This window comes from Piliocolobus tephrosceles, chromosome 5, assembly GCF_002776525.5.
Source record: "Piliocolobus tephrosceles isolate RC106 chromosome 5, ASM277652v3, whole genome shotgun sequence".
In the NCBI taxonomy this organism is placed as follows: Eukaryota; Metazoa; Chordata; class Mammalia; order Primates; family Cercopithecidae; genus Piliocolobus; species Piliocolobus tephrosceles.
The window spans coordinates 39,498,427-39,555,182 of record NC_045438.1 but is presented as its reverse complement, the minus strand read 5'-3'; the positions used below and the strand labels follow the sequence as shown (position 1 = coordinate 39,555,182).

Below are 56,756 nucleotides of genomic sequence, written 5' to 3'. Positions count from 1 at the left end.
TTATTCTTTTAATTCCTACTATCCTCTATATTTTCTTCCTTCTACTTAGTTTGGGTATATTTTGATCATATTTTTTGAGATTTATTGTTTCTAATGTAAACATTTACTACTATAATTTTCTTAAACTTGAGTAATATACCACTTTTAAAACTTAGAAGAAGTCTCATAAAGCTCAGGTAGTGACTAATTATTTTACTAACACACTGTTGAATGGTATAAACATGAATAATTGTATGATATTCTTATTCTTACTGCTTTTATACAACTTTATCTAAAACAAACAGGCAAAATTAAAGAAATTGAAATAAGTTATGTTAATATGAAAATGAGGAAGTGTTTCTTAAATGAAATAGCTGCTCACAATGAGCACACAGAGCTAAATAAGCTGATTAGCTGCAGTGTGCTTTTGCTGAGCACATGATATCACTATTACATACACCATGTGCCATGTGATGACTCAACGTTGTGAACACATTTCTCTATGTAAAAGTTCCTTTGTTCAACTAGCCATGATATAATTTAATCTTCATTTGGCAGGAACATCATTTATGTTTTAAGTCCCATTGAATTTTTGTTAATTAAATGTGTACCACAAAGCCAAAAAGATAAACACAAGAGGCATTGGAATTAAATATATGAGTTTATAATTGCAGAGCTCAATCATCAACAAACCTTGAAAAGATTCAAACTGTACTTTTATGTATGTTTTAGTCCATTATGAAGGTGAAGACATTTGAAAAATCATATCTGTGAGATACTAATATCATCTATGGTGTGCTTCATTTCCTACTGAGGGAAATGAATCTTTCAATTCGTGGTTACAGATTTTCACTTTAAGAAGAACGTAGGCAGTAACCACCTACCTCCTCAGATTCATCAAATTGCATCCCAAACTCACCTTTCCTAGAAATCTAGAATTCCCTGTATGTCTTTTTTACCTGCCAAAGTTTGTGTGGTAGACTGAATAACGGTCTTAAAATATATGCCTGCCCTAATCCCTGGAACCTGCAAATGTTACCTTCTATGGCAAAAGGAACTTTGCAGATATGATTTACTTAAGGATCTTGAGATGGTGAGACTATACCAGGTTAACCTACGGTCCTGATGTAATCACAACCATCTAGGAAGAGTCAAATTTCAAAAAAATCAGTGTAATGACATGATAGAAACAGAAATTAGAGGAATGCATTTTAAAGACAGAGAAAGTGGCCACAGGCCAAGAAATTCAAATGGCCACTAAAAACTGAAAAAAGCAAGAAATAGGATTTTTTCCCCTAGAGCCTCCAGAAGGATCTAGCCTTACTGAGACCTTGATTTTAACCCTGAGAAATTAATTTTAATTTTCTGATCTCCAGAAACTTTAAGAGAAAGAGACTGTATTGTTTTAAGCCACTAAGATTTTGGTAATTGACTACAATACCAATAGGAAACAAAGAGTATATTCTGTTTGGAAATGATCCCCAGTTTTTGCCTGATTAATTACTGAGTCTCCTAGTTGTCTCAGCCTCCCCACATTCTTTCTTCAGGAAAATTACAGTAGAAGGCACAGGGAGGAATAAGTCTTCCCATTTAAGAGCTTTTTTTAGTTCCAGAGTCTTACGTTGACCATGTCACCTACACTATTACCTTTAAAGTTGTCCTTTAAGTTTCTGCCCACCTAGAATATGAGCTCTCTGGTGCTAAAGCCATGCTTTTATTCCTACTTTTATTTTTCAACAATTAGAATAGAATCTGAAATAGAGTGATTAACAAATCTTTAATTGATTTTTGTATACAGGAAAAGACTTGCAAAATATTTTTAGAGCATATGCTATCTCAGAAAAGATGAATCTGGATCGTAAAACAATTTATACGTACATATCCCTAAATATATTCTGAGTTTTCAATGGGCATTGACCTTTCGAATGCATTGATGATAGATGACCTGTATGGCAGATAAGTGGAAAAAGTTCAGGGTGGGTATTCTTGATTTTGCTGACCTATAATGATCCCAAGAGTTAGAAAGAATATTAGAATTGCCAAAGCTAGGTTAAAACAATCACTAGAATACATATAAATAGGTTATTACTATGTGAAAAATAGCATTCTGAGCCTCATGCAATGTCCATTATTTTGTTTATGCTCTGATTTGTTCACACTGATTAAATTAGATCACAAAACTTGGTTACTGAATGAGTTCTTTGGAAATGAGTGATGTTCTTTTTCCTTGAAAATACTTGCTTAGGAGTCAGAAAAGCACTATATGTAGAAAATGTAGTTTTTAGAAGATATTTTACAGCTTCAAATTGACTTTATGGTGATTGGCACTTACAGCTATATCAACCATTCTCTTTGCTTTTTTTTTGTTGTTGTTCTTGTAGTTAGAATTCTTTCTGTACCTGGAAATGGTATTACAGAGCCAAGTGCAATCCTTAAGAATAGTGAATGATTGGAATAATCAAACGTGAACCATATAATATCTCAGCCATATGTCAGTGCACATAGCATGCTTTTATTTCTGGGACTGATTTTCATGTTGGTTTTCACAGCCATAGTGATTTGCTTTAATGCGACCCCCAGGGCAAATGCCAGAGAAAAGGCAAGTAGGCAAGGCAAAAAAAAAAACTTTATTTACAAGCCAATGTGAGGGAGGTGGCGAGGTTCACCGGTCTCTGGCGGTGGAGGCCGACGAAGTCGCTCCGGCGTTCTGCGGGGAGGTTCCCAGGTCCGCATACCAGCAGGGGCCAAGGAAGTTCGTTCGGCATGCCCGCCGGGAGCGGCTTTAATGTCCTGGGCCCAGGAGTGGGAGGGCAGTGGGCGGGACATAGGCGGGTTGGGGGCGGGGTGGTAGGCGTGGCTAGGTGGGTTCCGGTTTTTCTCCCTCGGAGGTCGGGTTGTGCCTGTGCAGTGGAGCCGTGTGGTTCCTGGGGCGTGGGAAAGTTGACGGTGAAGAACCCGGAACTGCGTCATCTTGCCTCCGTTTGTCCAAACACATAGCATCACACTAAAGGGGAATATACAAAGAAGAGGAACCAATGCATGTCCTGTGATCATGGTTTTGTGGAATCACTTTAGCCTAAGGATTGCTATATTCCATGTCAACAAAAGTTGTCATGATCTATGGTTAATGTACATATATTAATCAAGTAATAGCATTATAATACAAGTTATGTTCAGTCAGGATTTATAGCCAGAAGTTTTATCTGCCATCTAGCTGCATGAATATTTTTCAAATGTTGGTATTGCTAATGGTTAAAGAAACGAACATTGATTCAATGTGAGGTTTTTAGTGTTAATCATTATTTCCAGATTTGTAAGCACTGAAACACTTAAAACGTGTCTCCATAATGGCACATTTATAAAAGCTTTCTGGTTAGTTAGATTTGGATTTTTGAGGACCTGGGAAGAGGTACGAAGAGTACTATTTCCCATTTGTTTATCTGTGCATTATGAAATATGTTTAGAGCTACTATTTTCATTGAAATTTCTAATTTTCACATATGCAAATGTACTGTATCTCTGTATCCTACCCTAAAATCTATAACAAGAGACATCTATTGAGTTGAATATGTTTCATGGGTCTTGGTCTCAAAACTGTTTTAACTGCAGAACATATAAATCCCCATCCTTGTTTGATCCAGAAGAAGCCATTCTGTACACAAATTAAGCGTGATTAGATAAAAAAAAAATTAGAAAAAATGAGAAGGAAAAACTCCATCCAGAGCTGCAAAAGATTCTCTTCTAACCTCTCAAGCCTACAGCCTAATATATATAGCTTATATGTATAGAACAACTTTGTGGTTCTTTGCATGTTCTAAGATGTTCAAGAGGAAGAGAAATACACAGGTTTTGTGTGTGTGTTTGGTTTTTTTTTTTTTTTTTTTTTTTTTTTTTTGAGATGGAGTCTTGCTCTGTTGCCCAGGCTGGAGTGCAGTGGTGCCATCTCGGCTCACTGCAAGCTCTACCTCCCAGGATCACACCATTCTCCTGCCTCAGCCTCCCTAGTAGCTGGGACTACAGGCACCCGTCACCACGCCCGGCTAATTTTTTGTATTTTTAGTAGAGACGGGGTTTCACCGTGTTAGACAGGACAGTCTTGATCTCCTGACCTCGTGATCTGCCTTCCTCAGCCTCCCAAATTGCTGGGATTACAAGCGTGAGCCACCGTGCCCGGCCAGAAATAAACATTTTTAACATAAGTCCCCACCCTTTAGATTTTCTTGGAAGCCAGAAGAACAGAATGATGCATTTGACCAGAATGTGATGGCTTGAGGAGCATAAGGTATGGAGAGTGTTTGGTGAAAGAACGGACTCTCTAAAAGTCACCAGGGCCACTTCCCTTGAACCTCCTTTTTCCTATTACAAAGGAGATTACTGGCAAACTGGTATAAAAATTGTGTGAAGATTCTACGTATCTGTCTGCTTATGATTCAAAGGAAAAAGTGGAGAATGCATGTATATGCATATCTAATTGAATAAACTTAAGGAAAAGTGATAGGGCCTTTTGCTCCTCAATGCAGAAGGGTTTTAAAGTTATAAAATAAAAATTTAAGTGAAGTAGGCTTATTTTTCCCTCTCTGTAATCCTTTATCCACACTTCTCATATCCAGCCCATTAAGATTTCAGAATATTGCTTTAAGTTTGTTTGTTTTCTTTGTTTGTCTTTTATTGGAGGGAAGACAAAAAATGGAGAAAAACAGCCTCTAGGCTTTGTGTTCAAAACAGACTACCGAAAACTGTAACAGATTATAGTTTTAAAATTCAGTATTTTCATATGCAAGAACCAAGTTATTTTGATAATCATGTTTGAATTTATGTGTAAAGATTATTTACGGCATTCCCCTATTTTACCCCAACTTCTGATAGCATCTGTAGTGATACCTCCTCCATTAGTTCCTGATGTCGGTCATCTGCTTGTCCTCTTTTTCCTTGTCAGAGTTGCCAGAAGTTTGAAAATTTTATTGACAATTTCAAAGAACCAGCTTTGGGTTTCATTCTCTCTCTCTTCTCTCATTCTCTCTCTCGCATTGATTTCTGCTTCTTTGTTTTCTTCTTTTGCTTACATTGGGTAAATTTTCATCTCATTTTCCTAATTTCTTAAAATGAAAACTTAGGTTTTTGTTTTGAAATCTTTCTTCTTTTCTGACATAATTATTGAGTAGCATAAATTTCCCTTTATACCCTGATTTAATTAAATTCCACAAATCTTGAAATGCTGGATTTTCATTTCTAGTCACTTTAATGGGTTTTCTAATTCTCCTTAAAAACATTAGAAAGTGCTCTTTAATGCATATATTAGTTTGCTAGAGCTGTCATAACAAATACCACAGACTGGGTGGCTTACATAAAAGAATTTTATTTTCTCACAGTTCTGGAGGCTGAAAGTTCAAGAACAAGATGCCTGCAGGCTTGGTTTCCTCTGAGGCCTCTCTCCTTGACTTGCAGATGGCAGCCTTCTTGATTTGCCTCTTTACATGGCCATGCTTCTGTGCATAAGTACCCTTGGTGTCTCTCTAAGCATATCAATCACCTCTCTTATAAGGACAGCAGTCAGATTGGATTAAGGAATGTGCTAAAAGCTTATGACATCTGTCATTAACTTATGACATCTCTAAAAGCCTTATTGTCATATACAGTCACATATTGAAGTACTGGGGATTCAGACTCAAATTATGATTTTTGGGGGGATACAATTCAGTCCATAACACAAAGTTAGAGTTGTGTTGTTTAATTCCCAGATAAATATAAATGTTCTTATTCCTTTATATTATTTTATTATTATTTTTAAATATGTTGTTTTATAAGCCAGTATATTATCTATATTGGTGAATGTGTCATGTGAACTTGAGAAGAATATGCATTCTGCTGTTTGGGGAGAAGTATTCTATACACGCCTGTTAGATTTCATTGTTTGATGGTGGTGTTCCATATCTTTGCTGATTTTCTGTCTAGTGGTTGCATTAATGATGAAGAGATAAGTTTTGATGTCTTCAATTTTAATTTAAAATTTTTATTTTCCTCCATTCTGTTTTCATCAGTTTGTTCCTATGTGTTTAAAAGTCTTTTTCTTGTAAATATATATTTAGGACTGCTATATCACACTGGTGACTTTTTATCATAAATTACCATTAATTTTATAATTAAGTAACTTTCTATTTTGTTCACGGTATTTACTTTGTGCCCAAAAATCCACTTTGCCTGATATTAATATGGTCATTTTCATTTACTTTTTATTATTATTTTTATAGTATATATTTTTTCAGCCTTTTGTTTTTAAGGTCTCATATCACTACATTTAAAGTGAGTATTTTTGTAGACAGCATAAAGTTAGGTCATTTTTTAAAAATCCATTTTACTAATCTGTTACTTTTAATTAATAAGTATATACAATTTACATTTAATGCAATTAGCATATACATGTATAGTATGTTTTAATTTAGGCCTACTATTTTATTATCTGCTCCCTGTTTGTTTCCTTCATTTTGTTTGTCGTTTTCTGTGTTTCACATTTATTGCCTTCTTATGAGCTGTTTGAACTTTTTTTTTTTTGACATGGAGTCTTGCTCTGTCACACAGGCTGGAGTGCAGTGGTGCGATCTCAGCTCACTGCAACCTCCATATCCCTGGTTCAAGCAATTCTCTGCCTCACCCTTGTGTAACTGAGATTACATGGTGCCTGCGACCATGCCCGGCTAATTTTCTTTTTTTTTTATTTTTAGTGAGACAGGGTTTCACCATCTTGGCCAGGTTGGTCTTGAACTCCTGATCTCGTGATCCACCCACCTCGGCCTTCCAGTTGGACACTTTTAAGTATTCCTTTTTTAACTTGTTATGGTAATTTGACTGTACAATTATGCAGTATTTTTTGATAATTCTTTTCCGGCTGAAGGAAGACTACGAGAATTTATCACCAATAAGCACACTCTAAAAGAATGGCTAAAAAAAGTTTTTTAAACAGGAAAGAAATAAACAGTAAAGAAGATATATTTGAACACTGACAATAAAAGAGGAACAGAAATAGTAAATACCTGAGTATGCTATTCTTTTCTCCTTAGCTTATTAAAAATAGGTTGGATGGTTGAACACACACATGCAAAAATGTTACATGTGATATTGTAGTTCTGTTCTTTCTTTAACTCCATAATAATAGACTTCAGTTTGATCATGATTTTATGTTGTTTGTTTTGATTTGCTTAAACATTTGCCAATTATTTTCTGAATATTTTCCTTATATTCCAGTTTTCTCATTTGGATAATTTACACTTCCACCTGGGGAATAGGTGTATTAGTCCATTCTTGCATTGCTACAAAGAACTACCTGAGACTGGGTAATTCATAAAGGAAAGACGTTTAATTGACTCAGAGTTCTCCAGGCTGAACAGAAAGCATGACAGAGGAAGCCTCAGTAAACTTACAATTATGGCAGAAGGTGAAGGGAAAGCAGACACCTCTTAACATGCTGGAGAAGAAGGAAGAGAGAGAGAAGGGGGAAGTGCTACACTCTTTTATAAACAACCAGTGAGAATTCACTCACTATTACAAGAACACAAAGGGGGAAATACACCCCCATAGTTCAACCACCTCCTACCAGACTCCTCTTCCAATGCTGGGGATTACAATTCAACGTGAAATTTCAGCAGAGACACTGACCCACATCATATCAGTAAGTTTTTGGTGTTTTTTCATGGAATATATGTTCTCAATAAAGTCTATTTGTGTTTACCTTCAAATGTTTCTATTTTGCTTTTGTTATTGAAGGATTATTTTCTTGTTATTAAGTAAATAATTCTAGATTAACTATTACTTTGTCTCAAAATTTTGAAGAACTTATGATGATATCTCATGGCTTCTGTTGTTGATGTTGTAAAAACTGTAATCAGTATGCCATTCTTTCAAAGTTGTCTTTTTTTCTCTCATTGTTTTAAATATCTTTTTGCCTTTGGTGTACTTCCTTTTCATTAAAGTGTGACTAAGTATGAATGTTTTACTTTCAGGTGTACATTTAGTTTTTTGTGTCTATAAATGTGTCCGGAAAGTGCTCAGCAATTAACTCTTCAAATATTGCCTCTTTTCACTATTGCTTCTTTTGAGGATCCTTATTAAACAAACTGTGGCCTCAGGATATTTGTACCTTTTGTTCTTTCTCTTTGCAATGACCCTCTACTTGAACATTCTCCTCCTCCTGCAGACATACATATACACATATACACCCACCCTCCCTGGACTTTGAATAGTCCATACACATATTGTCAACTATCTCTCACTACCTATACCAGATTAGCTCTCATTATTCTATGTTCTTTTTGTATCTTTTCCTTCATAGCATGAAAAATTACTATAATTAGATGAATGATATATAATAGAAATAAGATCTTTTTTGTCTCGTTGACATCATCCTATCCTCAGTACACAGCACAGCTCCTAGCTCCATAAATATTATTAACAGAATAATTTAAAATAAGTGGACAAGGAAATGCAATTTATCACAGCAAGTAGGGGTAGGGTACCAAAATTGACCTCATCAAAATTAGAAGAAATAGATGAATAAATTAAATTTGAAAATCCTTCTAACTACTCAGTATATAAAGCACATAACTTCCAAAATGCTTTATAATCCAATGTTATTTAAAATTTAATTTTGAGTAGCTTAACAGCAATTGAAACTAGGAATTCAGATGTAAAAGGCCATATCCGGGCCATTGTGTAAAATATTCAAAAAGCCTATATCTTATCATAAATATTCTTTGACTATATCTCTTGAAGAAATAGATACCTGATTTGTAGAGATTTAATAAATAGCAGATATAAATAGTTACTATAAATAATAACACTGATTATCCTGTGTAATCAAACCCTTCACCTGCTGTGATATGCACTGCATTTATGCAGATCAGCTGTAGGCCTTTCATCCATGAAATTATAGAATGTATAATGTGATGGCCCATGATATATTCAGTGTAATTGCTTATTTATAAAAAGAGCTATCAACAGCCCACTTTAAATAAATTCAGAAATCACCATAGGGCATTTAGAAATGAATATTTTATATGACATTTTAAAAAGATTATGAGAATTTCTTTGAACAGTAAAATTAATGGCTGTTTGGCGGTTTAAACTCATCCAGTGTAGATTCAGGATAATAGCATATAAACTGTAATTACTATATTTGTGTCTTAATTAAGAATAACCCCATATACCTTACTAGTAATGTATTTTTAGCTTAAAATATGAATAAAGGGGAAACAAAATAGTAAGTTAAATCCCCTCATGGGTCATTTGAATGTAAAGCATAATTTCATCATAACTCTGTATGCTTTTCTATCTATCTATCTATCATCTATCTATCTATCTATCTATCTATCTATCTATCCATCCATCTATCCACAAATTTATATTTTACTACAATAGCCTTTAAGTATATATTTCCCACTGAAAATATAAAACTTTTGAACTTTGAATGTAATACTTAAACATTTAAAGCTTTTAACACACTCAGAAACAATGAATCTTTTGTATCTTTGATCTTTAGTATAAATAGATTTTACAGTAGTTTAAGATGTATTATAAAGTTAGAATTACTTATCAGAACCCCAAATTTCCCAAATTTCCCAAATTCCCAAGAACAATAATCTTAGTTCAAAATTAGCTAAAGAATATTAAAGTAGTGAATCATTCGCAGTAGTGTTTATCACAGTAGAAACGAAAGGACACAATTAGAATTTGTGAACTACAGGATAATAGAAGTAGATGTTTGTATAATAATAATTCATTAGATACTCACCGATCACTTCAGAGGGCCACAGAATTTCCTGCGTATTCTCCTATATTCTAAGAGTAAAGAACATTTTCCATATATTATTTTGTACTTTTTTTTCCATGTTAATTTTGAAATCATTAAAATAGTACTGGATTGTCTTTTTAAATATTTTTAAGTTTTCTTCTGATTGTACCACATATCCTCATGCAAAAAAAAATTATCACTCTTAGCAGTAAACCAAATGCTGTGAAGGATATAAAATACACAGAAAACAGGGTCTGGGGATCACTTTTAGTCAATAGAACAAATTCTATGTTTAGAGAAACTTGGAAGCTCGCTATAAATGTAGTGGAAATCATTTCACTAAAAGTAAGGATAATTATGGCAATATATCAAGCTCATATCATCTGCATAGGCTAGGAAGGCAAGATGGAAACAACAAATTCATACTTTTAACTTTGTCATTGTAACACTGATACTGGGGATGAAGAATGAAAATAAAGTGAATACAAACTACAAAGAACATGCAGCTAAAACACTAATTTTGTGACAATCAAGGCAGAACATTAGCCATGAGATCTACTTACATGAGACATGGGATCTATTCACATAAGAAATGTGACTTGTTTTATATGTGTGTGTGTATATATACGTGTGTGTGTGTGTGTGTGTGTATTTTTCCTATGAAATACAATAGTAGATAGAATTTCAGGCAGTAGTAGTAAAGCTGTAATGTTTAAGCTGATTTATCTAAGAATTCCACAAAAATATAGTGAAGATAAAACCAACTTAAAACATATATAGAGATGATACATTTTTAAAAATGGACAGGTTTTTAGAGCAGTTTTAGGCTTACAGCAAAATTGAGCAGAAGATAAAATAGATTCCCATATGCCTTCTCCCACACAAGCATAGCCTCTCCCATGTCAACATTCCCCACCAGAGTAGTACATTTTTCCCCAATGGAGGAGCCTAATTAACACATTATTATCACCCAGAGTCCATAATTTACATTGCGTTCACTTTCGGTGTTGTAAATTCTATCGCTTTGGGCAAATGTATAATGACATATGTCTATTAGGTTGGTGCAAAAGTAATTGTGGTTTTTGTCATAAAAGTAAAGGAAAAAACCACAACTACTTCTGCACCAACCTAATACCATTATAGTGTCATACAGAGAAGGTTCACTGCTCTAAAATTCATGTGTGTTCTGCCTATTCATCCCTCCCTCCCCTACGAACTCCTGGCAACCACTGATCATTTTAACGCCTCCATGGTTTTGCCTTTTCCAGAATGTCATATAGTTGAAATCATACAATACATAGCCTTTACAGATAGGCTTCAGATTGAGACAAGGACTTTTGAAACATGTGTAGGCATTAGTTTTTAGACAACAGTCTAAACCAAGCTTATCCTGATGTCAGTTAATAATAAGACCTCCAGTCCTTTGATTGAATGAAGGCTTAAAGAACATGCAGAACTCTGAAGAAACTGGTAAGTGAGTGCTTAGGCACACCTGTTCTTTAAGTCCCCTCTGTCCCTATTCACATGCCTTACGGGGGCACTTCATTAATTTATGCCTGAGAATATATATACATGGGGAAAAGGAAAGGAAAAGAAATATATTCTTCCCCCAGTTGAATCCCCAGTTTTTACTTCCATTTGACATCTCTTTCCTCTACTTATTTTCATGAGTGCAGGAGCAAAGGGATTAATTTTCCTTTACTACACTCAAGTAGTAAAAAATGTGGAAAGGGAGAATTAATTTCAAATCTTTAAAAATGAATTTAAATCACAGAGATTCCATTAATTTTATTTTCTCTCTATGTATTTGTAATAAAAGTAAATGCTTTCTCATTTTAATCTATTAATTCGTATAAATGTTGTAGAGTTAATTTTACGATGCTACATTTTTATAATCTGTTCCCAAATATTACAAGACTCTTGGAGTTGGGCAAAAAGTAAAAAGATACATTGTTATATGAAAATAAATATCTAGAACATGTTCCTTAGTGTATTTGTATATTTATAAACTATATTTTAACTCACTTTCTAGAAAAGTACTGATGAAAATAATGATATTAGATGTTTGCTTGAGTAATGGCACATAGAATTTTAAATTTTTTGCTTCTTATTTTCTAGGGTTTTTTTTTTTTTTTTTTTTTTTTTTGAGGCGGAGTCTCACTCTGTAGCCCAGGTTGGAGTGCAATGGCATGATCTCAGCTCACTGCCACCTCCGCCTCCAGGGTTCAAGCAATTCTCCTGCCTCAGCCTCCTGAGTAGCTGGGATTACAGACGCCCCCCACCACGCCCAGCTAATTTTTGTGTTTTTAGTAGAGACGGGGTTTCACAATGTTGGTCAGGCTGATCTTGAACCCCTGACCTCGGGATCCACCCTCCTCGGCCTCCCAAAGTGCTGGGATTACAGGCGTGAGTCACTGCAACTGACCTTTCTAGGGTCTCTTAATGATAAAAATCACACTGGAGATGAATGATGAAGTTTATGTGTTTAAGGCTATTACACTACTTGAAAAAACTGTATAGTACACATTACATTTTTAAAAGTTATTATTTATCTTTTCTGTCAATTAAAGGGAAGTTTTTTGTGACAGATGAGAGGACAATACATATGAACTTCAAAAAGAAAGTTGAAATATACTATATGACCAACCAACATGTGAAAGGATTTTTCAGGTTGCAATTGTATCTTCATATGGTCACATGGTTTGTTTCCTATTTTAACATGCACTTTATCTTGCTGTTTCAATGTGCTAAAGGGAAGAAAACAAATGGCTTGTGAAATAGGTATAAAATAAACTTAACTCCATTTTCAAACACACATACACAAAGTGAACTATATTTGATATCCACTACATGTTTTTTCATGTAGGAAAAGTATTGTTGTTTATACCCATTTCTTTTGCCGTATAAAAACTATAATCTGTAGAGAATTAAAAAGTGGCTTTTTTAAAAAGCACAGTACTTTCCCCCGAGGCAAATGTGAGAGTATTCTAAATGAATTATTAACCCAGAAGAATTTAAGAAAATTTCACTGCACCCAGGAGAGGGAAAAAAAGAATCCGTCTTCCTCCTTGGTGAAGGTGAATGACGGCCAGCATTCCAGCGTCCAATATGTGGTCAGAAAATGTCTCTACTGAATTGGACATTAAATGTGTGGTCTTGCAGTCAACTATGATGAATAGCCTTTAAAAAGCCTTTTTCAAGCTTAGCATTCCATAAATTAATGAATACCTACCAGAAATTTGCAGGTGCACAATAGTAGTAGAAACAGAGAAAACTAACATAATAAAAGAAGAAACATAAGCCCAACAGAGAGAAGTATTAAAAAATAAAACTTGTATTATGGAGTGAAAGGAAACAGAAATAACTTAATAATGGTTTGTATTTGTATAAAAACTTGTATATGAAGTGCATTATATGAAGTACAATTCCATGGATCAGAAGTTTTTGTTTTTTTTGTTTTTTTTTTTAAGTAACGAATACGTTATGGAGTTTAGATGAAAAGAAAAATTTTGAGTGTAATCAAACACTGGAATAAACCTTTCCAAATATTGGCAGAATGTCCATCACTAGAGGTATTTTTAAAATGTTTATGTCAGACTAGAATATGACTTCAGTAGGTTTCTACATTCAAACAAAAATTCAACAAAATAATTATTAATAAGCCAATGATTCCACGGCTATTGAAAATGGTTAAAAATAAAATTATTTTAAAAATAATATTGGAATAGTAAAATGTATTCACAAGAGAAAGAAAGCAAAGAAAATCCTATATGTTTTATTGTGTAAGAAGATATATTTGAAATTATTCACAATATATGAAGCCAATCAATACTTATGCAGTTACCAAATGCAACTTAACCCTTCTAATGAAATTCTATATCTGTCTTTGGTTTAAGAAATCTTTAGCTGCACAAACTTGAATGTTGGAATTCATGAAGACTATTTTTTTCTGCCTTTAATGACAAGATGTGAGCTAAAAATGAACTTGCTAGTTTCATAGAAGGACACCAGCAAGAAGATGAATAAAAGCATCAATGTAATAACGAATTTTCCAAAAATGTATATGTGTATAATAACGGATTCAGAAACGTTGTCGTTGAAAATTTTGAAAATTGTGAGTTAAAGATAAGAAATTAGGCAAAAGAGGGAAGTAAATTTAAATTTGCTTTTTCATTATAAAAACACGAAATATAAAAATAGATTTTTCAAATGAGTCATTAGGTCATCTAATTATAATCAATGCTTTCTATTCTCTGCTCTTTGATATATTATTATTTTTAAAACTGTGATTTTAATAGATTGTCTCGATTGAATGATTATGCCATGACTAATACGCTACTTCCAAGACATTTGACTATTTCCAAAGTTTTGTTATTAAAAATGTATTTGTTCTTTTAGAGTTCCTGTATGAGAGAATAATTCTTCAGTAAGAATTCCCAGAAGTTAAACATGTCAAAGGCGAAAACATTTTTCTCCTGATGTATAAGCTAAAAATGTTTTCAAAAGGTTTATGCCAATGTAAAATGCCATGAACAACATCTGAGAGTTTAGCTGCACTCTATCCTAGGCAACATAAAATATCATGTTTCTCATTAAGTGCTAATTTAATAGATTAAAATTAGAAATTTATTTTGATTTTCAAAGTGTTTTTAAATTATAAAACCTAATGTGATTAAAATATATTATCAATTGATGGTTACAGGGGAATACTATCTCTTTTTACTGAAAACTTTTATTATTCTTGGACTAAGTATGTACTGGTAAGGTGGTAAAATTTGCATTTCTACAATTCAGTTCAATGGAGTAGTAGGAGAACCAAGTTGCACACATTTATTTCTATTCTTTTGTGTATATAAAGTTTTGAGCTATTGGTATTGTTTTTCACCGGTTTTAATAGGCTGAATACTGGCCACTCAAACAATTTATAAGGTAATACTTACCAACACCTGGAATTTGTAAGTATTACCTTACAAAGAAAAAGGTTTTTTTGTATGTATGTTTAAATTAAGAATCTTGCCATGGAAGATAATTCTGCATTATCAGCTCTAAATCCAACCCCACCATTTTTATAATATAGAAACAGAAGCAAATTTAGACACACACAGAGCAAGGGAAGGCAATATAACCAAAGTGATGGGAGGCAAAAACCAGAGTGATGTAGCCACAAGTCAAACAATGCCCATAGCCTGAAGAGACAAGGAAAGGATTTTCCCCTAAAGCTCCAGAGGGAGCACAGACCTGGCAACAGCTTGATTTTGGCTCAGTGAGAATGATTTTGAATTTGTGGCTTCCATAACTGTAAGAATTTGATTCTGTGTCCTTGCTATTGTGAATAATGCTGTAATGATCATATGAGTGCCTGTGTCTTTTTGGTAGAAATTTATTTTCCTTTGGGTAGCTACACAGTAATGAGATTATTGGTTCAAATGATAGTTTTGTTTTCAGTTCTTTGAGAAATCTCCAAACTGCTTTCCACAGTGGCTGAATTAATTTACCTTTCCACCAAAAGTGTATAAATATTCTCTTTTCTACACAACCTTGCCTGAACCTAAAATAAAAGCTGAAATTAAAGCTAAACTTTGAGAGAATAATTTTTTGTTGTTTTAAACTACCAAGTTTGTGTATCTATTATAGAAGCCAAAGGGAACTAAGACACTGTGTATTTTCACTCGTAAACCTTTGGAAAAATTTAGGTTGGTTTATCAATTATTGTACTATAATTTGAATCCAGTAGATGTTACATTTATTCCTTTGTATTAGTCATGGTTCTCTAGACAGACAGGACTAATAGGATAGACATTTATATGGCAGGGAGTTTATTAAGGAGTACTGACTCACAGGATCACAAGGTGAAGTCTCACAATTGGCCGTCTGCAAGTTAAGGCGCAAAGAAGCCCGTCTGAGCTTCAAAACCTCAAAAGTAGAGAAGCCGACGGTGCAGCCTTCAGTCTGTGGCCAAAGGCCCAAGATCCCCTGGCAAACCACTGTATAGGTCCGAAAGTTCAAAAGCTGAAGAACTTGGAGTTTGATGTTCAAGGGCAGGAAGCAGCCAACACAGGAGAAAGATGGAATCCGGAAGACTTGTCCAGTCCAGTCTTTCCACCTTCCTCCACCTGCTTTTATCCTAGCTGCACTGGCAGCTGATTAGATTGTGCCCACTAGGATTGAGTGTGGGTCTGCTTCCCCAGTCCACTGACTCAAATCTTAATCTCCTTTGGCAACACCCTAACGGCCACATCCAGGAACAATACCTTGCATCCTTCAATCCAGTCAAGTTGATACTCAATATTAACTATCACATTCTCTAATATAGTTTCCCCCATTCACCTTTTGATGAAGTATCAAAGTTAGTAGGTTGTTATGGTTTGAATGTTTGTCCACTTCAAAACTTATGCTGAAATTTAATTCCCACTGTCGCAGTATTAAGTGAGCACCCTAAGAAGTGATTAGGCTGTGAGGGCTGTATCCTCATGGGTGAGACTGGTTGCCACTGTAAAATAGTAAGTTCAGCCTTTTCTTGTTTTTCTGTTTCTGCCATGGGTTGACATTGCAAGAAGATCCTCACCAGATGCTGACCCTCAAACTTGAACTTCCTATCCTCCAGAATTCTGAAATAATAAATTTCTGTTCATTATAAATTACTCAGTCTCAGGTAAACTCTTATGGAAACAAAAATTAACTTAGATACATGTCCTGTCCTAACTCTCTGGGAAAATCACTAAAGGCTTAAGATCTGAAAGTATACATCAATGAGGCAAGATGAACACAAAATTGTTTACCTTTCATTAATGGGAAAAAAACCCCACAAATATTCAATTTCCCAAAGCAACTTCAAAATTAAAAAATGTAACACTTAAATATAGATGTGTGAATGCCCTCCTTTTGCATTTAAACCTGATGGGGTTTAACAAGTTCTATATCATGCATCTAAAAATGTTTGTCTTATAAAACTCTAAATTTAAGTAGTAAATATTCTAACAGCTTGTGCACATTTTTATGTCACATTTTTTCACATTTTATGTAATCTATTAAATCATCCCATTTGTCATAAAAAGAAAAATGTATATTTTTTCTATTTTTAGTAACTAGAATAACTTCTGAGGACAGAAATTAAAAACCTTATAATCTTCACAAATAAAAATAATGCATTTTTTCATATTCAGATATGTTGTATTTGAGAAATTTCTTTTAAAATATGTACATAACAAGGACTATTGGGAAGAACACTACATATAATGTGTGAGAGCCTGAGTAGCTCTGATTTGATACTTTCTCTTTACATGCAAACTTGGCAATCTAAATCTTTTGAAATTTCCACTGGAGGTCTATTAAAAACAGATGCCACTTTACTTGCAGGACTATTGTAAAACTCAAATATGTAAAATCATTTGGAAATTATAATGACTTCTGCAAAAATAACTATTATGTTGGAATACCAATATATTTGTATACATGGATGTTAATTTATCAATTAATTATCAGATGATGACCATATGGCCTTAGTGTGAAGTAGCAGATTACAGTATATTTTAAAAATTGATTTTTTTATTTGTGTAGCAGTAGTGACACTGTTGTGAGGAAATGTAACCTGCCATTTTCAAACAACTTCCTCAGAATTATGCTGACTGGAATAGTATTCCAAAATGTTTCCTTTTACTATATTAGTACAATATAACTGATAAAATAGAACACAAATATAAGTTTAAATCTAATAACAGAATGTTACTCAAATGCATTTAAAATCATTCTACATAATGAAATCATGATATGTCAAATGTTTAACTTAATTCAATGGATGAGTCATTTCTAGTTTTCTGGGATCTGATGTGATAATAGACTCTTACACAGCAAACATCACTGGGTAAAAACACCTTTTCCTCTTTCAGGAACAATCTTTCTTTAGATAATATCATGGTGCACTCTCTCACCTTCTTCAGGTCTTGACATATTTGTCTAATGTCCACTGAAGACTTGCCTTCTCCCTTATCTAAATTACTCTATCCCTGACACTGACGCCTGCCTTCATTGCTTTATATTTTTCTTGTCACCAGCTAACACAGTCTATACTTTATTTGTTCATCCGCAATGCATTTTGTCTGAGTCTCTTAATAGAATGCAACAGCCACAAAGTCAGACTTTTAAATTTCTTGTTTTATTTTTAGCGTATCTTAACACCTAATACCTACAATGGTGTTGGCACTTAAATAGCTTTAGATAAATGAATTAATTAGCAAATGGATAAATGCCTGACCAAATAATTAAATTAAAGAAGACAGCAGAGACTTTCTAACTTAACATTAACTTCTTTAGCTAATAAATATCTAATTGGTAACTCAACTATGCTTAACTCCATGTAGGGTGACATAAGAATAAGAGTAATAGAAAGATAGGAGTGATAAAAAGAAATACTAAATTATTCTTTTGGAGGAGGTACTTTAACCTCTTCCTTTCCTTACATATGCAAGGTGATACAGATATTAGTTTGATAATAAAATAAAAAATAACTAGAGAAGTAAATTGCAATGAAAGTATAATCAAATATAATCAAATATAGTAAACGTAAAAATCTTTTTCATTGTTTTAAATAAAATGCATTGACTTTCTTTAAAAAGTAAAAATATATATTGAAATACTCACTGGAGGTCTAGTAATAGAAATATAAATAACCAAATAAATGGAAAAGGATCAATTGGAAGGAACTTTCCAACTGTGTGTGTGTGTGTGTGTGTGTGTGTGTGTGTGCTTTATTGTCCCAATTTTAACTTATATTTGTTTGGATGGTATACACTCTGTTTCTATCCCTTTAGGAGTTGTCCTAGAAATTGCAGCAAACATCATTAGCTTATAAAAATATGATGTCAACCTGTATTTTAGCCTCATCTTCAACAGTCCAAGGAACTTACTTATTTTACTGCCCTTCCAACTTGTATCATGTTGGTGCCATATGCTTTAATTTCAGCTATTTTAATACTTTAGAAGATATTATTTATTAATATTGTTGTATACACTCTGAGTTGATTTGTATTTACTCTCATTTTGAGTACTCATTTTTGTTTTTGTTTAAAATGTTAGTAAAATAAGTAGTAAGCCTAAAAAATGAATAAACATGGTATTTTTCCTTCTGCATAACAATGTTTTTAGGTTTGTTTTTTTTTTCTCTCTCTCTCTCTCTTTTAACTAAAAAATAATGTTCATTTAGCCATCTTCCTTAGTATGTCTTGATGGGTATAGAATTCTACATGAAAGATAATTTTTTTCATCATATTGATACTATGCTTTGGCTTCTAGTTTCCATTGTTTATATAGAAAATTCAACCAGCCTTTGTAAAACAAATAAAGATTTTTTGTTTTTCTCAAGATGCTTTCAAGATATTTCTACTTTTTTTTCCTTTGTAGTTTGACAATGATACTTCTAGTTGTATTTTTTCTAATACTACTTCAAGTTGTCTCTCCTTCTTAGAAATCTTAGGCATTTTTAGTGTATCAAATTGATATCTTTTAAAAATCTGTAACATCCACAGACTTAATTCTTGAAATGGTGTTAATATTTTACTGCTCCATTTTCTCTCTTTCTTCATTTAAATCAACTATATATGTTTAATTGATTTGATTGACTTATTTAATTTAGATGATTTGGTTAATTTAACTTACATGGCAGGTTGATTGTATACGACTCTTCCTTCCATCAAGCAGAGGTCAGCAACTTGTCGTCATCAAAATTAGAATTTCTCACTGAATATTCTGTTTCTCTTAATTGTACTTCTCTACTTTTCATCCTCTGCTAGCTTCAGGCTACATTGTGGATAATCTCACTGACCTATTATTCAGCTCCTTATTTCTCTCCTTAGCTATTTCTAATCTTGGGTGACATTGATCCATTGAGTTTGTAACTGTTGCTATTTTTCTTTTCAATGCTAAAATTTCTGTTTGATTCCTTTTGAAATCTGCTCTCTGTGTTGCTTAAAAATTTTTCAAGATTTTCTTTTATTTTGTCAACTATGGGAATGAGAATTGTTTTGTATTCCCTGATACATTCAAGATGCAATTTTTTGAAATAATTTGTTTATGTTGTATTTTCTATGTCTTACTCATGATTTCTTGTTTCGATAAAAGCCTGGTTACTTTTGCTTGTTAGATGCTCATTTATTTTGTTTTAAAATATATAGTGGAGGTAAAATAAGGTTAAGAAAATTCACTCCTCCTTCAAGTAAGATGATTTTTTTTGTTTGTTTCAGGGGATAGGAAATGCTACCTGTCTCATTTTAATCCATATTGAAGGCTTCAGATTTCCTTCATTCTCCAAGTGATGCAAAACTAAGGTGAGCAGTAAATTCATAGGTGATTTAATTAAGATTTTTTTTTTTTTTTTTTTACTTTAAAGGTTTATCCCTTTGGGACTGCAGTTTAATGCCTCAGCTTAATTTCTTGTATAATTAAAATTATTATATTTCATAAATTTATGTTGTAAATGTTATATTATAAACTTATTTCCTTTATAAATAAATTTCATAACCTTCATAAAGCTTGAGCTTTCTACTCACTGAGGCCAATAAAATTGTATTTCAACTTCACAGTTTTTTCTTACTGATTGGCAAATGTCGTTAAAGTACAAAAAATTTGGGGTAATCTTCTCTTTCCTAAGATTTTGACCTGGAGATTCTTCAGTTTCTTCAAGGCTCTTAAGCTGATTTTTTAAATAATTTCACCCAGCTCTTTGAGTTGTCCTCAGCAGGAAGATTGGCCTCAATCGCCTGGCCCATCACTACCAGAAACAGAATCTGTTTTTCAGAAAGACCACTTGGTCTCAGTATATTCACATCAATGCACTCTGAAATATATTATAGATAAATTAATTGGCAGATAGATGTGAATGCACATATACATGTGCACACAGACTGAAGGTATACATAAACAGAATATTCATATAAATAAAACCTTGTATATCTACTCATATACTTAATATTTACATGATTTAAGAAATGTAGAAGTGATTCAGCTTTAACCATACCTAATAAGCAAGAAACCAAATGTATCATCTAGGAGGTATTGATTTCATGTACTTACTGTAAATATTTATTGAGTATCTTTGTAATACCTTCCTTGGCCTCAGGCTACTTAAGTGCTTTCTGTTTGTGTTCCACAGACCTTTATTTATACTTTTATTTTGACATCTTTCATATTATTTTAATTAATTATTTGGATATATGTCTCCTCTTAAAAGAAACATTTTAGACAAATTAAATTTGACAGAGTTTATTTGAACAAAGAATAATTTGTGAATGATGCAGTACCCTGAACCAGGAGAGGTTCAAGGAGCACAACCAGCAAGCATGGGTACTCAGCAGTGACCACACGAGGTCAGCCTTTGTGAGTGGAAGTCCGTGTTGCTGAGCCCATGCATAACCTCCATCCCCACCACCATGGCCACTTGGCTCATGGCCCCATTGGGTGATGACAGGGTGGCTGGGGAAAGAGGCTGAGTGGTGCCCACAGAATAGGTCATCTTATACACTTAATTAGTAAAATTTTCTCACCATTGGTGAGAAATCACATGGAATACAAATATCTGAGTGGTTTTGGGCCACTCAGAGAGGTGCATTTATATACTTATTCCCCAAATTTCTTTGTCACCAATTTTCTAATTATGCTTCTTCCAAGTGTCTGGTCATCCAGCCAAACCATTGACTACTGTCCGTGAAACAGCATATAATCACACATCTGGCCATTTCCCCTTACATGCAAAGTGCACAACCAGGTGCACTGCTCAAAGTTCTGCCAACTGGGAAGCTTTTCCTTCACCGCTGTCCTTCAAGGATGTCCTAGAAAGGGGCTGTAATGCTGTAGCTCTCCACTTTCGGATGGTACCTGCATATCTTGCAGAACCATCTGTGAATCAGGCCGTATTTTTCTCTTCCTCTGTCAGCTAATCATGGAGAACTTCCCATATGGCCATCAGTGCAGGCTGAGAGAGAGAAGGCAGAGTGGCAAATGAGCCACTTCCTCATGTAACTTATTTGTGCCTTCAGGACCTGCTCAAGCCCGGTCACATATATACCACTTCCACTCGATGATGGAATGCTGCTGTGCATGACCCACTTTATAGCTAGATGGGTCAGAAAGCACCCAGTTCATAATATGCAGTTCATGTCACAGGGTTACTTGATGACCCATAGTCAAACTTTCAGTTTTCACCAAAGTCCAACAGGTCAAGAGCTGTCTCTCAAAAGGAGAGTAATTATCTGCAGAAGATGGCAGGTCCTTGCTCCAAAATCCTAAAGGCCTCCGCTGTGATTAACCTATGGGGTCCTGCCAAAGGCACCAAACAGCAACCCTATCTGCCACTGACACCTCAAGCACCATTGGATCTGCTGGATCATATGGCCCAAGTGACAGAGAAGCTTGCATGGCAGCCTGGACCTGTTGTAGAGCCTTCTCCTGTTCTGGATCCCACTGAAAACTGGCAGCTTTTCAGGTCACTTGATAAGTGGGCTGGGTTAACACACCCAAATGAGGAATGTGTTGTCTCCAAAATCCAAATAGGCCCACTAGACATTGTGCCTCTTTCTTGGCTGTAGGACGTCCAGATGCAGCAACTTATACTTCATCTTAGAAGGAATATCTCAACAGGTCCTATACCACAGGACCTCTAGAGATTTTACTGAGGTAGAAGATCCCTGAATTTGAGTCAGATTTATTTCCCATCCTCTGGCACGCAAATGTCTCATAAAGAATTTCAGTGTGTTTGCTACTTCTTGCTCACTGGATCCAATCAGCATAATGTCATCAATGTAATTGACCGGTGTGATATCTTGTGGAAGCAAAAAGCAATCAAGGTGTTTCGGAATAATATGATGACACAAAGTTGGAGAGTTGATATACCCCTGAGGTAGGACAGTAAAGGTATATTGCTGGTCTTAGGAGCAGAAGGTAAATTGCTTCTGGTGGGCCTTATGGAAAGGAATGGAGAAAAAGGCATTTGCCAAGTCAATGCCTGCATTCCAGGTACCAGGAAATGTGTTAATTTGCTCAAGCGTTAAAACCACATCTGGTACATCAGGTGCAATTGGAGTTACCACTTGATTGAGCCTTCAATAATCCACTGTCATTCTCCAAGATCCGTTTGTCTTCTGCACAGCTCAAATAGGAGACTTGAACGGGGTTGTGGTGGGAAGACCACCCCTGCATCTTTCAAGTCCTTGATGGTGACATTAATCTCTGCATCTCCCCAAGGATTCAATATTGTTTATGATTTACTATTTTTCTAGGTAGAGGCAGCTCTTATGGCTTCCATTTGGCCTTTCCTACCCTAATAGCCTCACCCTACCGGTCAGGGTGCTAATGTGGGTTTTCTGCCAGCTGCTAAGTATGTCTATGCCAATTATGCATTCTGGCACTGGGGAAATGACCACAGGATGAGTTCAAGGACCCACTGGACCCACTGTAACTTGGACCTGAGCTAAAATTCCATTCATTACCTGACTTCCATAAGCCCTTACTTTAACTGTAGGACCACAATAACGTTTTGGGTACCCCGGAATCAACATCAGCTCAGAGCCAGTGTCCAGTGGTCCCCAAAATGTCTGATCATTTTCCTTTTTCCAATGCACAGATTCCCTGGTAAAAGGCCAGAGGTCTCATTGGCAAAGGATGGGAGAAAGTTTTATTGCATAAATTATTGGTTATGTAGTGGGATCCTTCCTCAAGAGGGCCCAACCTCCCTTCATTTAAGAGGTTCTGGGTCTGTAAATTGGCTCAAATATAGAAGTTGATGGAGGGGATGCAATTCTGTTTTCATAGTACAAATTAGTCTTTTTTCCATTTGACCTAGAAGTTTTCTTCTTACATAAATTAAGTAGGAATGCAGTAGGTTTCCTATCAATTTTACTTCTAGGATCACTGTGATTAATTAGCTGATGCTAGAACTCTACATGAGTCACACTATTCTGATTGCTGCTTTGTCTCTGCTGTCCATTACAATAGCTATGCCCACCTTGCCTTTGACGGTTGAGTTCCACCACTTGGCCCCTGCTGCCTCAGGATCCAATTATTCCCATCATATTTAAATTTTGTAGTTGAGTAACTGTGATTCCCACTGTTAATCTGACATACAGAGTAGAGCAATTACAGGGCTCTTCAAATATGCCATAACAAATCTATTTTACAAGGCATTGGTCAAAGGTATATCTTCTGGACCCTCCCAGCTGGGATGAGTAGTTCTAAAGTGACTAATCCACTTCACCATCCCAGTCTCCCTAAGCCTTCTCATCCCTTCCTCTACATTAAACCAAGGGAGATCAGGCATTTCCAGCTCACTCACAGTGGGCCATCTTTTAATCCATATTTCAGCTATCCAAGCAAATGAACTATTAGAACCTTTTTCAACTCCCAAGCTGCAATATTAAATGCAGTCCCTACTTAGTGGGCCCAAATCAATAAATTCAACCTAATCCAACTCTGTGTTCCTTCCACCATTATCCTAACCTTTAATATCCATTCCCATGCCTCTACTCCAGATTTCTGTTTATACATGTTACAGAATTAAAGCGCTCTTTTCAAGTGTAGTGCACCTTCTCATGGGTCATCACTCTCTACCTGACCTCTAGGGGCCCCGGGGAACTTTAGTCTAGTTATAGGTCTAGAAGCAAACAAGGGTGTCGGGGTGCCATTACTGCTGATGGGGAAGCTGTTCCATCTGGCAAAAAAGCTTCATCAGAGTTTACAAACTCCATGTCCCCAGATTCATCAGAGTTCTCTCACACATCCTCATTCCAAGTTGCAGGATCCCATTCTTTTCCAATCAATGCCTTCACTTTAACAGTAGATACCTGACGAGGCTGTACATCCACTTTCATTGCAGATCAGTCACTCACCTGATAAGAACTTGTGTCTGTTTTTCCACAATTTCAGCTCTTTCACTACAGGAGATAAGCCTCTCACTCAGGGTAATCTTAGCAGATTTGATGCTCAGTATCTGCTTCTGAAGCCAAGAGACAAGATCCCTGAGTCGATCATTTTCTTTCATCACTTTGTCCACTGAACTTAGGAGCAACTGAGCAGCTTCATTATGTTCCTTGGTTCTCCACATATGGTCAAAGGTATTATGTATAGAGTACTATATTCCTTGCTTCTCATGAGCAGTTAATCAAGAGTGTCAATTGCATTTATTTAGCATAACTCTCTAAACAATTCAAGCCAAGGAATATCAGTGTTCTCCATACTATTAGAAGTAGAGTCCTTAGCATTTTTGGGTCTAATCATATTAAGCACCCAACTCCAGAAGCCCCAAAACCAATGAAACAACTCCATCCTTAATATTCTATTCCTCTAGAGCCACTCCTGGTACCAAAATCTGTATTAGCCAGGGTTCCCTAGAGAGCCAGAGCTTATATGATATATAAGTGGCCACTGTAGACTGATAAACTCATATATATATGAGTTTATCAAGTATTAACTTACATGATCACAAAGTCCCACAATGGGCTGTCTGCAAGTTTGAGGAGCAAGGAAAGCTAATCCAAATCTCAAAACTGAATGACTTCGAGTCTGATGGAGTCTGATGTTTGAGGGTAGGAAGCATCCAGTATAGGAGAAAGATGTAACCTTGCAGGCTAGGCCAGTCTTGCCTTTTCACATTTTTCTGCTTGGCAACACCCTCACAGATACACCCAGCATCAATACTTTGCATCCTTCAATCCAATCAAGTTGACACTCAGTATTAACCATCACAACATAATTGTGTTTTAAAATGTGAGGACATGAAATTTGGAGAAGAATGGGCAGAATGAAATAGTTTGGCTTTCTGTCCCCACCCAAATCTCATCTCAAGTTGTTATCCCCATGCATCAAGGGAGGGACTAGGTGGGAGGGGACAGGATCATGGGGACTGTTTTTCCTATGCTGTTCTTGTGATAGTGAGTGAGTTCTCATGAGTTCTGATGGTTTTATAAGGGGCACTTTTCTCTTCACCTCCTCTCTTTCCTGGCCCCTTGTGAAGAAGATACTTGCTTCTTGTTCACCTTACACCATGATTGTAAGTTTTCCGAGGTTTCCCAGGCCATGCTAGAACTCTAAGTCAGTTAAACCTTTGTTTATAAATTACTCAGTCTCAGGTAGTATCTTTATAGCAGTATGAAAACAGATTAATACAATTTACTAAGTTCAATTGCAGTTTGCTACCTATGGAGACAGCTTTGGACCAAATTTAATATAATTTAACACTTTGCATCTAGAATATGAGACTCCATGTGTTGGAATTTCTTTTCATTCATGAGATTCTTTTCATAGCTACCTCAGTGACTTACAGATAGGAGGTACTTAGTAAATGATTATCAAATGAAAGCTAGGTGTGATAATAAACACGGAGGAAACAGATACGAATAAAGCATAGTTTCTTGGTAAAAGGACTTCTTAATGTAGCAGAATGATATGGTTGGCTTTGTCCCCACCAAAATCTCACCTGGAATTGTAGCTCCCATAATTTCCATGTGTTGTGGGAGGGACCGAGTGGAAGATAATTGAATCATGGGGGTGGGTCTTTCTTGTGCTGTTCTCATGATAGTGAATAAGTCTCATGAGATCTGATAATTTTATGAAGAGAAGTTCCCCTTCACATGCTCTCTTGCCTGCCATATGTAAGACATGCCTTTGCTCCTCCATCACCTTCTGCCATGATTGTGAGGCCTCCCCAGCCATGCTGGACTGTGTGGCCTCCCCAGCCATGCTGGACTGTGAGTCAATTAAGCTTCTTTCCTTTAAAAATTGCCCAGTCTCTGGTATGTCTCTATTAGCAGCATGAGAACAGACTAATACAGTAAATTGGTACTGGTAGAGTGGGATGCTGCTGTAAAGATACCTGAAAACATGGAAGTGACTTTGGAACTGGGTAACAGGAAGAGATTGGAACAGTTTGGAGGGCTCAGAAGAAGACAGGAAAATGTGGGAACGTTTGAACTTCCAATAGATTTGGAGGGCTCAGAAGACAGGAAGATGTGGGAAAGTTTTGTAACTTTGTAGAGACTTGTTGGATGGTTTCAAGCATAATGCTGATGGTGATATGGATAGTAAAATCCAGTCTAAGTGTGTCTCAGATGGAGATGAAGAACTTGTTGGGTACTGCAGCAAAGGTCACTTTTGCTATACAGAGACTGGCCACATTTTGCTCCTGCCCTAGAGGTCTGTGGAACTTTGAACTTGAGAGAGATGATTTAGGGTATATGATGAAATTTTTTAGCAGCAAGGCTTTCAAGAGGAAGCAGAGCATAAAAGTTGGGAAAATTTGCAGCATCATAATGCAATCGAACAGAAAAATCCATTTTCTAGGGAGAAATTCAAGCCAGCTACAGAAATTTGCATAAGTAACAAGAAGCCCATTGTTAGTTACCAAGACAATGGAGAAAATGTCTTCATGGCATGTCAGAAACTTGAAGCAGCCTCTCCCATCACAGGCCTGGAAGCCTAGGGGGAAAAATAATTGGTTCCTGGGCTGGGGCCAGGGCCCCCTTGTTGCATGCAGGCTAGGGACTTTGTGCCCTGCATCCCAGCCACTCTAGCCATGCCCAGAAGGGGCCAAGGTACAGCTGGGGCAGTATCTTTGGAAGGTGCAAGCCCCAAGCCTTGGCAGCTTCCATGTGACATTGAGCCTGCTGGTGCACAGAAGTCAAGAATTGAGGTTTGGGAGCCTCTACCTAGATTTCAGAGGATGCATGGAAATGCCTGAATGTCCAGGCAGAAGTGTGCTGCCGGGGTGGTGCCCTCATGGAAAACCTCTGCTAGGGCAGTGTGGAAGGGAAATGTGGGGTGGGAGCCCCCATGTAGAGTCCCCACAGGGACACTGCCTAATGGAGCTGGGAAAAGAGGGCCACTGACCTCCAGACTCCAGAATGGTAGATCCACTGACAGCTTGCACCATGCATCTGGAAAAGCTATTGACAATGACAGCCGTGGAAGCAGCTGGAAGGGGGCTGTATCCTGCACAGTCCCAGGGATGGAGTTTCTCAAGGCCATGGGAACCCACGTCTTGCATCAGTGGAACCTGGATGTGAGACATGGAGTCAAAGGAGATCATTTTGGAACTTTAAGGTTTAATGGCTGCCCTATTGGATTTTGGACTTGCATGGGGCCTGTAGCCCCTTTGTTTTGGACAATTTCTTTCATTTGGATCACATGTATTTACCCAATGCCTGAAGCTCCATTGTACCTAGGAAGTACAATGTGACTTTGCTTCTCCTTCACCTTCTGCCATGATTGTGAGACTTCTCCATTGTGCTGAATTGTGAGTCAATTAAACCTCTTTCCTTTATAAATTACCTTGTCTTGGGTATGTCATTATTAGCAGCGTGAGAACAGACTAATACACAGAGTAAATAAACACGAACAAAACAAAAGATTGCTCAATATGCATTTCAAAGCCTCTTTTGCAGCTGAAGGCATGTGACCTAGGTTTTGCAAATCAGGTAACTCACATGTGATTGATTTTCAAGTGAAGTTCTGTGCAGGGCCCCAGTCTACTGATGGGAGGCAATAGAAGCTATGCTGGACATTTCTCCAAAAAGTTATTTTTGCAGGATGATTGTGAGATTTTCCAGGAATTGGAAAATTAGTTTCCTTTAAGCCAGCCTATGTGAGTATCTTGAAATATTGTTAATACATGCTTGTCTTGGGGAGCATTGGGGAACTTGTTCTTTTCTAGTCCTTCCATGAGAGCTATCTAGTTTTTTAAAGCAATTTTTAAAACTCAAAATATAACATACTTAAAGGAAAGCACAAATCATAAGTAAACTACTTGATGTATTTATCAGAAAGTGAACACACCCATGTGCCAATTACACAAACAAAAAAATAGAAAATTATATTAATCTGAAAGCTCCTTTATGGACCTCCCCATTTACAAATTCTCATCCTCCTCAAAGCCAATCACATTCTAATTTCAACCACCATTTGTTTTGCCAGTTTTTGAAGTTTATACATGGAGAATGACACAGTAGGGACTATTTTGTGTCTGACCTCTCTAGAATTCCATGTCTGAGTCATTATAGGATACTCCTCATTACAAGGACAGGACACTGCACCTAATAAATCTTACCACTAAGTAAGGGACTCAAACTAGTACATATTCTTCCAAGTTTCGTGAAATTCAGAGAATATGATAGGTGTCCAGCTTGTTCCAGCAGTAATGTGAGTGACTCTATCACGTACCTTTTAAAATCCAGCAGATCCAATGTGGTAGAAATGCCTGAGGTTGTGCTGAATGTTGTATGGAGCTTGTTCATGTTCCAGTAAGAGAATTGCAGCAATGTCTGTTGGGTTTTGGCAGAAAGCAGCATTATACTTATAAGTAGGCTTATATGAACAAAGTGGCCATGGTAGACTGATAAGAGGTTTTATTTAGTTTCACATTATAAACTTTTCACTTTGATAGGCCAGAATATAGTCACTGCTGGGTCAGTGCAAAACCAACTCTGACCTTCTAACATGAAACCTACTCCATGAGACACCCTCCTCCCTCACAAGATGGGTTGATTACATTGGAACCCTCTATGAGCAGCAATTTGTCTTCATTGAAGTAAGTACTTATTCTGGATCATAATCTTTCTTCCTGTCCGTGGAATTATTGACAGAAACACAAAGAGTGGTTCCCTTGAATATCTCCTTCACTATAATGATATTCCGTCATGGGATTTCTTACTAATAAACTAATTTAATCATAAAAGAAGTAGGCAATGTAGTTAGTAATGCTCATGGGATTCTCTAGTCTCACTATTTACTCCAGATCCCCAAAGTAGCCAGCCTTATAAAATGTAAAATGGATTGTTGGTCAGTCATATATATCTTCAGATATAAGAGATTATATTAGTAATTTAGTGGGGTGGTGGTGTTAATGATGTGGTATGTGCTTTGAACCAGGAACCAATGTGTGCTGCCATTTTTTCCCACAGATTGAATATGTGGTTCTGAAAATAAAGAAGTAGAAGAGGAAGTAGCATTTCTCACTATGACACCTAAAAGATTGATGTTAAAAATCTTGAATACCGTATAAGGTAGTTTGAAGTGTGTCCTGCAGGCAAAGGCAAATAATGATGAAAAGTTAAGATTGAGAGTGACTTGGATTTTTGGGGAAGAGGAGAAAGCTTTGCATGGAGAAGAGTTAGAAAGTGAATGCAATGGTCAGACAAAAGCTGCTAACGCCTTGGACTCACTGGAAGGGGTGAAGAAAGGACAACATTATACAGATTAAGTCATCCAGATTTATGACTGCTTGAAAATATATTGAAAGATAAAAAATTAAGGATAATATTATATTTTTTGAAATTGTGTAGGTTCTAGATTTAAGAGCAGCAGGCTTGATGGTAATATTTTTGGGTTTTGTTTCTTCTAGATATGTAGTTCAGGTGTTTGGAAAAAAAAATTACAATGAAGTAAAAAGAGCAAACTGCAGTTATGTGCAACATTGTTGCATCTTAGAAACAACTCTGTGGAATGAACAAATAAGACACACAAGACCACATGTAATATGACACCATAATTACAAACAAGAAAACAAATTGATATTTTATTTAGAAATATCTAAATAGGTTAAAAAATTTTTTTCAAGTGGCATGGTAATGATGCATGCAAATACAAAATCTAAGTAGTGGTTATTTCCCAACAAGAAAATGGGAAGGTGGGATTGGAGAAAACCGTGGTAATATTTCGTCTTAGGAAGGGGCATGAATTCATGGATATTTGTTTTATTATTATGACTAATAATAATCTATGTCTATCACATAAATATCATATGTTTAAATATTACATAATAATAAAGTATTTTATCAGAGTCAAGGACTGTAAGAGAAAAAAGTTGGAGTTTTTCAGCATTTAGATGGCAGTTGTAAATATGTATGTATGTAAAATTTCCTCTGGTGAGATCATGGAGACAAAGAGGATGAGTACAATATCCCAGAAATACCCACCTGTAATGAGTGAAGAGAGGAATCCATTAGTTAGGAGTCAGGGAGAAAGCTGGAAAACAGGCAGCAAATTGTGCCTTGAAGCAAGGGGAATAGAAATATAAGGATCATCAACAACGCAAAATGAAGCAGAGACATCTAAGTTTGGAAATAAGACATTAGATTTACCAATTAATAAGGATGCTGTTTGGCATATCATCTGCATTACAGTTTGAGGAATGAGGTAACTAATGGGAACGACTCATGCAGATATTGATGAAGAAGCTCATATTAATAATTGATTTACTATGGCTAGGATTGCCAAAACAGAGTACCACAGACTGGGTGATTTAACAACAGAAATATATCTTTCACATTTGGGGGTACTAGAAGTCTAAGATCAAGTTGTTGGCCAGGATGGTTTCTTCGGAGGATTGGATTAGGCCCCATCCTAATAGCTTCATGTTAATTTAATCACCTTTTTAAAGGTCCTCCCTCCAAATGCCATCACATTCTAAATTACTAGGGTTTAGGGATTCAACATATGGCTTTTGCGGGGGTGGGGAACACAGTTAAATGCATTAACAAGGGTCTTATTTTGGGTATCTCCAGATATGCCAGAAAACTTTTAGTCAGCTGATGCCTTCTATAAATTAAAAATTATTTTAACTATTGAACCCAATTCTTGTTCTGATCCCTCATTTATTAAAACAGTCATCCAATTCCTATCACTGTAAAAATTATATTAATAGGGATTAAAAGACCTCTTAACTTATTCGTAAGAAAGGATTTAATATTCAACACATCTCACAAAATGACCAACATATCATAATGCTTGAAGAGGGTATATAGTAATTGTTATAATTATTTTTTTTTCCCTTCTCCAGACAATCTAGCGATGCCTCTCCAGTATCATGAACATTTCTTTTCTTACGTTTGAATGGTATTTTTGGGGTATGTTTGTTTTAGGGGTGGAATATGAAATAAAGCATTCTTGACAGGTGCCCTGTAGATATTCAGGATATTGCTCAGCAGGTCAGTATATTGAGGCTAAGGAGAAATTGTACCTCATTATGTTAGTAAGTTCAGAGCCTAAAAGCACATCACAATGGAGTCAAATTAACTTCTCATTGTCATGTAAGGCATGATATAATAACAGTCAAGTAAAACTCTTTTTTTTTTTTTTTTTTTGAGACGAAGTCTTGCTCTGTCACCCAGGCTAGAGTGCAATGGCATGATCTCAGCTCACTGCAACCTCCGCTTCCTGGGTTCACACCATTCTCTTGCTTCAACCTTCAAAGTAGCTGGGACTACAGGCACCCACCACCACACCTGGCTAATTTTTTGTATTTTTAGTGGAGACAGGGTTTCACCATGTTAGCCAGGATGGTCTCCATCTCCTGACCTCGTGATCCGCCCACCTCAGCCTCCCAAAGTGCTGGGATTACAGGCGTGAGCTACCGCACCCGGCCAACAGTCAAGTAAAACTCTTAATGCAAAGAGTGTGTTATATCAGCTTGGCTTGGATTGTATAAAAATCTAATTTCAGGTTCAGAGTCTGGACAGGAAAACAAGTGCAATTAGAAATTAATGTTAATCTGATGGTAATATTTCTATAGAGAAACTGATGTAGAAGAACATGTCCAAGAATTGAAAATTATATAATAATCACATATGTATTTGAATCCAGAGAGGTTTGATCCTGGAAAGTCTTTTTTCCTAACAGCTTTGACTTTCTGAAGGTCAGAGATTTGGGCTGACATCATGTATCATGTCCTGGATTCCATATAGTGTCGTATACTAGTTGTTGAAATGAGAAATATGAATGCCTGGCCAACAAGTGGGGAGAGGAGAGATATATGAAGAGGAGGAGCATTAGCACATGATCAGTCCCCAGGGAAAAGCTAGAAACATGGAGCGGTATTTTTAGATACATTACATGTTAACATTACATTAATTTGTTGTGAAGCCACCCTCAAGGACTTTATTATACAGAGAAGAATAATTTCCCTTCCTCTTTCAGTGAAAGTGTTGCTCTAATCTGAGAACTAATGCTGACCAGCTGACAAGGTATTAGAATCTATATTCTCGTCCCCTATTCTTCTCAATCATTCTTCTCTGTTATTTTTTTCTCTCTTCTTCTCTATTATTTTTTAGTGTGATCTTAGGCAATTTACTTAATTCTTCTTCAGCTGTTCTCTTTGTATCCTAATTTTCTTTTATAATACTAGTAAGCACATCCACATTCTATTATGCATGCAATATATGGAAAAATCGATACATGAATTAAATATATCATTCTTGTTTATAAAAAGTTCATATTCAAAAACAGATAAAAATACAGATTTGGAAGCATCATAAGAGGGTCTTCCAACAAAAATTGCTGAGCAGAAACTAGTTTCTGCCCAATTTCAAAAGGAATGCTTTGATTTGTTGGTTTTCTTTGCATTGTTCATACACTGTATTATGTTAATTTCTTGAGGTCTTGCAATGTGCTATGCACTGCAGTCTATAACTTATCTTTAATGTGCAGAATGATCATGTCAGCCAAATATTATTTTTATTTTACAAAAGGGGGACAGAATTTTAAGAGATTTAATTAACTTGGCTAAATTTACATGACCAAATTACTCCAACTTTGGGGAGAAAAACAGTTTTGGTAACCTATTTCCTATTGCTTTGGTTAGATTTACTGGCTTTACTTGTTTATTTGTTATGTACTAAATTTGTACTAGATCAAATATTTGGGGCCAATTTACATGATTTAAAGTAGAACCTACATTTTTGAGTCTTTTAAAATGATTGAATGACTAGAGAGGAATTGACACAAACCAACCTAGAGTTTCCACCTTTAACTCTCCTGTCCCTCAAAATAAAAAAAAGAATCCTCTCTGTGATTATTACACATTGTGTGCCTGTATCAAAATATCTCATGTATCCCCAAATATATGCACCTACTATATACTCATAAAAATTTAAATAAATAAATGAAAATCATCTTTTTCTTTGCCTTTATTATGCATTTGCACAAGGATAAAGAAAAAAGGAAAGAAAAACCATATTTTGGAATAAAATTTATATGGTATAATATGTGTATCTTACAAGACTGAATTTGTACAGGAAATATAAAAATACATAAATAAGTAGTTTTGTATTCTCAGTGCCTAACAAGGTGTTATAGATTCATACTAAATTTTCATTGGATTGAATCAACACTGATAGAAAATTGAAAGAAGATGATAAGGAGAAGAAAAAGACAAATAATCAATATGGAAGATACTTGTATACATGACAATAGTTTCTAAGTACTGTAAATACTATGCAGAAAGCTGTTGTGTTAAATGCAAAATGATGCTGATCACACCATCATCATCACTATTGCTTGTTTTCAACTCAGCCAAGCAGCTTTCAAAGGCAAGAACAGCTTTACAGCTCCCAGGAATGAAGTGTGGAGCCAAATTTTCCTAGAGCAATAGTCTAATTACACTGAGCATCTAACACATCAGAGCATTCTTTACCCTAACCCAGCAGTAGTCTGTAAATTCAAAGAGGGAAAGGAAAGGATGCAGAGAGTGGGAGCAAAAAATGAAAGTACCCTTGATGACTACCTAAGCCTCAGGGCTTTGTTGTTGTTGCTCTAGCATACTGTAGCATTTAGAATGTTCCCTCTTCTCGCCTTATATAGACATGACACAGTTTCAAAAATAGCCTGTGCTTTTTTAGACCTTTAAAGACATCATCAATCATTGTCTTCTATGGTAATGCTTCAATTACCCAGGAGGAAAAAAAAAAATACAGTAGCCATGGAAGTGACATCCTAATGTGCTGAAAATCAAAACTAAAAAAGGGCAGTGTTTGCATATTAGCAATGTAAGCAGTGCAAGAACTGTGATGAACCATTAATAAGCCTCTCTCATGCTTTCTAAGTATTCAGGAAATGTGCCACCTGACAGGCCAGATCTTTATAGGATTAGCTTAATGGTTTGTCACTTTCTGCATTGCTTGCTGCCCTTCTGCCTTTTTTATGCTGAACAAAATCGTACAAAGCATTCTGTGTGGCTGAACAAGCCCACTGTTTCTCCATGATAAGCACCCCCATTTTAGACACTTACAGTCCATCCATGTTTAATGACATTCAGCAAGAAGAAGCCCAAGAGCCGTCACCTTCTATACAAATCACGTTGGTTTCTTTCTTACTGCCAAGGTAGTTTCAAACTGGCCACTCCCAAGTGATCACCCAGAATAATGAATACCCTGGGGTACTGTGCCCTCCAATCCACATCATTTGTATCTCTGGGAAATGAACACATGCTACGTCAGCCTAGAGAGACACACGGGGGCAGCTTGTTTGAATGCAGCTTGTGTCACGTTCCCATATATTGGCCAAGGCGTCCAACATATGTTTGAAAAAATAAAAAGCCATAGCACACACACATATATGATTTTGATCACATTGAGGTGCTTATGTGAACTACTTCTGCAGAAAGAAAAGGTATGAGTGCCTATTATTGAAATAAGCAATTTTTCTGCAGCTCCTTAGGTAAACAAAACATGTTCAGTTTCTACGTTAAAAGGTAAACTGTGGTTTGGAATAGATAACAAATATGAAATATTAAGAGGATAGGTTCCATCTGTTGATAATTTTATTGATACATTTGAGCACACCATTGATATATTGGCAGTAAATATATACTGTGGCATTATTTTTAATATGAAAGATTTCACACTGCAATAAGCCTGTAATTAGAGTTTTTGCATTATCATCTGTAATTGCTTTATGTATGTTCACCAATTCCCTTGAGACGTTTGAGGTACCTACTGCTGCACCACTGATTTTATGAAGGTTCATAGTCTGTGAATACCATCAAACTTAAACTTACTTTGTATACCAGGCAAACCCCTAATATATACATCCACAAAATCACATTTGATCTTTACTGCTGAACACACATATGTACACATGTTATTTGTAGCACTTTAGGTTACTTTTTCTATTGTTTTAATTTGCCTCAAGGGATTGATAATGGGACAAAGAGCTTTTACCACTTAATCACATATTATGAAGCTACTTTGAGTCTGCAATGACTGCTAATGCTTAGTTTGAATACTGTTGTCTGCAATCCATTCTCAATGAACTGCCTATGTTTTAAATAACCTATTTCTGGATATTATGAGACATTTTTCATGGTAATAACTTTTTGAACTTTAGTGACTGGCTGGAAACTTCTACAATGAAGATTTACTATATTTTAGACCATAATGATTTATCCTTAAATTGTACAATTTGGAGTAAGAAATAATTAACATGCATCATATATACATACAAATCAAGATTATTTGATTAGACAAAGTTAACCACTGCTTAATATCTATCCCAGTAGTCATGCTAGGAACAGGAACAGTTCTCTACTAAAAACTAAAATACTAAAAGTCTGTGCTAAATACTACAGTACTAATTTTTTTTTTTAATTTTACTAAAGTACTAAAATTTTGCATTCAAAGAAACTGGTACTAATTCAAATTGGTGGCTGCTACAAAGGGCTTGTGATCTAAAAATCAAACAGCATTTATAAGAACCACACAATGAATTTCAAATAATAGAGGTACATATATAGAAATGAGTATTTACATACATATATAAAAGAATGATATATAGATGCATACATATATAAAAGTAGATATAAATATGAAATGTATATATTTTTTCCCCTCAATAGTCTCTCTTTCATGAATTTGGGAATATAAACCAGCATCTGGTACAAAAACAAAACAAAAAAACTCAAGATTCTATGAACACTAGTAAGTATTATAATAAAGACCACTAAAACATTCCATCGTCTTTTACAGCATGCATCCCAATGGTTTCTGCCAAGTTCACAAGTCTTCTATTGAGTCATCAGAAAGGATACTTTAAGGCTAGGTTCATAAATGAATGGAGAAAGGAACAATTTCTTACTAGTGGTCTCACTCTAGGAAAAGGAGACAGTTATTATTACCAACATGAAGCTTGAAAAATGTACTTAAACATTTGTCCAAACAGAAGTGTCTCTTTGGAAAATGACACTTTGCGACTCCCATGGTATCCTGTCTCCACAGTCCACATTCCACCTTGGTCAGCACTGGCCAAAGGAGAAGATTCAAGTAGAAGACTAAGGTGGGAGAGAAATAAGATGGACATTCAAAAACAAAAACAAAAACAAACCCCAGAGACACAGAAGCATGGAAGATGGTGAGAGAGAGAGAGAGAGAGAGAGAGAGAGAGAGAGAGAGAGAGAGACGAAAGAAAGAAAGAAAGAAAGAAAGAAAGAAAGAAAGAAAGAAAGAAAGAAAGAAAGAAAGAGAAAGAAAGAAAACAGAAAGAAGAAAGGAAGGAAGGAAGGAAGGAAGGAAAGAAAGAAAGAAAGAAAGAAAGAAAGAAAGAAAGAAAGAAAGAAAGAAAGAAAGAAAGAAAGAAAGAAAAAAGAAAGAAAGAGGAAGGAGGGAGGGAGGGAGGGAAGGAAGGAAGGAAGGAAGGAAACAAGAAAGAAGAAAGAAAGAAAAGAAAGAAAAAGAAAGAAAGAAAGGGAGGAAGGAAGGAAGGAGGAGGGAAGGAAGGAAAGAAGGAAGAAAAGAAAGAAAAAGAAAGAAAGAAAGAAAGAAAGAAAGAAAGAAAGAAAGAAAGAAAGAAAGAAAGAAAGAAAGAAAGAAAGAAAGAAAGAGAAAGAAAGAGAGAAAGAAAAAGAAAGAGAAAGAAGGAAAGAAACAAACAGGGGCCGGTCTCAGTGGCTCACGCCTGTAATCCCAGCACTTTGGGATGCCAAGGCGGGAGGATCACGAGGTCAGAAGATTGAGACCACCCTGACTAACACGGTGGTCTCTACTACAAAATACAAAAAAAAAAAAAAAAAAATTAGCTGGGTGTGGTGGTGGGCGCCTGTAGTCCCAGCTACTTGGGAGGCTAAAGCAGGAAAATGGCATGAATCCGGGAGGTGGAGCTTGCAGTGAGCCAAGGTCGCACACCACTACACTCCAGCCTGGGAGACAGAGCAAGACTCCGAGAAAGAGAAGGCAAGAGAAGGGAAGAAGGAAGGAAGAAGGAGGGAGGAAGGAAGGAAGAAGGAAAGAGGGGAAGGAAGGGAAGGGAGGGAAGGGGAAGGGAAGGAAAGGGAAGGGAGGGGAGGGGAGGGGAGGGAAGGAGAGGGGTGGGAAGGGGAGGGAAGGGAAGGGAAGGGAGAAGGAGGGAGGAAGGAAGGAAGAGAAAAGAAGGAAAGAAGGAAGGAAGAGGGAAAGAGGGAGGGAGGAAGGAAGGAAAGAGGGAGGGAGGAAGGAAGGAAGGAAGGAAGAAGAAAAGAAGGAAAGAGGGAAGGAGGGAGGAAGGAAGGAAGATAGTCCACAGGATATGTTATTAGATCAGGAACTGAAAAAGAATGTATAAAGGGCCCCAAAGTGGTAAAGAATTGTGAATCAGCTGTTACTATTTGTCTCATGAGTCTCTGGCATGAAAACTGGACCTTCATCAAAACAAGGGATACTCATTTTTTTTACAGTATGGGATTACAACTCATCACAGACATTCAATTGCTAAATAATGGAAGGTTCCCTGTAGACATACATTGGTAGGAATTAGACTCGTAGAAATGACCAAGGCAGCGAGATGAGGAAAAGGAAAATCAGAGATCCTGAAATCCCTGTACAAATGTGTAAATGGATTTAGCAGCCAAATCATGACTTGGATTTGATTTTAAGATAATTTTTAGACAGGTAAATGTTGGTAGACGTTTCTTTACTGAAATATACTCTTCTTTACTTTGACATCAGACTTATTCTGAAATATGTAACATTTTAAAAGAAATGATTAAAGCCCCAGGCATTATGCTAATCTCTCTCCATCTCTCTCTCTCTCTCACACACACACACATACACACACACACATACACACACACACATACACTTCATCTTTACTCAACCCCACTTTTCCTTTATTTTTTCTCTTCCTATTACTAGGTAACATTTCTGTAGAAAATGACTAATATTTCTCCACCAAATTTTCTAGTGTTGAAAATAAACAGATTTACACAAGCATATCTATGTCTTTCTAGTGTCTAGTTAGCTGGTAAGACAATTTAATGGTTTATTGTTTTAAATGGAAGAAACACGGGCCTGACTAACTTTTTACTAAAGATCATTTTCTGGATAATATTCATGAGTCAATTTTTTAGTTGTAAATATCTCTGCACATCAGTTTAAAGCAAAAATAATTTCTTTATAATTAGAGAAAGAAAAAAGGCTACCCCCATTCCTATTCCAATTTTCTGAATACACTGCTTTTGTGTTTAGGCTCTTTCTCTCAGTGCCAGGCATCTAGAAACACTTAATAAATGTTTAAGGTGATATATATAGTACTTTGTGAATAGGCCCCACAGAGGTCAAGAAAGTTATGATAATGATTTTCCCAGGGTCAGTTCCTGCACTAAATGTTCATCAACTGTTAGACTATATTTTGATTTTTTTTTTTTTTTTATTTACTGCTTAGTTTTTGGTTCTTCTGAATTATCTTTAAATCAGAGAGAAAATTAGATTTGTTTTCTGGTTTGAAATAGTATCCATCTGTTGCATGAAACAAATTGCATTAATTCACATCTCTCCTATTCAAAATTAGATTTCCTTTTTTACAAATTTTTCCATTAACAAATTAGTTATCTAACAACGCTAAATATCAGCTTGATTCTTAGTTTAAAAGTTTCCATTTTGAAAATGAAATGTGATCACTATCCACACCGTTAGGCCAAGTATCTTCCCCTCTTTGTTTTCATTAACATTTAAGATGGAAAAGTATGCAAGTAGTTATCTTGTGTATTACAACATCTAAAGAGAATGTTTTAAACAGTATTTATTGGATCCAGTAAGTACAGACACATTAAAAAAACTGGGATTTTTTAAAAATTTTTCCTTTAATGAGAAATAGATTAAAATGTAGTTCAAAGAAGGTATAGTATGTGAAGCTTGGGAAATGAGCACATTTTACTGTATAGTTTTTATAATTTTAATTGTATTAAGTTTGTTAAGAAGTTAAATCTAAAAGAATAATTTACCTAATATGAGATATGTAGATATAAATTATTCAGGAAGGAAAATATATTGTAGACATTCTAGTTTATTTTACTGAATGCTGGGTAGTAGTCCTTTTACTCTTTTCATATCACTAAGCTCTTGGTAAAACCAGAGCTGGTAAAATACACAACATACACCCATAAGTGCAGCTTCTTCAACTCTCTGGCAACAGGGACATTTAAGAGATGTTGTTCAATCAAAACTGACTTGTTTAATATTTTTAACAAATATAAATATTGATTCACGATATTTCATCTTTATAAAGTTCCTAAAAAGTACAGGAGAGCTCAACAATTATTCTAAGTTATTGAAGAACATATACATTTATCCCAGTATAATTTTATTGCTGAAAAAATTTACATCTCCCAATTTTTATTTTTATAGACAACCTATACATAGTGTGTGTGCTAATTATTCTTAATCACTATACTTGAGTAATCCACAGATCACATGCTATAGCAATCTTTGTATTTTTTATTCTATATTTACTATATAAAATCTTATATGTACTATATTAAATATCATATTTATGTTACAGCCCTTCAGTAGGAAAAACCACTATTAGAAGCACATTTGTGGGGTTTTAACAAAATCAGATTACTGCATTTTAATAAATTCTGAGTCTTCACTGTCTCCATTACAAGAAATAACTTGATTAAAAACTGTAACTCAGGATCATGTGTTCTTTCTGTGTTTTTTTTAATGAATCTAGACTGCTAGGAAGCAGTAATTGTATAAGGCTGCAGACACAGAATTTTATATTACTGGTTACAAGAATTATTTAATTCTCCTGAATTTTATGGGCATTTTTATGAAAATGAAATATCAAGAATCAACAATTAGATTTGTTAGACAAACCAGCAGGGTGTGGTGATGCATGCCTGTAATCCCAGCACTTTGGGACGCCTAGGCAGGCAGATCATGAGGTCAAGAGATCGAGACCACCCTGCCCAACATAGAGATGGTGAAACCGCATCTCAACTAAAAATATAAAAATTATCTGGACATGGTTGCACATACCTGTAGTCCCCGCTACTCGGGCGACTGAGGCAGGAGAATTGCTTTAGCCCGAGAGGTGGAGGTTGCAGTGAGCCGAGATGGAGCCACTACACTCCAGCCTGGGTGACAGAGTGAACTCCATCTCTAAATAAATAAATAAATAAATAAATAAATAAATAAATAAATAAATAAATAAAATTTTAGACAAAAGAACTTTGATTGAACAACATTTCTTAGTTGTCCCTATTGGTATAAGGTAGGATGAACTGCACTTGTATATGTGTAGTGTGTATTTTACTGAGAGCCTTGATGCATAAAAAGAGAAAAAGGACCACTATCCAGAAATCAGTAAAATATTGTTTCAAATTATGGGATATATTTTGAGTAAAGATATATCTTCATGTTTTACACAGTTCATTGGAATCTGTGGTATTTGGAAGCTAAGTCAGGCATACAAAATTGATTGAGAGTTTGTCTTCTTAACTGAGTACCTGAATTCACATGTATACTCAGTCGCTCTAAGGAGAAATTACTAATAATTCTACTATCAGTGAGTAACACTATACTTTTAATTTGAAGCTTGTTTCCATATGCTTTTTTTGTTTTTTCAAGATGAAATTTCTCACTTTCGCCCAGGCTGGAGTGCAGTGACACAATCTCAGCTCATTGCGACCTCTGCCTCCCAGGTTCTAGCAATTATCCTGCCTCAGCCTCCCAAGTAGCTGGGATTACAGGTACATGCTGCCACGCCCAGCTAATTTTTTTGTATTGTTTTTAGTAGAGACAGGGTGTCACCATGTTGCCCAGGCTGGTCTTAAACTTCTGAGCTTAGGCAATCCACCTGCCTCGGCCTCCCAAAGTGCTGGGATTACAGGTGTGAGCCACCACACTGGGCCCCATTTGCTTTAATCAGTTGAAAAGTTATTCATCTTTCATTTGAAGATTCATTAAACCCTTAGTTCAAAGGTTTCCATCTACAGAATTTTAAAATTAACTCAACCTACATTTATGCTTGTCAGGTAGCCTGACACCAGTGGATTTGATAATAACCATGGATAATAATTCACCTAATTGAAACTCTAAAGTGATTGAGATGTAAATATACTTGTAACTTAAGTCTTTAAGTGCATCCACTGAAAACAAAATAACATCAACACTGGTAAGGAGACTGGCTGATTGTTCTTCTGGTTTATTATCAGAAGAGGGTGCCAATTGGATAATTTAAACAAGCTATATGAGAAGAGAATCATGTTTCTCCATTTAAATTATTCAAAACAAAATTAGTTGGGGTAAAAATATTTAACAAAAATATTCTGCACTTATTATTGTCTACTGAGCTTGACAGAAGAGTGTAAAATTTTAGTGTTTAGATTTGTTTATGCTGTGTTTGGGATATTGAGCAATACCTATCGAGCCTCCATGATACGGCTCAGAGGAAATCTCATTGTTGCATCTTCACAATGAAACAGCTAGAGAAGTGCTTAAAGGGAGCATGGAGGTCCACATTTTGCTCTCACTTGGCATTTCTGGTCTTTTAAGTTTTATCTTTAAAATGTTTTTATAATCGCATTTCTTTGTGATTTTTATTATCTTTTTCTAGATGACTAATGATGTTGAGTGTCCTTATACAACTTTCAGATACATTCTTTGGTGAAACACTTGTCCAACTGTAAATCTTCTGTCAAAAATCAGAAGAAATAGAAAGATAAAGATAGATTATAGAAAGATAGAGATATATGAGAAAAATGGTGTTAGGGATACAAAACTTTAAAACTTTATCCATCTCACATACATATACACACAAATAAAGACCCTATTAAAATGATTGCACTATTTTCCACATAATAAATTATTAAGAAATGTGTAAATATTATAATAAATTTGCCACTTTTTTCCTTGAGAAAGGCCATAACTTTGCTTGAGGAAGTGGGAATCAAAAAGATTGCAGTTTGTGATTATTATGAATTGGTAGAAGGAGGGTTATCTGAAATGTGTTGAAAAGTTGTAACACCAGATGGGAATGTGTGACTCACAGCTCACATACAGCAAAGTGAGGTAGTTGGTAGATGTTTGAGGTGTATGTGTGTGTGTTTGTGTATTCTGTGCATTAGTATGCAGCTCTGTTCAGCTGGGTGCAGTATTTTTCTTACTCAGGTAGTATCTTTTGCAGAAGAAATTACACATAAGCAAAGGCAAAATTTGTGTTATGCTCAAATTTTTCCCTATTATATTAAATGTGTTGGAACAAATCCATGTTTCCTGAATAAGTGTTAGAGCAGAACAGACTGCATACCCTTTTGAACATAATTTCCAAGATTTACGAGTAACAACATAAAATCCTTGGCTAATTGAATCAACAAATGTAAAAACCTTGAATACTTAAATGAAGAGTTGGCAAACAGTTCCTGTAAAGGGCAAGATAATAAATATATAAAGCTTTGCGGGTGATAAGGTCTTCAATGCAATTACTTAATTCTGCAATACTGGTGCAAAACATCCATAGACAACGTGAAAATGAATGAGTGTGATTGTGTTCAATTAAACTGTAGTAGTCCCCCTTATCCACAGGAGATACCTTCCAAGACACTCAGTGGATTCCTGAAACTGCAGATAGTACCAAACCTTAAATATAACTACGTGTTTTTTTTTTATTTGATAACCAGGAGGGCTCCTAAATGACTAACAGGTGGGCAATATCTACTGCGTGGATATGGACAAAAGGATGTCCCATCTGCACAAAGGGCTGGTTCCCAGGATAGAGCAAGATGGTATGAGATTTCATCACGCAACTCTGAATAATGCAAAATTGAAGAGTCATAAACTGTTAATTTCTGAACTTTTCCACTTAATGTTTTTGGACTGTGGTTGACTGCATGTGACTGAAACTGTGAATAAGTGGACAATACTGTATTTACAAAAGCAAACAAAGTGGGAAGTTTGTAAATATTTGCTTCTTACTTTTACATGCCATAGAGAGCTATAACTGGGAGAAATTAATAAACTTGCAGCTTTTACCACTTTAATAAATTTTAAAATGGATGGATGAAGCTGGTGAAAGTCATTCTATGTCTTAAGCTTTTCTAACCTTCTTAAAATGCTTAACGACAATTTGCATTGTATCCTCCAGTCTTTGTGAAATAGAAGTTAAGTTACTTCATTAAAATTTACAATTAATAGTGATTGAGGTTATTCTAGAATGAAGCAATAGTAATAGAAAAATACTAAAAATATTTATGTAAGGTAATCAATTTTCAAGGAAAAAAAAAGAGAGAAGTTTTAACCTAAAATAAAGTCTTAATTATCTAGAATATGAATGAGTATAGCGAAGGACAAAACTTGAATGCTTTTAGCAAGTTGTAGAGGGTTTGGGGGAAAGTAATTTCCCATTTTCCTTGATTTATAATAGTTGAGTCTGAAAAAGGCTATGAAATATGTTAAAATTTTGGAAAAATTGCTCCAATTATGGGCTAATTCACAAGATAATTATGTTATAAATTGCAGAGAGAAACTCACGAAACATTTATTGCAAGAAACTATGTTCATCCAAATCTAGGTTTTGTCTTTTCCCTGTTAAAATAATAAAGAGGTTTTATAAATCTTCACAATGGCTAGTGAAAAGTATTCTTTATACTCTGTGTAATATACTGATATCACAGAGATTCCAAAACTCACCAGAATAATTTTCTCTGTTCTGTGGTGACTTTATCAGGTACTTGATTATTATATAACATTTTTGAAATAAAAAATTAAAAACCAAGGTTTCTCACTTGTATTAACATATTTACGTTTATTTTTAAATACTTCATTGTCACTTCAATTGAATATGTAACTAAGTCATCATTTCCTAGATGTCCATGAGCATATTTCATTCTTGCAGTCAAATCTCCTGATATTCTTTTGATTTTGCCTTTGCAAGAGCAGAACCAATAAATAAATAAATAAATGAAAATTAATGATGTATTTTACCTGTACAGTCCTCTTTGAGATATTCCACAAGGCTGCAACAAATCAAACATTTTTTATTCTACATTATAAAAATAAAAGTTGTAGAAATAATTCGACTTGTTTAGTATGCTCATTTTTGTTCATTATTATGTTGGTGCTAAAGTAACTGCGGCTTTTGTCATAACTTTTAATGGCAAAACCCACAATTACTTAATAGCTCAAGACTACTAAGAACTGCATGGGAAGAGCTGTTGACCCAAAAAGATGCTCAGACTTTTCAAGATTAAGTTTGTATAGGTAAAATATTTTTAATATAAATATTGTAGATATTTTATATTTTATAAAAAGGACCTGCAGATTCTTTTATGGCTACACTGTCCATAATATTCTTACACTCAGGACTGCTGGGCACACAGCCTGCTGGGCATTACAGGCTCACACCTGTAATACAAGCACTTTGGGAGGTTGAGGTGGGCGTATCACTTGAGATCAGGTGTTCGAGACAGCCTAGCCAACATGGTGAAACCCCATCTCCACCAAAAATACAAAAATTAGCCAGGTGTGGTGGCACATGCCTATAATTCCAGCTACTAGGGAGGCTGAGGCAGGAGAATCACTTGAACCTGGGAGACAGAAGTTGCAGTGGGCCGAGATCATGCCACTGCACTCCAGCCCGGGCGACAGAATGAGACTCCATCTCACAAAAAAATAAAAAATAATAAATAAATAAATAAAATAATATATATGTATATGTGTGTATATACATGTATGTTATATATATATACACATACATATATATTTATTACATTCACAGTAAAGTTTTATCAAACACTTATAGTATATATTTAATGGAATTGAACAAATAAATAAATGGATTGTAGATGACTGGAAACAGATTTCTCACTGTTGGTGTGGGAGGCTACAGATAAGCAAGCAGAAGGCTAAAAGGATCCATGTGGTATTGGATTAGAATTGGAAAAATCATTAGGAATGTAGATTATCTCAGTATAAATAAAGACAAATAGAAATATTTAAGTTATGTGTGTACATGTGAATATACACACACATATTTTCTTGCTCCGTCAACTGAGAGGGCAGAGCAGCAATACCAGTAGCTGTCTACATACCTAGTGATCAAATCTTGGTCACTAATAACATTCACCAATTAAAAGAACTGAGATCCTTAGATAAATGGCTGACACTTGGACTAGGGCAATAAATACACAACATGGAGCAACTTGTAGTCTCTAGAAGTCAGGAAGTCTTACACACACACACACACACACACACACACACGTTGATGGGGCTATGTCAAAGAGACATGGAGGTTCCAATTGCCAAAGCTAGAACAATTTGGGCAAAAATAATGTACTATTGGATTATAACTCAAAGAAGAAATTAAATAGCTGTAAGTCCATACTGATTATATTAGGCAGTTCTCATGTTGCTATAACGAGGTTACCTCAATTTTACCTGAGGCTGGGTAATTTGTAATGAAAATAGGTTTAATTAACTCATGGTTCTGCAGGCTGTACAAGCATGGTGCTGGCATCTTTCCAGCATCTGTGGAGCCTGCAGGGAGCTTTTACTCAGGACAGCAAGTGAAGCAGGAGCAAGTATGTCACATGGCAGGTAAGAGTAGGAGCAATAAACTGATGGGAACTGCCGCACCCTTTTTTTTTTTTTTTTTTTTTTTTTTTGAGACAGAGTCTCGCTCTGTCACCCAGGCTGGAGTGCAGTGGCGCAATCTCGGCTCACTGCAAGTTCTGCCTCCCAAGTTCACGCCATTCTCCTGCCTCAGCCTCCTAAGTAGCTGGGACTACAGGTGCCCACCACCATGCTTGGCTAATTTTTTTTTTTTTTTTTTTTTTTTTTTTGTATTTTTAGTAGAGACGGTGTTTCACAGTGTTAACCAGGATGGTCTCGATCTCCTGACCTCATGATCTGCTCGCCTCAGTCTCCCAAGGTTCTGAGATTGCAGGCATGAGCCACCCCGCCCGGCCATAGTGCCACACACTTTTAAACAACCAGATCTCACAAAAAATTATTCACTATCGAGAGGACCGCACCAAGCCAGGAGGTATCCACCCCCCCATGGCCCAAACACTTCCCATAAGGCCCCACCTCCAATACTGTGGACCACATTTCAACATGAGATTTGGGACGGACAAATATCCAAGCCATGTCACTGATATGCATAATTGAACAAATAAATACATGGAGAAGAATAGATAAATCTGTCATGCAGAAAGATCCGAAATAATTTGTGCAGATGCTCTGCCCTTACAAAGGTTGAGGCATAACTGATAATTTCCCACTCACTATTATTGATTGCATATAGTGACTTCCTCCCATGAATGCAGTATGAAATTAGAGAAGACTAACTTTGCAATGAAACAGCATAACAGACACTAACACATGTTTTCACTGTGATTTTTCTCACAAAACCCAATAACCCCAGTCTACCCATGAGAAAAACAAGGGATAAATCTCAATCTAGGGAAATCCTACAAAATATTATCCCAATATGCCTCAAAACTCTCACAAAGTCATCAAAAATAGGAAAAGTCTGAGAAACTCCTACACGTAAGAGCATTCTAGGTAGACATGAGGACTAACTGTAATTTTTATATGGGATAGAATTCTGTATGAGCAAAAGAACACTGGATGACAAACCAGGAAATCTAAATAAAGTATGGACTTTTTTAAATTCATAATAATGCGTCACTATTGGTTCATTAATTATAACGAATGCACCAATCTAAAGTGAGATGTTAATAATAAGACAAACTGAGTTCAGGGTGTATGGAAACTATCTGCTTTATCGTCTCCATTTTGCTATAAATCTAAAATTGTTGCAAAATGAAAAGGCTATTTCAAAAACAGATAGGACTCAAAAAAAAAAAATGAACAAATCCTCAATAATAGTTATAGAGTTCAATGCCCAGTTTTTGCTGATTGATAAAATAGATGGACATAAACTCACCTAGATTAAATATGAACTGAACAACTCCATCAATCAGCAGTATTTAATCAACATTTACAGAAGACTCACCACCAACAGCAGAACAGATATTTTCTTCAAGCACCCCTAGAGCATACACCAAGATAGGCCATATTCTGGGCCTTAAAATCATCTTCAAACATTTTAAAATATTTGAAATTATACAGAAGTGTTCACTGATCACAATGGAATATATTACAGATTTGGATATTAAATAACATATTTCTAAACAATCTCATTGGGTAATATGAAATCTCAAGGGCAATTATAAATATATTGAATTGACTAAAAATCAAAACTGCGCATACAATTCTTGTCTGAACAGCTAACACAATTTTGAGGAGGGGGGAGTATTTGGCACTAAACACTTACATCAGAAAGAAGGAAAAGCAATAATGTAATACTACGTCACAAGAATCTAGAATAAGAAGAGCAAAATAAATCCAAAACAAGGGGAAAGAAATAACAAAGATAAAAGCAGAAATAAATGAAACTGAAAATGAAAAACAGATAAAATCAAATTACAAATCTTGTTGTTTGAACAGATCAATGCAATTGACAAATACATAGCTAAACTGACAAAGACACAATTACCAACATGAAAAATCAAAATCCTAGCATCATTACCCAATATTCAGGCATCAAAAAGATAATAAGAGATGTATGAACACATCTACAGACACAAATTTGACAACTTAGATGAATTGGACCAGTTCTTCAAAAAGCAAAAACTATAATTTACCCATGTGAAAAAGTTAGTTGAATAGCCATGTTATTAAATAAATTGAATTTGTAATGTTAAAATGCTCCAAAAGAAATCTCCAGGCCCAGGTGGTTTCAGGAGATAATTGTACCAACGGGTTGACATTTAAACATTTAAAGAAGAATAAAATAAATTCTACAGAATCTATTCTGAAAAACAGAAAGGGAATCATTTCCCAATTCATTTTATGAAGCAAATATAACTCTGAGCCCAAACTATACAAAAGCAGTACAAAAAGATGAAACTGTAGACTAATATCCTTTGTGAATACATACACAAAAAATTATTAACTTTATTTTCACTAACAGAAATCAGAAAAAAACATCTATCTATCTATCTATCTATCTATCTATCTATCTATCTATCTATCTATAACATGATCAAATGTGGTTTCTTCCAGAAATTAAAACCTACTTCAATATTTGAAAATAAATCAATATATAATCTATTATATTAGCAGGAAAATGAAGAAATCAATTGACATGGAAAAGAATTTGACACAATTCACTACTTATTCATGATAAAAATGTTTAGAAAATCAAGAATAATTTTAAAAATTATTCTTCAACTTAATAATAACATCTTCAAAATGCCTACAGATAAGAATTATTTAATGATTAGAGACTGAATGCTTCTTCCCTAAGACTGGAAAGGAACAAAGGATGTGCTCTCATTACCCCTACAGCGCATAGTACCAGATGTTCTATTTAGTTCTATCTTGCAAAAAGGCAAGAAAGTAAAATTAAAGGCACAAAAACCTCAAAAACAGAAATAAACTCTATTTTAGGATGACATGACTGTTTACATAGAAAATCCCAAGAAATCTAAAAAAGACAAACAAAAATTACTGAAATAATAATTGAGTTCAGCAAAGCCTCAGGATACAACATCGATGCACAAAAAAGTTTCAATATACTAGCAATAAACATGTGGACACCAAAATTAAAAATATAATATCATTTCCCACAGTCAAAAATGTGAAGCTGGCTGCAGTGGCTCATGCCTGTAGTCCCAGCAACTCAAGGAGGTTGCGATGGGAAGATGGTTTGAGCCCAGGGGCTCCAGACTGCAGTGAGCTGTGATCATGGCATTGTACCCCAGTCAGGGCAAAGGAGTGAGACCCCATCTCTAAAAAAAAAAAAAAAAAGGATAAAATTTTTAAGTGAAATATTCAGGCATAAACCTAATAACTTCTATGCCAAAAGCTATGAAATGCTAATGAAAAAAATGAAAGAATATCTAAGTAAATAAATCAAGAGATGCCTGCTGGGTTCCAGGCTTGGAAGGCAATGTAATAAAAAGCAAAAATAGTGTGGGACTACATCAGACTAAAAGGCTTCTGCACATTGAGATGGTATATACACATACACACACACACACACACAATGTATATGTGTATATGTAGATATAATATATAGATTATATATAATGTATATATGTATATGCATATATTATATATAATGTATATATGCACATTATATATACATACTATATACAATAGAATATATCCAGCTTTAAAAAAGGAGGAAATTCCCAATACTTGACAACCTCATTGACCCTGGAGGACATCATGGTAAGTGAAATAGGCCAGTCACAGTAGGACATATACTGCATAATTCCACTTAGTGTATTAGTCTGTTCTCATGCTGCTAATAAAGACATACCTGAGACTAGGTAATTTATAAAGCAAAAGAGGTTTAATGGACTCCCAGTTCCACATGGATGGGGAGGCCTCACAATCATGGTGGAAGGCAAAGGAGGAGCAAGTCATGTTTTACATGGCATCAGGCAGAAGAACATGTGCAGAGGAACTCCCCTTTATAAAACCATCAGATCTCTTAAGATTTATTAATGATCACAAGAACAGCACAGAAGAAAACTTGCCCTCATGATTCAATTATCTCCCCTTAGGTCTGTCCCATGATACATAAGAATTATTCGAGCTCTAATTCAAGATGAGATTTGGGTGGGGACACAGCCAAACCATATCAATGAGGTTTCTAAAATAATCAAATTTACAGAACCGAAGAGTGGAATGCATGTTGCCAGGGCCTTGTGGAAGCGGGAAATAGGGAGTTGCTAAATGAAGGTGCACAACTTTTCAGTTAAGCATGATGAATAATCCCCAGAGGTTTGCTGTACAATGCTATGCCTATAGTTAACAATATGATACTGTACACTAAAAATTTTGTTTAAAGGCTATATCCCATACTAAGTGTTGTTAGGAAAACAAAATAAAAATTTAAAAATGTCAATTATCCCCAGATTGGCATACGGATTTAACAAACTACCATATTTTGTTGTAGTTGCAGATAAGTTTATTCAAAAATGTTTAAAAAGTCAAAATAATTAGATTTTCTAAAAACAATTTTCAAATAGTATAAAATAAGAGGAATCTGTCTATCCAGTTTCAAGTTTCATTATGTAGGTACACTAATCAAAACTGTGTGATCTTGTGTGTATTGATAATTACAGTAATCAGTGCTGGTGGAATAATAAGCACATAGATCAGTGGAATATAAAACAGAACCCAGAAATAGACCAAAATAAATATATCCAACTGATTTTTGACACAAATCACAAAGCAATTTAATAGAGGTAGGATAGGCTTGTCATCAAATTATTTTAGAATAATTGGGCATCCATAGGTAAAATAAAACAAAATAAACCTCAATCCAAACCTCATATCTTATGCAAAAGTTAAATCAAAATGAATCACAAATTTCAATGTAAAGCATAAAAGTAGCATATTTTTAGAAAAAACAACTATAGGAGAAAATCTTTATGATATATATATGGACAAATAAACATCGATACCAAAAGCAGAAATCATAAAAGGAAAAATGATAAATTGGATGTTATTAAAATTAAACACTTTTGCTCTGAGAAAAAAGGCACTCTTAAGAGATACAAAGACAATCTATGGACTGGGTAGAAAATATCTGCTAGCCATATATCCAACAAAGGACTATGATAAAGAATATGTAAACAAGTCTTAAAACTCAACAGCAGAAAATAAGCAATCCAACTAGAAATTGGTCAAAATAAATGAATGAATATTTTACTGAAGAGGATGTATAAATGGCAAAAACTACATAAAATATATTCAGCACTATTATCCATTAGGGAAATGGAAATTAAAAATTAAAAATATAACTATGTATTACTTTACACCCACCAGAATTTCTCAAGTGAACTATCATGATAACACCAAATGCTTGTGACGATTCAGAGAAACTGCACCACAGTTTAGTAATATCTTAATAAATCACATATTCAACTACCTATGACCCAGCAATTGCATTCCTAGTCATTTATCCCAGAGAAATGAAAACATGTTCACACAAAGCCTATACACAAATATGTTCATAGCAACTCTATTCATAATAATCCCAAAGTGAGAATAACACAGGTTGATTCAACAAGTGAAAAAAAGTTAAACAGACTGTGGTACATTCATGCCATGGAATATCGTTCAGTCATAAAAAGAAATAAATGATAGGTATACATAATGACTTGGATGCATCTCCAGAGAATTATACTTCATGAAAAAATATTAAAAATTATACATTGTTTATTTTTGTACAGCATTCTTGAAATTACAAAATTATAGAAATAAGTAACAGATTAGTGGCCTTATGTTAAGCAGGGAATGGAGATGGTAGAGAAATGATTATGGCTATAAAAAGGCAACATGAGAGACAATTTGGGTAATGAAAAAGTTATGTTTATTGACTTTATCAATGTCAAAATTCTGATTATGATATTGTAATATAGGTTGTCAAGATACCACTATTTAAGAGAAATTGGGATAAGAATGCACAGAATTTCTCTGTATTATTTCCTACAATAGCATGTGAATCTACCATTTCTCAAAATTTAAAAACGATTAAAAATAAAGATATCATCTGCAAGAAGCAATGATAAAATTCTGTGGTAAATATTGAATACTGAGATAATTGAACCACTGGGGAATTATGTTTAGAGAACACACAATTGATATTACATACTTTAGCAAAGTAGTAATGATCTATGCAACAGAATGAAAAAATAAGTTGAAGAAGGAAAAAGATAACAGTGGCAATGAAACTATTTCTTATAATATTTGATAAATGTCAAAGTAATTAAAATCTTTCTACTAAAACAATTAAGAAACGAAATCAATCTTTTGTTCTAAATATTAAAGGGCCTTTTACAAATCGTCTTTTGAGGTGGAAAGCAATACTATCAATTTCTGATCCTCTTCAGCTTCACTTCAGAATGATTTTTGTTATTAATTTGAGTAAAATTAAATTAAATATGTTACTAAATAGAATTATTGTATAATTGTCATTACTATAAAATCTCTACCTGGACATAAAGCACATTTTAGAATGACGTTAATAAAAATTAAGCTAGGTTATTGGTAGATTATTTAATTTTGAATTATAGCTATTCATTTATTTATGTATTTGATTTCTCTTTCATAGTTTTATGTAAGCATCATTTGAAATTTAAACATTGGATATTTTCATTAAAATAATATTCAAAATAAATTAAAGCAGGCAATTCTGTTATTTGTTGTTTATACTTATTATATGAATCTAAGTAGAAGGATGATGTTAGCATAGAAATTTTGTCTTTCCTTTCCAACATGAATAGGTTCCATTAAATCAATACAATATCTATAGTCAAAGAAAAATATCCCAAATATTAGCATATTACTGTAGTTTACAATAATTTTGCTATCCAGGGGACACATCAAGCATGCCAATCTATTTTATATATATGAAAATAGATATTTTCATATATACAAATAAATATATATAAAGTTATAATCACATTTTAGAGTAATTCATACCTTCTAATTTTCTTTTTCTTTTCATTTATTTCTTATTTTTGAGACAAGAGTCTGGCTCTGTTGCCCAGGCAGAGTGCAATGGCACAATCTCGGGTCACTGCAACATTTGCCTCCCCAGTTCAAGCAATTTTCATGGCTTAGGCTCCCGAGTAGCTGGGATTACAGGTATGCATCACCACACCCGGCTAATTTTTGCATTTTTAGTAGAGACTGGGTTTCTACTAAAACCCCAGGCTGGTGTCGAACTGTTGGCCTCAAACGATCTGCTCACCTCCACTTCCCAAAGTGCTGGGATTATAGGTGTGAGACACCCCCATGCCAGGCCTTCAAATTTTCCTTACGGTGAATGTTCTTACATTGTGCCTTGGCTTTCATCAGATTCCACTGAGATATGCCCCTATAGGGAATAAAACGTTACACAATGAAAAAATATTTTGCTTAGAAATTTTCCAATTGAGATAAATATTACTCAATAAATCACATTATACGTTTACCATGAGAACATATGGAAGTGATATTTTTTAGGAGAGGGGATATTTTCCTAAAACAATAATAATGAGAAATATAGAATATTTGATTATAGTTTCTTAGTTCTTTTAGGTAAAACTGTTGGTTCTACCTAGTTCCTAAGTAAACATTTATTTTTAAGTCCAAGGCCTTTAAAAAGTTCTTTATATTTAAGCTATTAAAATAATATTTAATAGCTTATAAATGTTATTTATTAACAGGACAGTTACTGTTTCTACTTTATCATTCTTTGCAATTCATTTACCAATGGCTTAATGTAGGTTCTCATATTACAATTTCAAAAGATTTTAATGAAAATCTATTACTTTGGAAATAAATTTTACTGTTTTTATACCTACATAGTGTGGGGTTGGTGTTTGTTTATATTTCTTGAAGATATCAAAGTGTAATTAATATTCCAAATATGGAGATTATAGTATAGTGCAGTGGAGAGGGGAGTAAAATGAGGGGGTTGTAGTACCAGTTTATTTGATAATTGTGTTTCCTTGATTACTTTAACTCCTGAGGTTTTTCCTTTCCCTTGTTTTAACAAGGAGATACTCTATCCTCCTTACAGTGACATGTGATTTAAGAAACAAGAGAGATGCTTGTAAAAACACTTAAATTCAATGTTTGTAGAATAATATATTCAATATTACTTTTTCATGATGACAAGTCTCTGCCACTGGCAACAAGGATATTTTATAAATTAAAATAATATGATTCTACACATTTTTTCTCTTCATTGTTGGTAATATTGCTGTTTTCAAAGTAGTTTTCCTGTTTAAGACAGGATCAGACATTTGAATAGATCAATTTGATATTGATATAACTTCATTCATGCATCAATAAGTTCAGTATTTCAGAGCCAGAAATGTAATTTTTCAATAAAACATAATTTTTGTCTGGTTATTTTCCACTTTATTTCCTAATCTATCTAAACTGGGAACAAAGTTTAAAAAGCTTGCAGGTGTAGCAACAGGAAGGTGTGATTTTATCATGTTTAGAATTAAATTGTTGTAACAAGAGAAAATGAACAATGAAGTTGAAACTCATTCCTAATTACCAAATCTTTTTAAATGTACATAAAATATTCTAAATTAATGTGGAAGATAGAAATAAAATGAACTATTTGAATGTGACAAGGCAGCCCACAGGGTTTTCTGTGTGACACCCTTAGAAGTCTTCACAAGGAAAATCATGGCAAGTTTAAGAGCACTTAAAAAGAGCGGTATAAAAAGAAAAAACAAACTAAGACCAGTCACAAAAGAAAACCGAAGTCATGTTACACTAACAACAGCTAAATAAAGCTAAATCCAGTGTTTAAAATGTACAAAGCCATGAGAGAGGCAAGAACTAGGCTCAGTAAAATACTGATGCTGCATGTCTGCTACAAATCGGATAGAAGCATATTTACTCCACTGTTTTCTGCAGAATTACTGAAAACAATAAAAGTAACAAAACCTATATATTTTTTAAAATAATGAAACATGCAAAAGGTTTTCTTAAAAAGGTCAAAATATAAATAACCCTCTTTTGGATATAAAGTCTCAGTGTTCTGCAGATACCAATAAACTTTTTAACTTCAATGCATTTGTCATAAAATTGTAACAAATGTATCACTCTCTTTGTAAGTGATTCTAGCATTTCATCTGGAAAAATAAATAGATGAGAAAAACAAAACCCAAAATCTAGAAAAGAAGATGATTAAGGCAGACTTTACCAGTCATAAAATAGATTTGCATTATTAATATATATATATATATATTATAGGCAAAGAAATAACTAGGAGTATAAATCAAGATATTTCAAAAAATAGAGTCTCCAAATTTGATGGGAACTTATTGTCTACTAAAGATGGCATTCCAGTTAATGGAGAAAATACGAATTATTTATTATAGCATTAGAAAAACTGAGTAGCCAGAAAACAATATAAATTTTCTTAAAGCAGGTATCATTTGAACTGGATCACTGAATTAAATGCATAAAGCAAAACATGATAATGTGAAAACAAGCTAATATAGTTGCTCCAGAAGTAAATGGAAGTATCGCTTTAAACAAAAAGTAAAATCCTGATTTGTAAATGTAATTAATGCATCTGTTAAAATTCTTTGTGTTATGCATATTAGAAACTTGAATCTAACCAAAACAAGATATTAAATGGTGATAAATAACTTAATTGAAGGAAAAGCTGAGAAGGCAACAGGACAACCTAAAAATGTTCTCGGTATAGTCCTCCGCATGACTCGGCTGCAACAATTTCCAAATCTGATCATTTAAATTTCACAATTTCAGAAGAGAAAATCTAACAACCCAGTCTCAGTGAAGTGCCTTTGCATGAAAAGTTCACTGTGGTGGAAATGGAGTCCTCTGGTTACTGATAGCGTGTCCCATTTGCTGATGTGATATCCCTGGACACGTATCTGTGAGCCAGGATTAGCCTTGGGTGATAGAACAAGTTTTAAATAAACAGCATCACAATGAATGTAATTGAAAAGTCAAAAAGCAAATATAAAAGAAGGGGGGAACATTGTACAACACGTTTGATAAAGAGTACGTTTCCACTTTTAAGAGAGAACGCTAAAAAATGAATTAAAATGGAAAAAAAAAAATTGCTGGGTGTGGTGACTCACACCTGTAATCCCAGCACTTTGGGAGGCCAAGCCAGGTGGATAACCTGAGGTCAGGAGCTCGAGACCAGTCTGACCAACATGGTGAAACCCCCATCTCTATTAAAGATACAAAATTAGCTGGGCATGGTGGCACATGTCTATAGTCCCAGCTCCTCGGGAGGCTGAGGCAGGAGAACTGCTTGAACCCGGGAGGCAGAGGTTGCAGTGAGCTGAGATCGAGCCCCTGCACTCCAGCCTGGGTGACAGAATGAAACCATGCATCAAAAAAAAAAAAAAAAAAAAAAAAAAAAA

General features: G+C 35.0%; 1 long non-coding RNA gene across 1 annotated transcript; it reads left to right on the top strand.

Moving 5' to 3' along the window:
- The first annotated feature begins 7,538 nt into the window (after positions 1–7,538).
- Positions 7,539–29,304, top strand: LOC111523133. The gene is made up of 3 exons (XR_002725452.1): positions 7,539–7,642; positions 19,996–20,079; positions 29,178–29,304. It is a non-coding gene; the product is annotated as an uncharacterized LOC111523133 (long non-coding RNA).
- Positions 29,305–56,756: the final 27,452 nt, after the last annotated feature.